The sequence below is a fragment of the Dermacentor andersoni genome, chromosome 5 (assembly GCF_023375885.2).
Source record: "Dermacentor andersoni chromosome 5, qqDerAnde1_hic_scaffold, whole genome shotgun sequence".
NCBI lineage: Eukaryota > Metazoa > Arthropoda > Arachnida > Ixodida > Ixodidae > Dermacentor > Dermacentor andersoni.
Genome location: NC_092818.1, coordinates 145,276,307 through 145,348,395, shown reverse-complemented (window position 1 = coordinate 145,348,395; position 72,089 = coordinate 145,276,307). Strand labels below are relative to the sequence as shown.

Genomic DNA, 72,089 nt, shown 5'->3' with positions numbered 1-72,089 from the left:
GATAATCACTCGGTCCCACGAAAGGCACCTTTCCTCCACGAAGTTCTGCGTTCTCTGTACGCCCTGAACGTGTTTCACATCGCTTTCTCTCTTCCTTTGAATCTCTGTGGCCAATGGCAATGCCAAGGACTAACATTGTTCCCGTTCAATTTTGCTGCAGAGACAGCCATCCCTACGATGACGTGAAACCCGCACGCTGTGGACCTCCTTGCCCGCCCATGGTGCCAGCGATATGCTCTTCTTGATGAATTCATTCATGGATTCTTGGCCGCGACCCAACTGCGACTTGCCTATTAGTTAGGTATAGTACGGTGAGCGTAATTTAGAGCCTGACCGAGGGAGAAAACCTATCACGTGAAAGACGCGACCTAACTCATTGAGGTATCCGACATCGGGAAGTATATACGGTGTAAATTGTCACGTGCATAGGCGGAAAGTTTTCAAACTTTAGGTGGGGTGGAGGCGAGGGAGAAGGCTTCGGCATCGCCGGTCTTTGTCTCCCCCCCCCCCCCCAGGAAAACTTCGGAGGGAGCCCGGAGCCCCCCGTCGTCGGCGCCTATGGCCATGTGTACAAGCTCAGACGCTCGCCCCTTGCAATGAGGAATAATATGGATCGTGTTGCAGACGAGAACCCTGGAAACGGTGTGTGTTAGGACGACACATTGTAATCTGAGTAATGTGGTGCAAAAAGTTGTGTCTCGTATCGACAAGATCGGTGCCGAGTTGAAGGGTTGCCAATTTTCATGGTACGCATCTTTAATTGCGGTGCACTTCATATACTCTTCATGGCATGTGATAATCGTATGAGATGTGTTCAAAGAGTATAAAACCTTTGGTCAGCAGAAATACATTTATTAATTGGGAATGCAAAACTCTAATCATCTCGAAAGTAGTCTCCCTGGTAATGCACACACATCTCACAACGCTCCCGCCGTTGTTGGAAACACTTCTGGAACGCGTCTTTTGGAATGGTGATCATCCGGGCCGTCGCATTCCGCATGATTCTCGACTCACATCGGGTTCCTTTCAGCGGCATCTTCAGCTTGAGAAATAGCCATAAGTCACACGGAGCCATGTCGGGGGAGTAGGGAGCCTGACGAACCATAGGAATGTTGTGTTTGGCGAAGAAAGTATGAAACAGATGTGCAGAATGGGCGGGCGCGTTATCATGATAGAGCTGCCAAGTTTTTGCTAACCACATATCCGTTCGTTTGCGCTGCACATCATGAAGACGACGAAGGACTTCCTGGTAGTAATCCTTTGTGATGGTTTGCCTTGTGGTGCGTACCCATGACGCACCACCCCACAGGATTCGAAGGAAACGGTCAACATGACCTTGACATTGCTACGGACCTGCCGTGCATTTTTCGGCCTCGGGGATGTCGCATGTTTCCACTGTGGCGACTGCACCTTGGTTTCTGGGTCCTACCTATGTTTAAACCCACGACTCATCGCCTGTGATCACGGTGTTCAGAAAATTCGGGTTGCTGTTTGCAGTGTCCAGCAGGTCCTGTGCGACTTCCGAACAGAGTTGCTTCTGGCCCATTGTTTGCAGTTTTGGTAGGAGTTTCGCAGACGCTCTCCTCATGCCCAAATCCTCGGTTGAAATTGAATGTACTGACCCAATGTTTACCCCTATCTCCTTCGTAAGTTGTCGGACTATGATGCGACGGTCCTGCACGACCAAATTCCGCACTTGCTAGTAATGATATTCTCATTTCGGTTTGTTGAGGGTCTGCCTGAACGCAGTTCGCTGTCCACTGATGCGCGGCCATTTTTGAAGGCATTATTTGTACGACTCCTTTATCCGTGGGGTGCTCGTGGCGTCGTCCCTGAAAGCTTGTTGAATCTTGCGAATGGTTTCCACTTGGGTATGGGCAAGCTTAATTTTGGCAAAGTTTGATGCAGTATCGCTGCTCATGTTGTTCCGTCATTGTACAGCTTACTGGAATCCCACAAGCGGTCACTACATGGGCCGACTGCCAGCAACTGACTCTTTCTGCGAGCGGAAAAAAAAAAATCACACATGCGGACGAATTTCCCCTCCGTACGTCCACCGAGGGAAGCCTCCTGTACTTCATTGGTTTACACGGGAAAGGAGGAGGCTCGATCCATTTTTTTAACACACACCTCGTATAGTCCTCCCTAGAAATGCGGCTGACAGTTCTCTCGTCGCTGTTGTCGCTTCTCGACGGCCGATGACCGATGTCCGACGACCCATTAGGTAATCAATTATCTTATTTCGTAACGTTTAGGCCGTGCCACGGCCGTAACCTTACGTAGTAAAATCATCGATCAGCGATATCGGAGTCAGTGTTGGAAGAAGTCGAAGACGAGGAACGCACGCGAGCAGTGGTGCGAAGCGCGGGTGGCCGCTCTTGGGCGCGGCTGGCCTTGTCTGGGGCCTGCTGGCTTGGACTGGGGGACCGCACCGTCCCCGCAAGCAGTACATCACTTTCGCCAGTGCTTCCCTGTGACCATCACAACTCATACTGGAAGAGAAAAGTGAGCTGCGCTGTATCTGTAAGTGCTATACCAGAAAGCCGCTCCTCACACAATGAGAAGAGGCTTGATGATGAGCTGCAGAAAAGAACGAAAGGCGGACGGGCGATGCTGCCTCGAAGTACCCGGACCTGCTCGCCATGGTGTAGTGAATCGCGACGGCTTCAACTCGGGCACAGTTAAATTTGTTACCATTAAAGACGGGCTGCATTGTATTCTGGAGGAGCCAAAAGAGTGATCTTAGCAAGTTACGAGAACATTTAGTGCGCTGGAATGACCCAAATATACGAAAAATAAAAGTGCTTCGAAATCTGTGACGCTAAACTGACGAAAGGGCACGGAGGTTTTGGCACGGAGATTTCGGCAGAAAATTCGAAAAGAACATGAAAAAAAGGGCAATCATTTTTTTTCATAAGTACAATAAACCTATCACAGTGAAATGAACTAAAATAGAGTTTCGAAAAAATAATGTATGTTGTTGAACAGATATTAAGTGTTTTTTTCTAGTGTTCCTTTGATTTCGCTTCAATCGATAACAGTCATCATCATCTGTTGAGGCTCCTTGTCAAGACATTATTCCTGGTTGTCGTAAAAGGAATTATACATATCGAGAGAAAAAAATCCAGACACATACACGCACCCATCCCGGGCCGTCCAGTGAGCCGAGGAAGCCGCCAAGGGCCAACAACCCTATGACGAAACCTAGGCAGGGTCCAGGTCCACCCCACCAAATCGCAGTGCACGCAATAAAGTTATTTGAATGTATAAAAAAAAATCCGCTCGTCCGTAATTGCGCCGTTACGACGCTGAATGTTCCGTCATCGTTAGCAGGTTTTCCTCGTCGAACGACTGCGTCGATCGCTTCCTGCATGATAGCGTCAAGGTGGCGATGAATGCTCTTCCACCGCAAGAACTAAGGAAACACATTTGCATATACCGCGCTAGTCTTAGCAAGCCCGCAGGTAGATAGTTACTTACAACATATGAAAAAAAACACCCTTTCTGCGACGTTAAAAGGCCGCTGTATAATATCATTGGGCCAGCGCGTTGTGAATGCACGTGTTATAGACGGACACGGACGTGATTTCAACATGAAGAAAAGCAGAAAGAATTGCGCAGTCGGAGACAGGAAGTAGCGGACGCACAGGCACAAGGCCAATTAAAGCGTATAATCAAGAAAATGCGCATGGCGCCTCGCTATTCAAGGACGCGCATACAAATCGCCGCGCTCCTTGCATCGCTGGAACAGACCGGTTATTTGAACCAAGAATCACATTATGCAATGACATATTGAACAGAACTGTTGTAGTTAACATGCTAGTTAACGACTTTAGGACGCATCCTCTGCATTGGCGAAATTGAAGCCGGCCAGTGTTCAAACTTCAAGCCATATATCTGAAGGATATACGAAATGCATTGGAATGCGAACAGCTCGCACCCGCGCTAAATGGTGCGCCAAGCGCTCACACACACACACACACACACACACACACACACACACACACACACACACGCACACGCACACGCACACGCACACGCACACACACACACACACACACACGCACACACACACACACACGCGCACACGCACACGCACACACACACACACACGCAAAAAACGAGAAGAAACGCGATATTTTGACCGGAACAAGAGATGTAAACTCAACTTTAGCGACATATTTCTTTTCGCTTTTCGGTGCTACGGGACATTCGGCAATCCGAACAGCAACGTTAGCATTAGCACTGGTCAGCACTGGTGCACTAGCAGATCGGCATCGTAGCAAAACCCAGGGCTCGCTTTGTACAACGCTTTTTTACCGAATTTTTATCGTTCATTTAAGTTTTATCGAAACAAGGTCTCACATTTCGGTGAGTAGAAACAATTACGTGCTGCTTCTGAGATAATGCTCAGTGCTTTGACTCAAGGCACTGGGCATTACCTGAGCATTCATTATGCAATTATTGAGAACACTAAATAATCTGTTTTTATCGTCGCTGTGCTTCGAAAACTTTTTGCATGCAAACAAAAACCGTTATGAACCGTTACGGATCTTCCTTCTTTTTCTCGCTTTGGAGCAGAATCGGAACGGAACATTTTTCAGTGGAACGAAACTAAAACCTGAACGAAAAACATTCTGTTCCAACACCATGAGAAAAAAAAAAACGCATTATGGTGCTCCGCATGTTGCAGTGAGTGAGGTGTATTCGGAAGTATATACGGTGCTCCACTTGGCTGCGCGCACGACGCACTTTCATAACTTGAGAATACCAAGTTACACAGGTGGTTGTTGCGCAACGGCATTTGGATTTGTATGTTTAATTATTTGCCAAACGTGCCTCCCTTTGTTCGAGTCTCGGGCGCACGGAGGTATCGATCAACAACATCGGCGTCGGTCAAAATCCTCATGATGATGATAAGATGTATTTATTGAGGGGATGGCTCGAAGGACTATAATGCGAATAGGAAGAGGAGGGAGAAGGCGTATTCAGATAAAGCGAGCTATTCAGTGCTGTTACGTTGCACCCGCCGTGGTTGCTCAGTGGCTATGGTGTTAGGCTGCGGAGCACGAGGTCGCGGGACCGAATCCCGACCACGGCGGCCGCATTTCGATAGGAGCTAAATGCGAAAACACCCGTGTACTTAGATTTAGGCGCACGTTAAAAACCCCAGGTGGTCGAAATTTTCGGAGTCTCCCACTACGGCGTGCCTCATAATCAGAAAGTGGTTTTGGCACGTAAAACCCAATAATTTAATTTAATTTTCTGTAACGTTGCCTCGCTTCCAACGCTGCTGCAAGGTGTACCTCGGACCGAACATTCTTGTGAATGGCCCAACCCACGCGCTCCAACGTCCCGTACTCAACCCCTCCCTTGGTAAGTCGCTCTTTACAGCGCAAGCAGTCCTGGAAGGCCAGGGAAAAGTGATCGATCGGGCCAGCCGGATTGCAGAAACAAATAGGGCCCTGGACTACTCTCATGGGAATAACTAAAGAATAAATATTTTTTTACTACTGCTACATTTTGGGGCGCGGCGCAGAGTTCTAAGCAGTACCGCCGCGTCCGCTCTCGCCAATGGTGACGCTCTTGCTCACACACTCTTCACCACAACTGGCAGACGGTGGAGGTTTTCTTTTTTCTTTCGACACACCCCAATCGCGAAGCGCCGCTGTGCTTTCTGTAGAACGTTTCCGCATTATTTCACTGAATACCACTTGTGTGGCAGAACAAGCTGGTATCAGTCGGTTGTGATTTGCTGAAATTATACTGTGCCCGACGCCATTCGTGGTGCTAGTGACGCATTACCCACTTACCTTTATTTTTTGTCATGCAAGTGTCTTGAATGAGTTTTGACATGTTTCGAAGATTTTTAGGTTGCTATGGTACTTGCAATGCCATCCTCGCTCTGCCAACTCACGCACAGCAGTGCTATATATATATATATATATATATATATATATATATATATATATATATATATATGAGCGTGCATGAAATCATACTATAGTTATTCCTTTTATTAAACCTTTGCAAATCATTTTTATGTACAGCGAAAATTCCTTCTGCGTCACCAGAACGAACAAATTGACGCTCAAATTTGCAGCAGCCCTGGGTACTCCTTGGGTGATGCGCAGATGCAGGCCTGGTCACCAGTGCACAGTGGTTCATCGTGAGTGCGCATATTCTCTGAATGTTTCTGGATGCCGCTGGAGCGATCGTACTAAAACTTAAGAAGAAAACATGCTGCAAGGTCCGCCGTTTCTTTTATTACTTTTTTTAAATATTCTTGCGCGCACGTAAATTAAGTCTCAGTGACTTTACACACATAGTGACAGAACCGCAATCGCCTGTTCCTAGACATCAAGCTTTGCGGCTGATCCCTCGAGCGGTGGTGTCACTCGTAACCTGAGCGTTCCGCATGAATACGGAAAACGAATGTAAGCTCAACTTTGCCAGGTCTCAAACGTGCTCTTGGGACAACGGAACGACAACACAGTAGCGCAAACAATGAAAATAGCATTTATTGCGCCTTTTGTACACCAATGCCAGCTGGCCTAATTACTACTAAGGGAACACGTCAATGGGCGCTGACAAATCGTGGTAGTCCGACTCACCGCGGCCGAATATCGAGCGAATGTGTTCGCCCCCGATGCTGGACATTAACGCCTAATCGTTCGAGCGTACAGTAACACGAATCGTGTTCGTCCATCCCGATGTCCCCGTACGAAGCCTTCGCGGGACGATCCGGCGAAGCGTGCCCACGGGCGCACCAGCCGTCCACGCACACAGCCGATCCCAAGCCAAAGAGGAAGAGGCCTTTTGCGTCCGGGTAACCCTGCCGTTAGGTAGCGTTATCAGCGTAACAATCGCGCCATGTCTTTGTACTAGTCTGCAACTACACCGACCGCCGTCGGGGGCACAGCTACGCGGGGAAGCCGGATTACAGGAGACGGGAGAGCCACGCGGGGAAAACAACTTCAAGGCAAGCGTGAGAGTCGAGCGTCCCCACAAATTTTTCACGGGCGTCATCATGCGTTCCTCAGCGCGTAGGCGATGTTCCGCAGGGCTTCGGATGCTTCGGACGCCACGCAGTCGGCCAGGTACCCGAGCACTCCATCTGTCAGCCCACGAATCACTCCGCTCATTCCGTCCACGATGTGACGCCGTTCTCTCTGACTCTGCGAGCGAAAGCACAAACAGGAAATTATAGACGAATCTGTACGCAGTGGACATGACAGAAAGATTTAGCTTGCTCGTAAACGTATTATCATTTCCGTATTACCACGCTACCGGCGCCGTTGACTGTAGTAGGAACGCTGGTAGCGACATCTTGGGACACTTCGTCCAACTACAATGCGTTTGAACATTTTGGCGTTAATTATGCGATTTCTCGTCGAAAGCAGATTATTAAAAGACTGGACGTTAATGTCGCTTTCGACGCTTTACATCAGCAGGGAAGTATAGAATATGGTAGATCACTGCATTATTATTTCTGTGTGCGCTGCTGATAAATTCCGCGTCACAAAATGTCGTATTGGAGCGTTGATACTGCTATTACTGCCGGACACCTGGAGCGGCAGCCTGCGCATATTCTTATCAGCCCAGGTGAAGCCAGTGCTTCACTCTACTTCACACCTGAAAGCATGCCGAACTGCTTGTACACCGGTCACGGCTATACTACTCGTACTCTGTTAGGCTAACTTAAAAATAAAAGCTCATTGCCTTGGGGTAAAATATTGGCATTGCCTGAGCAGTGGTATCGTTACCTTCGATTCCATTTGCCATTACGTTCAAATTTTACCCCAAAACCAGTCACACAAACAAACACACCCAGCAGAACCTACGAGGCCAGATTGTTCGTGTCTCAGCTGCAGGAAGCAAAAATGATCAGCTTTTTGTTCATTTCCGTATCCTAAGTAGCACACAAAGTCTTAAATTTCAGGGATACGTCGCATAAGACAGATATCTGACCTTTTTCGACCTCCTAAAGACGCCCCAGACCAGTCAGATTAGATATACGTTATCCTTAAAATCGCATAGAAAACGGTTTCAGAAATGCTATTCGTATCCTCGTCTTCTCCAAACCCTATTAACACCCTGTTTTGGCGGAAAAACATTTTTTTTTCTTATGGCGGCGGAGTTATGCTTGCTCCGCAGCCGTTAGAGGGTCGACAAGGCAGCGGCCGAGCGGCGAGCTGCCGGAGTGCCACCCGCCAGACTGTGGATTGCGTCGAACGAACAAAGGAGCTTCTGGCGTGACAGAACATGGTTATAATGGCGCGTTTTGAGGACAGGACACTGGAATAATGCACACAGGACAGTCGCCGAACTCGGCGACTGTCCTGTGTGCATTCTTTCCATGTCCTGTACTCAAAACGCGCCGTTATAACCATGTTCCATCAAGCCAGTAACCAACTAGCCCATCTAAGTCTCTGAAGAGCTTGAAGGCATAAGGTGACGATTGTCCGCCTTTTGGAAACATTTTGTGCGGTACGTGATGACTTTGTTGTAGCTGGTTATCGTTCAGATATCCGCTAACCATAACCAACAACAACAAATTCATCTGAACTTATCATAACCTTTATCTTTATCTGAACAATTTATCTGAATTTGGAAGCAGACTCCTGAGGTGCAATTAATTACTCGTGATCATAAGCGTACCGTAAAAATGATGAAACGTGGCGGGAACAGTCGCATTCATGTCCTACTAGCGCCACCCCCAGTATGTGCAGCGTTGATGTTCGTGTTTATTCCAGGCGTATATTCAGGCATTTCATCGTGAATAACTTGCAGTGGAAATAAGACGTGAAGGCTGGCGATGTTGGTAATTTTGATTATTAAGTAAGCTTTTTGAAGTGGCGTCAATGTGCATGCTACTGTACAATCTCTGAAAGGGGCCGAGTTACTCCGACGCCTTCTCACATCTGTAAGAGTCAGAACACGTCCTTTCCAAGCCTATAAGGAGAGTAAATAGGCACAGAAAGCTATTGTGAATATCTTCTTCAAGGGATTAGCTTGTAACGGGCTACGGGCTTGCTTTTTTGTTTCTGGGTTACAAGTTAAGAATGAAGTTACAAATGCGCTTATTCGAATAGTTTTCGAATAATTAACAGTCATTATCACAATTAATATAAAACGATGTTCACATTCTAAATTTCTTCGTGTTACTTGCTTTCTGTCACTACGTAGCACGTTATGAAACGCTGTTTATTAAAAGCACAAATGGAGCATTAAGAGCAAACAAGCATATATATAGTTTCTTCACATGTACAGGACTTTTCAGAGAGCGCGAATGACCGCTGTATAGCTTGTAAAGTATGGTTGCTTAAGCGACGTAGCCTGCTCCACTACACGCCATCTTATTTATCTACAGTATACCTGTGAGAGCGAAAATGTACCGTGCTTTTCCTCTAATTATATGTTTAAGCGGGTGCAGTTGACGTTTTCAAATATCGAAACGTATTCGAAAAATATTCTCATTTACCAATAGAACTGTAGCGGCAGCAGCATCGGCGTCGCATGAGTATTACGTAGACGCTCGCGTCTACACGAGGCACGAGCGGCTGGCACGCACCGGCACGGGCTAGCGTTCCAAAAGAGATTTAAAAAAAATGCTGCGCTAAGAGATCGAGTGTCGGTTTTTCCTCTTCCGCGCGAGAGCCCGAGACTTTACCGGCCTACGTGGTCGCTCGTCACCACAGTTTGGTGACCGCGGACGTGATACTGCCATACGCTCGTGTGGCAGAGACGACCCTGACCAACGCTACGAGATCTCAAGGTCAGAACCCTTCCGAGGAAGGCGGTGAGCACTCCTGTTCGGCCATCGCTGTCTGCCTCCGACAGTACTGGGACCAGCATCCCTTGGTGTGGTTTCTTCAGGCCGAATCGCAAGTTCAAGTCGCTAGTATCCACTTTCAAGCTTCAAAGTTTCATTGCGCCGTTGCAGCGCTCTCGCCCGCCGCCATTGACGAAGTAGCAGGGGAGGTATTCTGTAAGACTCCACCTAGTGGACTGTCCATTTCGGCCGCTGCTGATTGGCTGCGGCGGATCGTCTCCTCCTCGCTCGTACAGCTGCATCCAATCAGCAGCGGCCGAAATGGACAGTCCACTGGGTGGACTTTTCCAGAAGACCCCCCCCCCCCCGAGTTGTTAAACTCCCCATTGTCTACCACCGCCTTTTGACGATCTCAAGGCAGCCCTGCTACAGCGCACAGCAGCTTCACAGCGTCCTCGCATCCAGCAGCTTCTGTCAGCTGAAGAACTCGGCGACCGACGCCCTAGTCAACTCCTTCGCCGAATGAGGCAGCTGTTCGGAAACGCGAGATCCATCGACGACGTACTGTTGCGCAAATTGTTTTTGCAACGACTCCCGTCTAACGTGCAGATGGTCCTGGCGAAGGCCTCTATCATGGACCTTACCGGACTTGTCGCTTTGGCTGACAAAGTCATAGAAGTAGCCACCCCAACCATCGCAGCTACGGCATCGTCTCCGGGTGACAATACAGCCGCCCTGCAAACCCTTCCCTGCTATTCAGCAGCGGAATCTCCGCTCGACTCCTTGTGTGAGCGCCTGGAACGTATCTGTGGAGCGGAACATCGCCGCACGTCATCTCGTCGCCCACGCAGCCGTAGTTCCAGCAAATCAAGACGCGCGGGCACCCGCATAACACATCAACTACAACGTCTGGATTTTTCTACCATCGTCAATTTGGAAACGACGCTTGTCAGTGTCGGCGTCGCTGCGCTTGGCAGGGAAACAGGCCGGCCGACCTCTAACGGCGACAAGTGGTTTCTTAGTCGACACAGGAGCTGACGTCAGTATTCTCCCCACCCACCACTCCGACCGAAAAGCGACATCTGTGTCGTTTTTGCAAGCCGTCAACGGCACCAGGATTCCAGTTTTCTCGTCACGCTCCGTCATGCTAAACCTTGGCCTTCGACGAGTGTTCCGCTGGATTTTCTTGGTTGCAGACGTCCGTCGTGCAGTTATTGAAGCGGACTTCTTGCACAACTACGGACTCCTTGTCGACTTCCAACGACGCCGTCTCATGGACTCCGTGACCCAGCTATCCGTTCCCGGCGTCCCATCATCAGGCACATCGCTGATCGCGCCTATTTCTGCCATGTTGGACGAACCTTTCGCCGTGCTCCCACGCGAGTTTCCCACTTTGACGCGCCTGCCGGACTGGACGCAACCGTTGCAACATGACTTATGCCATCTCATCGTCACCTCCGGCCCACTAGTATATTGCCGACCCCGGCGTTTGTCCCCGGAGAAACTCAAGATCGCTCGCGCGAAGTTCGAAGACATGCTGGAACTTGGCATCATCCGCCCTTCCTCCAGTAATTCGGGCGGCGGCGTGGGCACTCTCATTTCCCTCTACACCCTCGTGACCTGGCACCCAAATCAGCTCTTTGCGCGAAGCGAAGACCTCAGATTGTTTGAGGATCCTGCAAGATAGCGGTGCGATTCGGCCCCGCGTGTAATTTCTATATGCAGTTTGCGAGTCTGCAATGATGCACTGGAAGCCGCCATGGCGATCGCCACCTCTCCCAATTCTGCAATTTTCCCGTGCCGAACAGAAAGTCCATTGACCGTCTGCCCTTGATGCACCACCAAGATTGTGGAGACTCCTGCCACCGGACCCGCTGTATCCACGAAGATGGCTCCCTCTAATTTAGAATAGATCTCGCCCACCTTCTTGTCTCTTGCCCTCCTCCTTGCTTGATGGTGTTATGGGTGCATGTTTTTAGGGACAGTGCCGCGAATTCGCCCCTCCACTCTCGGAATGTCTTGTTGCCGTATAGTAAGGACAGCTGATATTTAAGTTAGCTCCGGAATTCGTGAACGTCCTTGAAATTGGAGGACGTCGTTCTGACTCCAGATGGTACGTCCGTCGTCTGCGACACTCCTACCGACACACCTAGACCATACATTCCGGCATCCCTTCGCAGACATCTATTTGAAACCGTACACAACCTGTCGCATCCTGGCATATACGCGCGACACAGAAGCTTCTTTCCAATCTTTCGTTGGGCCTCGGCTAAAGGCGCAAGTCTCGATTTGGTTCGCTGCTGTTGTGTCAACGCTCTAAGATCCAGCGTCATCCCATTCCGCTTGCCAAATCTTCCACCGGATGCTCGTTTTGACACCGTACACCTGGACCTCGTCGGCCCTCTCGCACCTTCGAAAGGTTACTGCTACATACTGACATGCATCGACCGCTATACACGGTGGCCAGAAGATACACCTATATCTGACATCTCAGCGTCCACTGTTGCAGCAGCTTTCGTGTCTTCTTGGATAGCACGGTTCGGCTGCCCATCCAAAATAGTCGCCGATCGCGGTCGGCAAATTGACTCAGCACTCTTCAACGAGCTACTCAAACTACTCAGAACGACACGTTTTCGCACGACTGCTTACCACCCGCAGTCCTGTGGACTAGTTGAACGTTTTCACCGGCATCTCAAGGCCTCCTTTATGGCGCATGAATCGCCGGAGAAGTGGGTTCTAGATTTGCCTCTCGTCTTACTTGGCATCAGAGCCGCACTCAAGAGCCACCTAGGTTGCTCCTGTGCTGTGCTAGTCTACGGCACTCACCTACGCCTTCCGTGCGATATCTTTTTTCTCGCCACCACCAAAACACATATGCCATCACCTGCCGACTACATTGCCAAACTGCAGGCTTTCATCAGCCAGATAGGCCCCGTGCCTACCCGTTCGCAAGAAGCAAGGTCTCCGTACGTTTCTCCCGCACTCACCTCTGCTACCCACGTTTTCGTGCGTAACTGTGTCGTGCGGAAGCCTTTGCAGCCACACTACTCCGGGCCATATTGTGTTCTCGAGCATCATCCGACGACATCTGTCGTGAATGTCAGCGGCCGCTCAAATACAATTGTCCTGGAACGTCTCAAATCCGCCTACATTGAAGCACCCGCGCCATCGACCCCACCAATGTGCGACGCAACCATGCTGCATCCTTCGACGCCGCCTCCGTACGTGACACCCAAGACCAAGGCCAAGACACGCCGCGTCATGTGCACTTTCCATCGTTCGTCTAATTTTCCTCCTCTATAGGGGAGGGGGGGAGGCCTCTGGAGCGGCAGCAGTATCGGCGACGCATGAGAATTACGTAGACGCTCGCGTCTGCACGAGGCACGAGCGGCTGGCACGCACCGGCACGGGCTAGCGTTCCAAAAGGGATTAAAAAAACATGCTACGCTAAGAGATTGAGTGCCGGTTTTTCCTCTCCCGCGAGAGCCCGTCTTTACCGATCTACGTGGCTGCTCGTCACCACAGAACTATTCGATTCGAAGATCGAATCCAATAATGCACTATTCAATTCGTTATTCGAAAGTTTCAAGCATTCGTACACTTCAAGACAGTAGCACCCAGATGCGTTATCGTCATCTTACAAGTTATCATAAGTTCGCATGTAGGAAACCAAATAACTGTAAACGCCGCTGGCATCAATGCAGTTACACGTTTGCTGTTGCTCCTAACCACCAAGTTTCCTTCACATTACCGTAGAGCGGTAAACCAAAGTGTTTGCTGAAAGACTGTTGCATTGAAGTATCTGTTGTACCTCTAGCTTTGGTCTGCGGTTCATAATTCAACTTTCTTGCACAGTAATATGAACATACATGTATCAAGTGGCCCTATTACATATTCAACGAAAATGACGTGGGTGTGTTTCCAGAAAGATCAGGACCAGTTCGCTTCGTCATTCATGTTATTACTGCGCGAAGAAAAAGCAGGGGCAAGGGAGAAAGCACACAACACATGCGCAGACTCGCAACTGCTTTAATCTGATATCATCAAATCATATCACGTTTTTTGTCATTGCACGTCCAGTCACAGCTTCGTTGTCGGGCTCTATCAACTTCTGAAAGGCCCTAACTGAAGGCTGTTACCAATGCGACAAGAAAACACCCTTAAGGGTGTAAACATTTTTACAGTGATACGTAAAATAATGGCCGAGGCCAGGGATTTCCAGAGACTCAGACCGAGGCCGCAGACATCATCAGACTTAATGGCAAATGGGACTCACGGAAGGAAACAAACGACCTTGAGGTATACAGAGTTGGGTATTGAACGAACATTCATCATGGAATATCGAATGGAATTCCGGATACGTTCGTTTATGTTTTGATTTCTTTGTCGCCGCTGTTCTTCCCGAATCTCTGTCTATATGTCCATACGGCTACAAAGACAATGTCTCATCTAAGGGGCACAAATTTTCATAGAGCCGTTTCACAGTCCTTTAGTCGATGCACCCACCATGGCCCTGATGTTGAACAAATTCATTCACATTCTGACGAAGACACACAAAAAGAAAATGTAGCCAAAAAAAAGCCTGTTGCTCAGAGCGAACAGCACATGGAACGCTCTGACGCCGACAGCGGCAGCACTTACATTTTTGCGAAATACTTCACATTCACGTCACATTGCGCACCATCCTCACTCCTGCGTTGGCCGTAAGGAAGGAGTGAGGGTGGTGTGCAATTCCCCTAATAAACTGAGCGGGTTGTGCAAAATAGTCAACAGGGTGGATACTGTCGCGCGCAGAAAATGTTATAAGAATCACGTTCGCGGCTTCATTGACTGCACAACGCAGGTCGTCTATAACATCCCGCTCGATTGTAAACGTTGCTATATCGGGCAAACGGGGAGGTGCATTAATGATCGCCAGCGCGAGCATGCCTCTTCACTAAAAGGAAACCCGTACAGTCATCCGGCATGCCCAATGTAACACGTGTGGTTGCACCCGGATCTTTAAGAAGTGTGCAATAATTGGCAGATATAGTGAAAAGCGTGTGCGGTAAATCTTTGAGGCATTTTGCATATTCATCTACTTAGGGCAGGTAGTGACCACGGATCCGGATCATGAGACTGAAATAACCAGAAGAATAAGAATGGGCTGGGGTGCGTTTGGCAGGCATTCTCAAATCATGAACAGCAGGTTGCCACTATCCCTCAAGAGGAAAGTGTATAACAGCTGTGTCTTACCAGTACTCACCTACGGAGCAGAAACCTGGAGGCTTACGAAAAGGGTTCTGCTGAAATTGAGGACGACGCTACGAGCTATGGAAAGAAGAATGATAGGTGTAACGTTAAGGGATAAGAAAAGAGCAGATTGGGTGAGGGAACAAACGCGGGTAAATGACATCTTAGTTGAAATCAAGAAAAAGAAATGGGCATGGGCCGGACATGTAATGAGGAGGGAAGATAACCGATGGTCATTAAGGGTTACGGACTGGATTCCAAGGGAAGGGAAGCGTAGTAGGGGGCGGCAGAAAGTTAGGTGGGCGGATGACATTAAGACGTTTGCAGGGACAACATGGCCACAATTAGTACATGACCGGGGTAGTTGGAGAAGTATGGGAGAGGCCTTTGCCCTGCAGTGGGCGTAACTAGGCTGATGATGATGATGATGCATATTCACAAGGGGCGACGCGTGCGTCAGTTTTGCGTCCTTCACGCTCTCAACAAAAGAAATGGATTATCCGTGCCTGGCGCTTATCCTTTTTCATTTTCTGTTCTTTATGTCACATTCAATGATGTCTTCATATGCTGCTTCGGCAAATAAAGTATTTGGTTGCTAGTCAGCGCTCTGTCCTGTGCTCTTTACTCGCTGGTCCTATGTTGCGCTGTTCCTGTTTTTTATTCTAAAGAATAAATGTACTTTTTCTCAAAGGTTCCTTCACTATTTGACTTCAGCTCGTACCATGGAAGGCAACTAAATGCTAAAACGTAAGTGTCAAGGGAAATCTCTCATTTCCCCATTGCACATATGGAAAAGACGCTAGCGCATAACATGCAAGCTTATACCTTTTCTGCCTCCGCCTCTCTGCTTGGACCACAGCACCGTCGCCGCACTTCGGAAGCACTGTTCAACCCCGCCTGCGCTAATACTGCAGAAAGCGACCGCGGGTCGCTATGCGGACCATGGCATTCGCGGTTTAGGAAAGTACCCAGTTCCTTCATGGCCTGAAAACGAATAAGAAAACAGCAGCATGTCAGTTCTCAGGAGTGATGGCGTTTGCTTGTCTGAAACATTGTTTTTTAAAGGGTACGTCCAATCTGGACCACCTCTGGACTATATTCGTCCTCCGCTGGAAGGGAATAGCAAGTGGGGTGTCGGGCTGGGATACATTGGTGGTATAATGATGATGCAGGAATTTAGCTGTGTCGTCAACATTTTTTTTTATTCGAGCATGCCATGAAACTCACGTCGCTAAAATCGGGCACGTGATCCTCCCCCCCCCCCCCCCCCCCGCAAAAAGAAAAGAAAGAAATCGGCAGAACCCATGACACGATGAATGGCGACGTTAATGCGATCAGCAATGAGGCAGTGTAGCGACACACCGTATATGGTCAGCGCCGAAACGTGTACTGCAGGCGGGCTCCGCTCTCGCGCATCCCACTGCACACTCTGCACCATCTAGCGGCGCCGCCATGAAGTCCGCGCGTGGCACGGGTTCGAGTCCACAGAGCTCCGCATAAATTTTGAGGTATTTTCTTTTTGTCACTGAAGAACAGCAAGTACGCAGTGGCACATACCCAGTTGCTCAGGTTTGCGTCAGAGAGGTTTATTGAAAAGGGGGACATATAAATATACATATATATATATATATATATATACTTAGTGGCGTGTGTCCAGAAACGCAAGTTGGCGTTAGATTGATTGAACAGCGGCACAGACCATGTGGCACATACCCAGTGCTCCTCGTTGGCACAAAAGATGACCCTAGTTCTTCCGACGGTTCGTTTCGAACCCTATTTCCTGAGCGCAGCAGCAGCCGATGAGCTGCCCATTAAACTATGAACTACCTACCCAGTTGCCCAAGTTGTCGGGCAAACAGTTAGACACAGACAGACGGACGGACGCACAGACAGCCCCCGGAAAGTTCGTAAAGTACCAAAGAATGCTCATCGCATTAATGAAGATAAATAAATAAATTTGTATACTAGTGTAGCGGCGCGACAATCAACTCCAAAGCAGACGAAGAAGAAGATGGGCTCGCGTGCAGGAAGCGCGAGAATAGAACACGCGAGCGCGCTCGACCTGAGCGGCCGTGTTGTCGGCCGTTTCCGAGATCCCGGCGCCATGCATGGCTGGCCGGCCCAAGTAAACCGTGGCTACGGCGGCTACCTCTTCGCGCCGCCTCCCACACCAGGATACTAAATCAGACGTGTGACAACAACCGTGAGCCCAGCTCCCTCGAAAGAAAAAATGTTTCCATCAAGCAGGTTTGTTGAAGTAGTTTGCGAGATGATTGGCGACCTTAATGCTACTAACAATCTGTGTTATAACAGGAGCCTGAATGGTGATATGTCTTATACGGTGATTATTATGAAAGGCTGCACGCACCCAGTGACCCAAATTGGCGTCAAAGAATGTCATTTGAGAGAAGTACACGATCAGTGCTTCGTACCTAGTGATGACCCAAGTTTGCCCGACGGTTGGTTATGAAACCGGTTCTCTCGGCATAGCACGCCGATGCTCTACCCAGTGACCCAAGTAAGCGGGGAAAAGGTAGGGCGCGCGCGCGCGCGCGTGCACGCTGCATGCACTTAAGACGCTGTCATTCCACGCCGTATAGCGTCGTTGCGTTATTTGGCGCAAATACGCAAACACACTTTACCCGCATTGCACATCGCGCTTCGGTCAAAATGACGCGTGTCGACCGTGATGTGACATCCGGATATGAACTACGAAACCGAAGTAATGAAATAAAAGGCAGTTTACGGAAGGGAACTATGTGAACGTTTATCTGCAGCTGCTGCACGCTCCATCTGCTGTCACAAAAGGGTGGAAAGTAACATTCCCTTCAAGCTTGGTTAACGGTAGGAGGTGCGCCTGTTAAAATCAAAACACTAAACGAAGTAAGGGAAGTAACAAGCGACACACCGTATATGGTCAGCGCCGAAACGTGTACTGCAGGCGGGCTCCGCTCTCGCGCATCCCACTGCACACTCTGCACCATCTAGCGGCGCCGCCATGAAGTCCGCGCGTGGCACGGGTTCGAGTCCACAGAGCTCCGCATAAATTTTGAGGTATTTTCTTTTTGTCACTGAAGAACAGCACGTACGCAGTGGCACATACCCAGTTGCTCAGGTTTGCGTCAGAGAGGTTTATTGAAAAGGGGGACATATATATATATATATATATATATATATATATATATATATATATATATATATATATATATATATATATACATATACGCACGCACGCACGCACGCACGCGCACACACACACACACGCACGCACGCACGCGCACACACACACACACAGGTGGCGTAGCTAGGTCGTCTGGCACCCGGGGCCCATAGGTCTTTCGTCCCCCCCTCCTCCCCCTGGTGTAGTCAGGAAGGTGAGGATATCGAAAATCTTCAGGGAGGGGGGCGTGATGTTCAAGCACAAGCACAGCCGCCTTGGATACCGCGCATGCGCCCTCCCCCTTTCGCTTTCGCTCCCAGAGATCGCGAATGCAGCAGGTATATACACGCTGTTTTATTCTTTGCACCAAATAACATAGGCTGCTTTACTGACAACTTGTGATAAGCTCATTTGCACATCCGCTGTCAGACTGTAAGGCTTGGCAGCCAATACAGATGCGGCATTGTGGGAAATACAAGTAAAAAACAAATATTGTAATAAAGTTTTCATTAGCGATTTTAGAGGCAGTATTGCATTTGCAATGTTGAAGCCCGACAGTCATATGTTGCCCAACAACAACTTTACAGAATTCGTCGTAGGTACTGCGGCGTGTAGTAGTTCGGCTGTGGGCAGCCCTGAACCCAAATGAAAATTAAATAACATGTCAGTGACGATGACCTCCCCATCCTATTAGAAAACGCCACATGCTTCCCTGCTGCGCGGGCGACAATGCTATGACATTACGAGTGCTCTTCGTTCTGATTCATAAAGCCTTTCTTTATTTGTTGCTATTAGCAAACGTCATTATCCGAGCTGCGGTTCCGCCACAAGGTTGGGAACGGAATAGAGCACGCTTCGAGTCTATTCCTGGCGTGACCATGCAAAGAGAAAAAGAAGGCCGAGATGATAAGCCCGTGCCAGCGAAAGCTTGCGCTCATGGAGGAAAGAAAATTATTTTTTACTTCCTCCATGCTCGCGCAGCTGTTGGTCTGCACTCGCAACACTCTTAAAACGGCTGCACCCTTTGAGGTCTATATTTATCCCACAACAATAATCGTAATCTCCCTTGCTAGCGTTTCCTTCCATACATACATACCGAACGAAAACAGGACGAAGTTCCCCAATAGACCCGCCGTGGTTGCTCAGTGGCGTTGGTGTTGGGCTGCTGAGCACGAGGTCGGGGGATCAAATCACGGCTATACGGCGGCCGCATTTCGATGGGGGCTAAATGCGAAAACACCCATGTACTTAGATTTAGGTGCACGTTAAAGAACCCCAGGTGGTCGAAATTTCCGGAGTCTTCCACTACGGCGTGCCTCATAATCAGAAAGTGGCTTTGGCACGTAAAACCCCATAATTTGTTTTTTGAAGTTCCCAAATAATGCTAATAGCATTAAAATTGCTTTCTATGCCACTGGTAAACACGTATGCACATCGCTGATGCTCAGGACGTTGTGAAGGGCCTTGCGCCTCTTACATTGGCACTTGCTCAAATTCAGGCTTAGTTGCGTGTGCACATTTATCGAACAAATGCCAGCACACAATTACGTTTCAATTCTTAGGGTGAACAAGCGCATATTTCACGCTCGGGCCCATATACAAATGTTCCGTCCTTGTGCAGTGCACTGCCACAGGCCGCAGTACTTTCGTCACTGTCCCGGTAGCTGGCGATTTCAATATTCCGTCTATTGTTTCGGATTCTTTACGCGCGACATCCTAATCTTTATCATCCCCTAGCTGTGATGCGCTGTCCTTCATTATCGAATTTTTTGGATTACCGCAGTTTAACACGGTTCCAAATGCCGCTGGTAATGTTTTAGGTCTCATTCTAGCTAATTTCTGCGTTGCTGAGTTTTTTGTTGCTGCTAGCGGTTTGGTTCCTGTTGACCACTGACATGTCCCGCTCGAATTCGAAATTTTCCTACAGGCGATTCGTGTGTTGAACGAGCCTGCTCGCTCATTTTTTTTTTTTTTTGGTACGAAGACTATCTAAGTCTTTATCACTGTTTGAATGACGCCAACTGGTCTGAATTATACCGTGTCACAGATATGAACAAAGCAGTTAGCATTCTTACTGATTATGTAAAATGTGCTTTGGAAGCCTTCATACCCTGCAAAGCGATTCGTCCTATGCCCGGTTATCGTACGTGGCCTTATAAGGAATTCCGCGGTTTGCTTCGTAAAAAGCCAAGATGCCATACGAAGTTCAGGAAAACAATCATCGTGATTGTACGAAAAATTTAGTGTCATGCGAAGCCAGGTGAAACCCTTAATGCGTAGGGACCGTGACGCATGCATTAAGCTTGTCGAAGAGCACGTGAAATGCGATCCCGAACGTTTCTGTACCCATGTAAGAGATTACAGTTCTGAGCAGGCTAAGATTAATGTCATAGATAATCCATCTCGTGGCATTCATAGAAACTGTGACAATATCGCCGATGCATTTGCTGAACATTTTTCCTCGGTTTTCCTGAATACAGCGCATGCTCCTATAGCTCTGATGACTGGCACTGTAGCTTCAGTGACCATTTGACGTTTTTTCAGAACATGATATCGTGGCTGGCGTAAGTAAGTTGAAACCAAAGCATTCTCCTGCTTACGACCGTATACCAAGTTTTGTAATCAAAGGTTGTTCCTGTCTTTTCGTCCCTCTCCTTACGCACATCTTTGACTTTGCTTTGCGTACGTGTGCTTTTCCTTCTTGTTGAAAGGACAGCATAGTTGTGCCAGTTCATAAAAGTGGCGGCATGAGCGACATCGAAAATTATCGCCCCCGTATCCCTCTTGTCTCCTTTGCAAAAAGTGTTTGAAATAGCTATATTTACATATCTGTCGTTTTTCTTTAAGGATGAGATCAGTAAATACCAGCATGACTTTGTTCATGACAGGTATGGGGAAACAAACCTTGTTCCTTTTCTTGATGCTGCAGGATCCGCTGTTGCAAACTGGAGACAGTTACACAGTATACTTCGACTTGTCAAAAGAATTTGATGTTGTTTCTCATGATCTTCTTATCCATAACTTCTTGAGTTAGCTGTTAGCACCAGTTTGTGCACGCTGACTAAAGACTAACTGTCCACTCGGTTAAATTATGTTCGCATTGGTGCTAAGTACTCTTTGCCTTATGAGTCAACTTCCGGTGTTCCGCAAGGATCTATCTTAGGTACATTATTCTTTCAATATCAATGTTAATAAGTGTCAAGAATGCATGCGTCATTTGCGTCTCCTTTTATATGCTGACGATATTAAACTTTACCGTGAATTAGAATAAGAGCAAGATTGTGAATCAATGTGAATCTATTGCGAATCAGGAAGATGTGAATTTTGTTGCGGAGTGGCGTGCTTCCGGCTTCTTGCGTATTAATCCAACTAAGACACTTGCTGTTTCCTTTAGTCGCAAAATGTACGCTTTAATATACGAATATTCAGTTGATAACATTCTTTTGAAAAGAGGGAGTTGTACGCGGGACTTAGGCATATTGGTTTACTCCTGGCCTGGATTCATTGTCAATGCACCCTACAGAAAGTTATCTTCCTCATAGCAGTTTACGAATGTAAACTGCTCTGTTCTCATGTGTTCTTTTGTCCGCATGAAGTTAGATTTTAGTTCTGTTGTATTAATTTGACCAATGTGGCAAAAATTGAACGTGTTCAGCGGCATTTTATTCGTATCCTGTACGATCGATTTCTGGGACGCCGTGTATTTTATGTCCATGAGCGTGAACTGCGCATGTGTAATATTACGCCCCTAGAAATAAGGCGAAAATATCGTGATTACTTATTCTGGTATAAGCAAATTGACAACCACTTCTCCTGTCCGCCATTACTGTCAGCTGTAACGTTCTGCGTGCCTCGCCCAAACTTGCGTAATCCCAGTATATTCTACTTGGATTCCTCAAGCACCTCTGTCTCTACAACACATCTTGTTGATACAACAAAATACCTTGCGTCATGATCTTCATATTTTCAGCTCTACTATTTGCTCATTTTCTGACTCCTGTCTTTGCAGAATTAATTCTTTTTTTTCGCGTTTTGTACCGCTGTTTTTTTTTTCAGATTTTCTGTTTTGTTTTTTGGTTTTATGTTATTTGTGTAACAGAAGCACACCAATACTAAGGCGTATAGCTGTTCTTGGGTACTTCCAGAAAATAAATAAATGAAAAATGAATCAAATATATGCCTGGATAGCGAGGGCGAAGTCGGTGCCGCACTGCCTTGCTGCAGAAAGCTCATCTACGTTGGCCCCCGCCAGGAGCTGCCAGCACTCGAACGCGAAGGCCAGGGGTTCCGTGTTTCGCGCTTGGTAGCGGGACCACTGCTGCATGATCGCTGTGCTGTCAGCAGCATCTGTCTTCTCCTTGTCGTCGAAGTACGAAGACGAAAAGCGTTCCAGGCTTCCTGAGAACAGCTCTAGAACCTGTAAGCAATGCAGTACTGAAACATGTACTTATTTCGCTTGACTCGCCGTGAAGTTTTCGCACTGTGGAATAGAAAAGAGATGAGATATAGAGGTGAGATAGATGGGAAGGTGGTGGGTCGTGTAAACGCCTTTACTGAACTATACTGTCTTCAGGGCCTGCCTTCGGCTCCAACATCAATGAGAGACAAATACTTTCGCTCAGTGCACATGTAAGGTTCAAGCGTTATTATCTGAGCAGGTGATGCAACGAATCGAAATTATAGAAGAATACGTTCGAGTGCTGAAACTCAATTGCGCTACTTGAACTGATTTGACAAGCGAGGCACCGGCAGGCAACAGAGAAGAATTTGCGGCCTCGACAAGCGTGGCTCGTTTTTTGCCATATTGGTACAAACAGATTGGACAAGTAGAGTTCGACATTTGCAGTTAAACATTGTAGTTATTATCTTGGGATCTGTGCTTCTGTGGCCATGTTATAGTCTGTAGTATTGTTGAGACGAACGCGCATATAATATTGACGCGTTTAAAGAACTCCGTGAACAGGGTGTTTCACTTAACTTGAGCCAAACATTAAAAATATGCAAATGCTATGTAGCTGGACAGAACCAAAATAATGTTGTTTGCCCTCCCTTGGAGATATTCAAATTATTTTTTCCATTCCGCCTAATTATATAGTCTTACTTTATTAATATACTTTTCAATTATTATAGCTAGATGAAAAGTGTCAATGAGAAGATTGTGGAGCAACATGAAAAACTCCCGATGCAGCTTTCTGTTGCTCAATACGTGGTGCATAAAAATGTATTTCCGAGCGTGAAAGAAGCCCGCATATAAACGCAGAGTGCCTCGAGCGGTCAGTCACGCGGCAATTTCGTTCTTGGTTCTGTCTAGTTACGTAGCATTTGCATTTTTTCTTTAAAGTTTGGCTCAAGTTAAGTGAAACATCCCGTATATACCACGTGTCTCAGGGTTGGACGGGGATTCTCTCCAACGACAAGAGGTGACTGTCCAGCCTGCCTAGCGCGTTCAACAGCTCTCTATCTACACAATGCATGCAGTGATCGCAACATGATTACTGAGGCGTCAATTCAAGGTCTAAGTTACGTCATGGTGCACTCCAATAGATACTCCGACCACTCCATACGTCCGTGAGTTCGAAACTATATACTCGCCCTTATGTCAGCTATGTCAGCCACAGTCTTGAATGACAGCGCGAAGAATGCGTCGCTCAGCAGCGTGTTGATCTTATTCATCGAATGGATCGCTTTCACGTCAGCGCGGTCATCCGGCGTAGTGGTCACCACACCATCATGAAGCTCCTGCGCGATCTGAGAGAAATTAGCGAATTAATATACGGCTACTTATTGTGCTCCTAGTAAGGTGCTCCTAAACGCAATTTTCCAGGTGCCTTAAAAGCCTTAACTCATACTGTACGAATGGACAAGAGTCCACAATGTGTCTGTATGATATTTGTTTGAACATGTAGGTAGCATGCAAAGAAGCGTTACCCAGGGTGTCTACCAACCGCGAAAACCGGGAAAACCAGGAATTCTCAGGGATTTTGAATACTCCGGAAATACTCGAGGAAAACTCAGGGAATTTCCGCTTCTATCAGGGAAAATTAGCTGTAATTTTATTGAAAGGGAGCGAAAGTTGCACTAATGATGGCTCCAGTAACAGAGAAGAATCGTAACGAATGGTCTCTGACGCCGTGTCGTCGGCTGGAGGAGTTGCCAGTGTATACAGTTCAACGACCAATTTTTGGGACATGCCTGACAATGCCCCACCGCGTACACTATAGAGTAAATGTAAAAGAACGTCTGAAATTTCGGACGCAAGAGTCCTTCGCCGTTTAATTTTCCGCACTTTTTGTCGTGACTGCAGGTCCGAAATGGCATTAATCAAAGCCACCACCGCCGCCATTTTGATTATCTTAACGCCTCGAACCGGCGCTCTCGCAGGCAGATCCGCTGGCATCCATAGCCGCCACCGCGGCAACGCTAGGCCTAGCTGCTTCGACGTTCGCTATTAAGCTTCTTGCTGTTCGGTGCCATATTTTCCATTAAATTAGTTCGCCGCTGTCAGCAATGGTACCGACTCCACGTTTGTAACTCTCGCGACTGGCTTCAAAGCTCGGAAAGCACAACGCGTTGCATAATGCCGGTTTTTAAAAGTCAGCTTCGCCTCAATAAATTATTGCTACGCGGTGAAGCATACACAATGTATTGCGGTGAAGCTTAACAAACGTGTGAAGGGGCAATTGTCATGGGATACATTATGCATTCCTTACCAATACACGCGCGCACACGCCGTCTCCTGTCACAGTACGAGCACCGATATGCTTAATAAGTGTACTGGCAGGCCTTCAGAGCTTTTTCGCATGTGCCTGTGACGATTTACTGCCTTTACTGATTTACTGATTTACTGATTTTACTGCCCTTAAGGGCAGTAAAAAACATGCGTTCATTTTTTCGGACGTTTTCACGGCCCCTAGGGAGTCCGAAAAATTGGATGTTGACTGTACAACAGACCAAGAGAGGATGCTTCAAATGGTCCGCGTATTGAGGAATAAACGGAAAAGGAAGTGTGCCACCGCTTCTTTGAAGGAGCTTGAGCTCAAGAAACTGTTGGCTGACGCCGAGGTGCATGTGTCCCTCATCCAAACCAAAATAAACTTTTTAAAGCAGTGAAACGCAACACTGAGGCTTTGTGCGTGGGATGAAAGTATGTGGCGATAGTTGAGGTTCACTTTCCAGCTGCTGAGAGTGAATCTCGCATGTGACAAGGATCGGGCCTAATACCAATGAGCTTGCTATGAGTCGATAGAAATAGCTCATATTCGAAAATATTTGCTTTTGTATGCATCTCTTCTTGTTTTTATTTGAAAATGTTCGACTCGATTTGCAATGGGCTTTACTATTTCTTTTTTCGAGGATATTTCATTCGCTGTGCATTTTACTAACCCTTCCCTTTCGTTTTCTTTTTGCATAACATAAACGCTACTCCTTAGTACCCAAATCGGGTTAAGTCTTTTTTTTTATTTTTTAACATGCGTGTCTGCCCGTCTTGACATAAAACAATGTTCTGTGTCACTCGCCAATTTTGCTAAGGCGCTCAGGAAAAACGCAGCAAACTCAGGCCATTTGGAAACGTCAACTTGCATGGTAGACACGCTGGTTACGAAGAGTATTAAAGCGAAGAGTATTTAAGGCGCCGTAGCTGGTATTGGCGTCCCGTGAACAAAAATATTCTGTACAGGAATAAAGTTCTTCTTCTATCACTAAAGCTGCTCATACCTTCTCTTACATTCTTTACAAAGCTCGGAATCTTGAGAACGACAGCGACACCGACAACGCATTCCTTTTATGTTAAATCTTCTCAGACTGAAATATCAAAAGTGCGAAACAATAACAGAAGATCGGCCCACGTAAGAGGCCGTGTTTCTACCAGAAAGCTCGTCTTCTTGCATAGATTTCGCCGCCAGCGTTTCTCGGTAAACATTATGGTTACGTCAGGTACAGTTACCGGGAAGCGTGAGAAGCAGTCAGGAATCTTTGAATGCTATCATGTTCCACTCGAAACGTAAGCGTCCACCAAATTTGTAATATTAGTTTTCATATTGTTACGTTGTAGCGATAACATTATGACGGTGATAATCCGGTGAAAACAGCCAAGAGCAGAAATAAAATAAAGTACGCGTGACCATGTCGCATTCGAGCCCTGCAAATTGCACGCACAGTACCAACTTTTTTTTAATTCATGGCTGGACCGGGGCAATGTGACTTGTCGACACCGGATTATCGATCTTTTTGTACATATGGCATTATGGGCACTGGACAGAATACACAGCGCCGTTCATTAAAGGCGGCGGCGTTCTTTATCGCATCCTATCAGAAGTCACGCATTCTGCGTGAGCTCATGAGAAGCCGTAAAAGCGAGCTTCTTTTTTTTAAATTCAGTATTTTATTTCATTTTATTTTATTTTATGTTATTTTATGTGTACCTTACTCCTCCTGCTTGGGCTTCCGCAAAGCCTGCAGTATCTAAATAATGAGGCGGGTACGGTGAAAGACATCGATCGCGTCACCTCCGTGCAATTGCTCGAAGCGAGCGATAAGGGATGTGCCCGTTATCAGTAGAGATAAAGATCCATTCATCCAATATGTCCTCATGATAAATCTCTCACTCTCATATATATATATATATATGTTGCATTGGTCGGTTCTGAACCCCCTCTACAACACAACGAAACGCAATTGGCCCTAAAGTGTATATTAAAAGCTTTGCAATAATTCAGCTTAGTTAATGAACTAATTAAGCGCAATGTAAAAAAATAGTCTAAGGATCGTCACCTGACGGCAAACCATATGCCATTAGTTTCATTCAGCTGCGGCTAAGCACCTATTTTAAATATTTGGCACGAGTTACGTGAAACACCCTGTAAATTGCATGGTACTATGTAGTTGACGAATTGGCACTGAGTTTCGATGGTTTTTAATGGCATTCGTGTCTTTTCAACATTGAGAGAAATAAAAGAAAAGACAGGGACGCCGGTCACAACAGAATATCCAGTTTGCTGCTATAGCTGTACTCGTATCCGGGAATAACAGCATACTGATCGACTCACTTATATGTGTACGCAAAATTCGCACGCCACCGGAAATACATACGTAAATGCTAGAAGTATCAAAAGGCACAGCCAGCGCATACCTGCTGCATCTGAGCGACGCTAATCAATCGCCTCTGGTTGGTCCGGGTTGACTCGGTGTGCTCGAGTGGCGAAGCACCCTTCCTTCGAATACGGGTGAAGAGGTGTGTCAGGGTACCAACCTCTCGGTGGCGGGACGCTGTCCCATGCATGAGGCCTCTGCACCACACAAGTCAAAGGTACTCGCGCGTTGCCACTATAGTTTTGTTTGTCTTGGGGTGACCTCCGCTTCCTTATACTTCACTATGCGACTGAGCTCTAAGGTGACCCTACGGATATCCGCTCATTGATAAGCAGTTTTCAATCGCGCTGACTACACGCACTTCAATCTAGCCATCTACCGTACATGGAATACAATGGTTGTAACATTTGGTCGCATTAGTTTCAACAGACATATTCTTTCTTCTGTCACCACTGCCAGGGCAACACGGTTGGCCTGGCGGCAGCTATTCGCAGAAGTTAATACATCGGCATGCTGCGGCGCAAGGTCACCTCGCTTCTGAAGAAGCATGGGTCGCGATGGGGAGGATTGACCTCGCAGAGACCAGAAAGGAGGTTTGAAAACACGAATCTAGGGATTTCTGTGGTCTTTGTGAGTCCCCTGTCTGAAATCTAGCGCTCTCATTGCACGAATAGACGCAAAATTGCCGCGCTTCTGGCCGCTCGAGGCACTTTGCGTGTATTTGCGGGCTTCTTTCACGCTCGGAAAAACACTTTTATGTAGTACGCGTTGAGCAACACAAAGCTGTATCGCGGGGGTTTTTCATGTTGCTCTACAATTTTCTCATTGACACTTTTAATCTAATTATAATATCTGAGAAGGTGATTATTTAAGATTAATTATCTAATTAGGTGGAATGCAAAAATACTCTCCAAGAGACGGCAAAAATTCTTTGGTTCTGTTCAGCTACGTGGCATTTGCATATTTTTAAAGTTTGGTGCAAGATAGTTGGGACGCCGTGTATATTAGCAGGTCGCTTTGCTAATGGAAATGCTAGGCTAACTGGAAAATAAAAGTCTCTTTGTTTTTAGCTAACCTTTGGTTGAGTGCTGATTTATCAGGATTTCCCCTAAAATATCACAAGGTGTTCATTTTTCATCCTGAAACAAGTGACACAAAGATAGATATATGTGCTGCGAAATTAGCCGTCTTAAGCACACCGGAAAACAAAATGCGGTTGACGTAATATAAACGAGCTAACGTAGTTGGCTCTGTACTTGTACAAATTTTCTTAAGAGTTGGACAACGGTACATATTCTAATGCATGTTTAGGTCGTCACCGGCAGCCTTCTTCCCACCGAGGTACCTCAATGGTTATGGCGTTGTACTGCTGAGTACGAGGTCGCAAGTGGCCAGCATTCATCCGGAGCAGGGTTTAAAGAAAAATACCAGGATTTTACTGACGCTTCGGCAGGGCACCTGCCTTCACCCCGACGGAGGCCCGTGACCCGCCGGAACGTCAGTAACATTCTGATATCTTTCCTACGTGCTTCTATTCTTTGACCTATATAAATACGCATGGTGGTCCTGCCTTCGTCGGAAGAGTGATTACTCTGATGAAGGCAGGGCCACCTATCGGAACGTCAGTCAAGCTACCTTCCGTACGTTTGACATATCTATGCACGCGAAAAAGGGAAAGCGAGGGGCTCGAATGTTGTTAATCACGACCACAAAAAGCCGACAATGAAGCTCAGGAAAGTATAGATGAAATCAGCTGCCGTGGTTGAAATTGAAATCTAGAATGGAACGTAGAGAACGTAGAATCGAATGTAGACGAAAAGATAACATGCCGACGGTGGGATCCGAACCTACAACCTCCGTGTTACGCGAGCGTTGCACTACCGTTTGTGCTGCGGCGACGGCACAAATCAAAGGATTACAGCAATACAGGATGCAAAAAATACGAAGAGCACGTAAAAGATGTTTCGCCCGAAAGGCGAAGCATCTTTTATTGCGATTGCAAATTACTAAACAGTTATAAGAAGTAAGGTTAGCAGATTTATCAGCCGTGTAAATTTCAGTAAACATTCGCTTACTAATCAAATTGTCAAGGATGGTGTCTCGCGCACAGGCAAACAAAGGCATCGTACTCGATTACCGCGCAAACTCGCTGTCGTAGCGATGGCGTGATGAACAGCGTCAGCAAGGGCGAACAAACCCTTCTTGCTGCCTTTATAGCTTTAACGCGTCCCCGAAGCTTGAGATTACGCGACTTTCCCCACTAAGCGCGCGAGAATAGAACGCGCACGAAGCCACAAGGGATCTCTGATCCCTAGGCATTGTACTGCACGGCAAATTAACTCCAATACAGGATGCGCCACCCGGAGAGGCGCAACTCCCAATAAGTTAAATACGCGCAGCTCACCGGTCTCCCTCCTCCCCCCTCTTAAGGGTGCTAATCCCTCCCTCTTATTGCGTCTTTGGGATAACACCGCAAACACTCATAATGCCCAACGAAACAAATGGAAATTTAACTGGTAAACTAAAGAAACCAAGGCAAATCTTCACTAATTCACGAGCAGTATAGCTTTGCGTTCAGGCACGTGGCTCATGAAACAGATGCTGTGCCAAAAATCTTTGTCCAACAAGGGCGGTGACCGTCATGTGCACTGCATCGGGGAAACGCATGCAGCAGTACGACCTGCTTTCCCGTTTTTGCTCATGCCACATCAGCAAATTAATCGCGATGAAATCGTTAATCGAAAAATTGGAGAGTTAGAAGCGCGCCCAGAAGGCACTACTGGTAATAAGGTCACCTCCAGCGCTCGGGTGCCGCAGTGCTACAGTTGACCTGCCGAGGAGGAGGGGGAGGGGGGGGGAGACCCTCCATAAAAAAGCGAGTGTAGGGGTTGCTCCGCCCGCTGACTTTAAGCACTGATCCGGAGTCTCCCATTACGGTGTGCCTTATAATCAGATCGTGGTTCTGACACATAAACCACTTTAATGTAATGAATATAATCAGCAGTCGTGCACACATTGGAGCATTCACTTCCGGACCCCCGAGGCAACAAACAGGGCTCGTGACAAACTGAACTGGAGCTGCATAGGAGAGCTGGTTCGGCAGAAGAACCGGCAGCTCGCCAGTGGCCCGGCGAGAGTCATGTCCGGAGCTCACCTCTCGGAGTCAACCAGGAGACCTTCCAAGCCGCGTTCCTTCAGAATCGGGTAGAGCACGTCGGCCGAGCTGAAAGCATACTGACCGAGCACGCCTGTTGCGAATTCTCGCAGGGTCTCTTTGAGGTGGGCGTCGCTGTATTCCAACGTGTTACCTGCTCTAGAAAGGGCCTCACGGAAGCGCATCTCGTGCGACGACTCATGAGGCTCCTGCTCAGGGTTAGCGGAGCAGCTTCGTCGGTGGTTCCAGACCTGCCAGGAAGAAAGCGGTCTTCGCATGCAGAACATAACTGGCGTGCGCCCGTACCCTCCACCGAAACTGAGGTCATAGCATGCTGCTGTGGTGCGTCCTGAAAAGCAACCGCTGTTACCATCACGTTCGTAAGGTGCAGACTTGGTCAAATAAGTTTTGCAGCGACTGGAAGAGCTTGACGGGACTGGACGGTGAGATGTTGATAGGGCCTCAGTAGAATTTCCGTTGCTCCATACTCCCGCGTTAGCTTCGAGGAAATCGAGCAAGGCGCGTTTACATGAGCGTTGCGACAAGGCATTGCGACGAATCTTGTTAGTCAACATGGAGTTACTTCGGAACTTTCGACAAAGGCTGTACGTCCACCTTCCGCGATCCGCGAAGAGTATCTGCTACTCGGTGATGGCGGCGCTGCGTGAGGACATTGACTGGCATGAAATGAGCCGACCGCAGCCGGGAAAAGGCCGAATTACTCGCACGCTGTTAGGCGTTGTCCTTCGACATCCGACGGTTAATGGTGGTTGGGAGAACGGCTTAGACACATTTTTCCCGCGTAACATGTCGTGCTTCGGTTAGAATGATGCATGTCGACCATGTAGACCGTAAAACAAATACGAAAGTAAGAAAAGTGAAGTGAAAGCAGTTATGAAGGCAGCTGTGTGAACGCTTCTCTGCAGCTGCCGCTTTATCCGCTGTCACAGAACTGTCAAGGGCAAAGTAGTGTGCTGTCCTGGCACATAAGGCTTCCAGCAGAACGTACTGACACGGACAGAAGTTCCGTTCTAGCTTCGTTAAAAAAAAGAGAGAAAACAGAAAACAGGAGAGAAGCGAGAAAAAAACAGAGTAACCGCGTGCGAAAGTTCAAAAACCCAAAAGAAGAGAAATAAAAAGAAAGGACGTGTAGACGCACGCACGCACGCACACACGCGCGCGCGCTGTGGCGGAACAGGCGAGAGAGATGGAGAGAGATGGAAATACAGGGAGAGTTAATCAGACACGCGTCCGGCTTGCTCAGTTCCCACAGTGCAGGGAAGGGAAAAGTGAGGGAGGGAGTGCACGCACACGTTACGGTTCTAGCCACCGAACACTCGTGGAGATGCACAGCAAGTGATTTACCCTTTTCATGGCGATCCCGTGGACGCTGCATTGTTTGATCACGTGGTGACGCGTCCATTGCTTGCCTCACCTGCCTACGTTGCCTCTGTGTTTACAATGGATGTACATGACGCCGGTGCGGCTCTGCAAACCTCTGTTTCGACGGATATCGTAGACGGTGATGGTGGACGACACGCGAAGCTTTGGCTACAGCTTCAAAGGAGATGTAAGTGCTTTCGGAGCTCATGCTATTTCAACATATCGGTCGTATTTCAGCAAGTTTTCAATCACAACGCCGAAAGGGTACGCTCTTCTAACATCATATGAATTTCAGCACTCAGTAGTAACTTCACTGCTGCGTTACAGCGTGTTTTGTTCAGGGACGAGCGGAAGTCGCACGACAGAAGCAAATCGTCCTGAATTATTCTGGCGGAGGTCACATTGACTTGATCAAGGGCATGGTTGATGAAGGGCGTAGTAATGCAGCGAATTATACGCCTTAAGCCCGGAGAAGTTGCGAATTAGGATATTTAATGAAGAGACCAGCAATGACGTGTTATCAATTCAAGAGCAATTCATACCCATAGGCAAGTAATATGAATAACTTGGCATATACGTAAACAAAGGAAAAATCTACTGAAGCAGCCACCAAGGTAACCTAAGAAAGAAGTGGAAATGGAATACAGTAATTATGAAGCGTATAGAGCACTTTGTGGTTAAGAAAATTAATTTATGGGGTTTTACGTGCCAAAACCACTTTCTGATAATCAGGCACGCTGAGTGAGGGACTCCGGAAATTTGGACCACCTGGGGTTCCTTAACGTGCACCTAAATCTAAGTACACGGGTGTTTTCGCATTTCGCCCCCATCGAAATGCGGCCGCCGTGGCCGGGATTGGATCCCGCGACCTCGTGCTCAGCAGCCCAACACCATAGCCACTAAGCAACCACGGCGGGTTTTGGGGTTATCATAAATGTGAGGCGGTGCGAGGAATTTGGAAAAGAGAACGGTGCCAGCGCTAACCTTCCTAAATGCCTTTCTGTGCTTAAAATCGGACATCTCGTCGGGGTTGGAAGCTAACCAAGGTCGGTAGGCCGGTTAGCCTTAAAACATAGATGCTTGGGTGCTAAAACCAAGATATGATTATAAGGCAAGCCGTAGTGGAGGACTCCGCAATAAATTAAACCACCTGAGGTTCTTTAACGCGCGCCTTAATATGCACGGTACAAGGGCGTTCTTGCATTTCGCCCCCATCGCAATGCGGCCGTCATGGCCGGGATTCGATCCCGCGACCTCGTGCTTATAGCAGAGCTAGGCCAAATCGAGTAAGCAACCACGGCGGGTCGTTAGCGATTTTCCCGGACTCGTTTCATAAACGCGGAATATCAAACGCCCAATAGACCGTATGAAGGTCACGTTGTACTCTATAGACAGCGATAGAGTGCCGATAGTGACGACAATAATAATTAAGTCTAAATAAACAAATTTTCATTCTGTGAAACTAAACATTGTTGGTTTCATCTTCTTTCTTTCTTCTTTCTTGTTATCGCCACAATTGTAGGCATGCTTCAATTGCGTTCGATTTCCGCTTTGTGTAATAATATAATGTTATTTTTACGTTGGTTTCTACTTTGAGCACATAAAAACAGGGTACGTGTCTGACTCGGGAGTATGTGAGTGTCGGGAAAATACTGCCAAATAAAGCAGCGGCGTGTTTAGGCGTTTCTCTTCTGTATATATTTTAATTCGATCAGCCAGATAATTCTATCAATTTCCTCTGTATCGTAAAGGTCGAATTAACGGTCGCCGACTGTATATGTCGAAGCATTCTTTGCCTCGATCTTCTAGTGAGTTCGCGGTAGGTAACCGTCTTGCACAGTTAGGTGCGCCGTTAGGCACTAAGGGGTCAAGCCACGCAAGCTTCCACCAATGACGATGGTGAGTGCAGACACGTGACGCGAATCCTCACTAATGGCGTTGCTGTGCACGCGTAAAACCTGCTTTGAATCCTACAGACCCACTGCATACAATGTCACCGAAGGAAGCTTTAGCTCAGAGGCAACTCCCATGACTCCAACTCAAATGATGTAAAACGCAGAAATGCTTTTGTGAGACAACCCCTAGCGGAATAGAACGGCCACTAGATCACATTTAAATAATTCCTAGTCGTATGGTGTACACGGCAAGGAACTGGCCGATGCCGAAGCGAAGACACTCGAAGAACCAGGGCTTGGAATTCCTTTTTCAAGAGCCGATGCCAACTGCCTTCTCTCAAGTGCCATCCGAAAAGCGACAGAAAAGCACTGGGGCAATTCGGATAATCACCACAGACGGCTCCAAAGATTGGGCCCTACCATGGAATTTAGGCTACCACCAAAAATTCAACGCAGCTGTGCCAGTCTTCTGCATATAGACCAAGGCTGGGGGTGGCGTTTGCACGCGGGTACGTGCACCTCATGCGACGCACCGAGACTTCGGACTGTGAACTGTGCAATGTGAATGGAACTATAGGTCATGAGCTGTGTGACGGCCCTCAGTACGTGTAAGAGCGACAGAAGTTGAGCAACGACCTTACGCGCCTCGAAAGCCCACACCGTTGTCGGAGGACGTTATTTTGGGCCCTTTGCCAGACGTAGGCCTTACTTGACTTTTATAATAAGTACGGGCCTGGACTGTAGGCTTTGAGTAGACCAAATTGCTTACTATATGTTTTACATCCTCCTTCTCTCGTCATCGTCACCCATGATTCGCCTCTTTCTTCCCTTTTTCTTTCCCTCTTCCCCTTCCCCCAGCGCAGAGTAGGTGGCTAGAGGAATGTAGCTCAGGGCGACCTCTACGTATTTCATATAATTAAACCTCTCTCTCCCCCTCTAGTGACTGTAGGAAGCAATATTTTGATTTGGGGCCTGAAACTTTTCACACACATAAACTGTCAAAAATTTGCTAGCTTTAAGAAAGAGTATATATAAGCACGTAGTTTTCTAATCCGTTAATCTGCACCAAATACTGATATAGCAGTTCTTTAAACTGCATCCTTTAGAGCGTCTATAATGGAGAAATTTGATATATGAACTTAGAGTTTACGTTAATTTTTTGCAATTTAGAAGTGTTATTAGGTGCATGCAGTTTACAGAATTGTTTCATTGCCGAGGTATAATGTTTGTAAACTTCATAGTTTCATATTCTGAGGTTTTGCAATTTTGAACAACTTCTATAAAAAATTTACGGCCTAAATAAAAAAAATTTAGTCCCTTTAGCATACGCCAAAGTGGGCGAAGGCGAAAGCCTGCGCGCTCAAGAGACATTAATTAAATTACGCATTCTCATTCGAATGCGTCGTTACTTATTGCTTGTTTTATCCCACCAAAGGTCATGGGTTCGAGCGCTTTGATTGACGCTACCTTAATTAACTGTTTGTTAACTTCGCCTCAAAGGGACACTAAAGCGAAACAATAAATCAGTTCAGACTAATAAAGCTTTGTTTGAGAACCCTGAAGACAGTAATTTCAAAATAATAGTTCGATTATTAGATAAGAAAATGAAGGTCGAGGTATCAGTATTTGAATTTCGCGCCGAAACCGCGACGCCGGTACGTCGGTGTGACGTCAGGGATTCCAAAGTGTGTTTTCGCATTAGGGCCGCGTTGGCTGAGTAATGGTTCCCGAAACTTGCCATGTTTAATATTTGGTTCCTTTAGAACACAATGTAGTCAATCACCGCTATATAGTTAACTAGGCCATAGAAGGTGCCATCAAAATCCATGAAGTCACAGCGACCAGGTGCGGGAACTTCAAGGAGGCGTCGCCACCCGTCTTTCATTCTTGTGCTTTTTCTGGTTTACCAAGCGTCTTATCGTGGTAAGAGTGGTGTTTTTGGTGTCATATATATATAAGTAATTTACTGATGCAGAAGAAATCATTTTTCTCCTTAGTGTCCCTTTAATTAACACCATAAGGGGTTCGAGTGCCTTATACGTTAGGTTAAGGTACAGTTAATATAGAGTTAATTAACTCTATATTAGCTGTATCTTCGCCTTAACACCAAAGGTCGTGGGTTCGAGTGCCACATAAGCTCCAGGGTTCGACTCCCATCGAAGGTCGTGGGTTTGATGTGCCTGAATTAACTCCATCTTAATTAACTTCGCTTTTCTTTTTTTGCATGATGGGCGGCATGGAGTCAGCTGTCGAAGAAGACCACGACGAACGCAAGAGCAGTGGCACGAGCGCGTCTCTGTGCTAGGCGAGCTCACGTGACTTTCTGTACCGCACGTCGCGTTCTCAAGGCCACCGTCTGAAGACGCCTTTAAGGCTTTCCCCTTAAAAATGGGAGGACGCTTAAGTTTCGCCTTTAAAGAGTGGAACGCAATAGCATTCAAAGATCCCTGACTGCTTCTCACGCTTCCCGGCAACTGCAGTTTATGTAACCGTAATGCCTACCGGGAAACAGGTGGTGGTGGTAACAACTTTATTGAAAATCCGGCAAAATCGTGGACTGAGCCTAGGCACCCCCGAGGAGGTCCGGAGATCCTGTCTCCCTGCCGCCTCACGGGCTTGCTGGATGACCCATAGTTGACCTTGGAGGTTTGAGCTGCGCAGCGCGGCCGTCCACCGCACCGCAGCTTCATCTGGGGAGAATGCACTTTCTCTGCCTATAACCTCACATTCCTATAGAATGTGCCTTAGAGATGCGTGAGTCCTTGGTCGATTATTTTTTTTAATCGATTAATCGCTTTCGATGCGCGGTTTTTCATCGTATAATTGATTAATCAAAATTCTTGCCGGGCACTGTTAAAAAGGTTGAAACACAGTTATCTACGTTTGTAGGACCCTATTTTAATGTTTGAGAAGTGGAACCACTTTTTAAACACAAGTGTATAAACGTTTGATAAAGGATAATCTTTAACTTGTTAAAAACTAAACATAGTTGGCACTAGTTCGTGGCTTTTCAAAAGAAACAATATATGTTATAAAACGGCACTTAGTGCAGAATTAAGATACATGGCACTAGTTAATCCCTGCACAATACAGTTAAACAAAAGAAATAAGAAAAATGACAAAAGTGAAACGTGAAGTTCAACTGAAATGTGCAAGAAATTGCAATATGCACATGGGAAAAGAAAATTAGTGTGTAGTATTTTAAACCACATGCTCTTTTCTACAAAGAGACGGAATTTCAATTGGCTGGGATGTTTGGATGAAACCGACCCCTTCTTTGAATGATCATGTTGGAGGCGGGGCGAAGAGGTAGCCGCGTAAGCCACGGTTTATTTAGGCCGGCCGGCCATAATGCCGCAAGGATGACATAATGCCGCAGACCGCCTGGTAGCTCGGGACTTGCGTGGATATAGCGCAGGTATTGGTCACCCGCGATGTAGATTGGTGCTCGAGCTGACGAAACCAGAAAGCAAAGCTGCTCCTGCAAAACGTCGGTAGGCCATGCATCTGCGGAAGGTGTGAGCACAGAACATCGGAAGGCTCGCCTGCTGCTGACTGGGGTCAAATCTCGAATGCCGGTAGCATCAGGGTAGCGGCGGTCGCTGAATGCATCACGAAGGTTGTGCTTGTGGCGTCGGCGTGCCTACGAGAGTGAAATTGGCGCCTAGTGCATGGAGTCGGTGGAAAGGCATTTGTGTATCGGTGATGAGTGAGGTGCTTCCGGACGGAAAGCGGACAGCTTGCGCGAATGTTCAAGGAAGGAGAGTAGCGGGCCGTAGAATAGCCGAAAGTGCTTACGTTTGGCCCAATGAGCCCAGTGAAACCCTTGGAAACAGTCGTCGCGCTGCCTTTGAGCTGGGGAGGCACGAACCGAGTAGAGGTTTGATGCTGGGGCCGGCACGTGCTAACGATAGGCGCGGGTGGACGCAGACGATGCGGGTCGAGAAGACGCGGAATGACGCGACGGTTCAAATGGCGAGAGCGGTCGTGACTGAGCGCTCGAGGTGGCGTACTGAGCAAAGACGGCTGCCCGCAAGTCGTCGTAGGAGTCGGGGTCGGGGGTTGGCAACCGCGGAGCCTGGAACCCAGCCGGAGCCTGAAACCTTGTTGAAAAAGAAGTGGCTTTCCAACGGGATGACCGAGATGTCCGGCATGCCGATGTAGAATTCCCGGACACCCTACAACCGCGGGACGTCTGCCGGACTGCGTGAGGCCGCGTCACTCGCCTTGGCGTATATAGTCGGCGCGCTAACGCTGGCATGCATGGCTGGGCTCGGTCGTCCGGGTAATCAATTTCTGGGAGGCGCCTCGGAGAGGTAGCCGCCGTAGCCAGGGTTTATTTAGGATGGCCAACCATGATGCCGCGGGATCTCGGGAGCGGTCGACACCGCGGCCGCTCAGATCCAGCGCACTAGAGCTTGCTTGCTTGCTCCTCACTTGAGGCGCTTACCCACTACGGGGGATTGGCCAAGGAGCCGGCGGTTAAAGGTTAAAGGGAAGGGGGGAGAGAAAAATCTTGTTCTTGTTCCCTAGCGAAATGGCACAGCCCACTCTGGGGGATCGGCCATGAATCGCGTGGTGAAGGAACTGTTAGCATTTTTAACGGAAAAGTAAATCAAGGTGAAGTATAACGTTCATGTTAATTAAGAAATAGATTTACGTGGCAGACATAGAAACAAAAAAAATATATTTGTATTTAAGCATCAAATATTGTGATTCTTTTTTGTGTGTGTGGTATTAGAATAATTTCGAAGACGCAATCAGAGATTTAATCATCTATCCGCATGTTCTAGGCTGTCCTATTCTCGCGCCACCTGCACGTGAGCCCATCTTCTTCGCCTGCTTTTGAGGCGATAGTCGCGCCACAACAATCACGCAGCCAGCATGCGAGAATGCTCGGACGCTATAGCTTTGCTGGAATCGACCTGAACTCCACTGCTATGTCAAATGCACGTTCCTAACCGGCGCGCACGCTGCGCCACGTCTTTAGTGGACTGGGAGTGGCACGACGATCAACGACTGGGTTGCTATAGTATACCTTGAATGGCGAGGGCATTTCGAGCCTCCGGCTTCGGGTGGCGGGGTGTCCGAGATGTCCGGCATGTTGATGTAGAATTCCCGGACACCCTACAACCGTGCGAAGTGCTGGTGGTGGTAAGTGGTGGTAAGTGGTGGTAAGTAGTGGTAAGTGGTGGTGGTAAGTGTTGGTAAGTGCTGTGTGGGGGAAGCGTGTGGCTCGGCATCACTCGGGACTCGGAAACACAGTCGCTTTGCCAGAGCTACACAGTCACTGCTCGTGCGCCGCCACTCCAGCACGATTTCCAAATTTTCGCGCCACTCCTGTCACTCGAAAACGATTAATCGAGCAGGTCTAATCGATTAAGTCGATTGAATGAAAGGTGGACATCGATGAAGATTAATCGCATTGCGGGATACATTTAATCGATTAATCATTCATCGACATTGCCAGCCCGGCCGATGGCGGCGAACGCTATGCACGAAAGCGGGCTTTCTGGTAGCAATGCGGCCTCTTGCGTGGGTCGATCCCGGAGGTAGTGTACAGCTGCGCCAATAAAATTACATCATTTTCAGGTTTCTGTTATTGTTGCGCACTTTTAATATTTAGTCTGAGAAGATTTAACATAGAAGGCATGCGCTGTCGCTGTTTTGTTTCATGACTTTTGTTTGTGGGCTGTCATTATATAATTTAAAAAAACCCGAGGAATAACCTTGTCAAGAATGTAAGACAAGGTATGAACAACTTTAGTGATAGAATGGTACATATGGCCAATATAACCCGCATATACCGCATGTCATCTAGCAAAGGATGGCATATCTATACCTAAATGTGTGCGGACATTTTCGCTCACGGTGACAGCGGTAAAAACCGAGGCTAAGATGTCGCCAAGACGGGCGCGAGACGCGGATTGTGGAGTGTACAGTGAAAACAATTTATGTATAATCCTTCGCATAACGTACGTCAATTTCACATAGCGTTGGATTCTGATTTCTTTTCTTTTCTTTTTCCTTTGCTTGTCCTTGCTAAATGTTTTATGTATGGCAAAGTCTGTACCGAAACGTTCACGTAATCGACATCAAAGCACGCATTTCTAGCGTAGGCATATTGTTATTGTTGTAACTCATTTTCTTCATAACCTACTTTATCACTACATTATACTCTCCTATTTTTATATTCCTTAACCCGCCTTGCATCTTCTGTGCGCCAGTAGATAACAAGGAACTACATCTACATCTGTGGCTATTCATGATGCGTCCACTGAAAAGTGAGATGTCAGCGGCATTTCCCGTTTTTCTTTTTCGTCTTCTCAATGAAACACAATAAATTAGATAAATAGTAAACACACAAATGCTACTCGGCAAACTGAGTTTGCAGCAAATCTTTTCTCGTGCTTACTTTTAGAAAAGCCCGAACAAGGCGGCGGTGATGTTTCCTGAACTCATCCGTAACAGAAATTTTCAAATCGCGTTTCAATCACAACAAACAGAGGCGCAAAACGAAATACCTTTTAGTTTTCTTTTTTCTTCCGGACCTTCTAACAGCTAACAGAATATAAAAGCTAACAAATAAGGAATAGTTCGGTCAATGCTAGCGATGTCCGAGCTTTTCGGGCTGGCAACTCGGATTGTGCGGTCTCGCGTTCGACGGCAGAGACATCGGCGCGCCCGAGCTAAACTAAAGATGTTCGTCGAGTTCGGCTCTATTTTCTGTTTAAAATTTACCTAAGCACTCGGCGGCGCGTCGTCACGCCAAACGACCCTGCGAGTGAGCGAAGCCCACAGCGTTCAGGTACTGTTGACTCGGAGACGTCATAATGCAGCGCGACGTTTATCAGCTGCCGTATTTACTCCCGACGTCCCTGCGATTGACACTTTCTCCTCACCGAGATAGGTTATCTACTATCCATCGGCTTTCGCTTTTAATAGAGTGACATTATTCGCTGGTTTGCAAATGATTTCACCAGCAAGAGAGGTATCGAAAATGTCGGTGAAGGAGACGTCCTTGTATCACGTGCCGTGTTTCCCTACTTGCAGAGGTTGCGACTCTCGCACCGGTTCTGCTAGCCGGCTGTGGGAATGGATTTTGAAAGCCCTGACGTCGAGAAAGACTTTCCAGGGCTTTACGCGTCCGAGGCGGTTGGGAAAGGACAGGAGCGAGATGTCACCTGTGAGTACATTGTATCTCAATGGATAACGGTGTTTTGTTTTCCATGCTTAAAGAAGTCGGGTTTCGTGTGTGAGTGCTAGCGCTGTAAGTCAGTCCGCAGATATTCGTCGAAATAAAAGCTATCAGTAACAAATTAAGTGGCTTCAATAGTCTCGGATGCCTGCCTAATTTGAATAATGTGTCAAAATACATGTGCATCGGGACGAAGACAAACGGCGGAATGTTATGGCTTGCTGGCAGAGTGATGCTTTATGCATAGGTGTGCATAGATTATTTATGTAGCACTAGGACCACTGGTCTCTTTTAATAGGTGCGTCGCAAGGACACGAGACGAACACATGAACACACATAAACGCTGCTATTTGTGTGTTTGTTGTCTATCTGTGTGTTCAAAGTGTCCTGTCTGTGCCTTCATGTGCTCGTGCTTGCACTACACAAATATTTCAAGATGACATACCGACAAGCCCGTATCACAAGCTTACATGTCAAATTATTTTGTTGCCATTATTATTTCTGCAGATAGTGATGATGAAAAGGTCTCGAAGAAGGAACTCCTGATTGGCAAGCTCAAGGATAAAAAGGACAAGAAGGACAAGGGATATGTTGCATTTGAAGGGGAAAGCTCAGAAGGAGAAATGGATGAGTCACGGTAAATTGTGCCCCAGTCTGATATGGTTGTGTTTTATGTGGTTGCTTGCTTTTGACCAGTTTTTGAAGTTTGTCACTGTGATCTATGCAACACTTGACTGGAAGCATGCTGTTTGGAGATTGTGCAAGCACTATCTTTTGCATGCTGTTATAAAGAAAGCTCTGGTGATTGACCACTTTCTTAAACTGCAGCATTTTGACTACTAGTAAAGTGGCAGCAGACACGTTCATTAAAGCACACCTGCTAACTCTCCCGAATTTTTTTTAATGTTTACAAATTTGGGCTCGTATGATTTTACGAATGCTGCATGAAGTTACGTAAAAAAAAAATTAAAGTTTATAGATATGCTTTTAAGCTGTTAAAAGACGGGGCTGTGCAAGATAGGAAAAATGCATGTAAAAAATAAATTGCGATGGTACTTGCACCACAATCTTAATAGTGTGCTTGGATTTATGTGGACATTAAAGAACTCCAGGTGGTCATAATTATTCGGGAGCCCCCCGCTACGGCGCGCCTCATAATCAAATCATGGTATTGGCATGTAAAACCCCGTAATTAAATTTTTTTTAACAATTTCAATAGCTGTTCCAAGTTTGCTGCTGCTTGTGTGCTGTGCCTAAAGGTAAATAATTGCTAGTGAAGTGTATACATATGTGACAATCTGGGTGCTGAAGGCAAAGATAAAGAAAAAAAAAGAAGGAAGAAAAATGCATGCTATGCCTTCCATCCATAATGCGCGATATTGTGTCCGAGGGGTATTTGCAAATTGTAAAGCTGACAGTTTGGCAGGTTTGACAAAGCAGCATTGCACTTATCAGTGACTTATCAGTGACAAGCTTACACTAATTGGCAGCATAATTTGTTTCTGATTCTGTTGTGTGCTGCAATATCCGCAGAACAACACTAGACGGATCTGCTTTAGGCATCAGTGGGTTACTAAGATACTTACAGAATACATAACATTTAGAGGGTATGTTTAGCCTCACCTAGATGCTGCGGAGTCTCAAATATGTGTGCCTGCATGGTCTAACAAGGACCATTACTCTTAGTTGTACGAGACAGTGATCCGAAAGTCGAATTTTCTTTACATTCCGTTATTACGCACTTAAAACTATCGGAATGCATTTCAGTGTAAAGCAGATAACTGCTTGCCAGAAAGTCATGACCCTAGATGTCAGCAATGAAGAGAGGGTCTTGTAAATAATATGCCATGCCCCTTTGAAAAAACCTCGATGCTGTATTCCTTTCATCATAAGTTCTTCCTGGTTAGGCTACCTGCTTGCCTCCTAGCTTTGCCTTAACTGATTGATGGCACTTTCTGAATGTTCAGACTCATTTGAGGGAAATGACCATATGTGCATAAAGTTGAGCTTACCACTGTGACCGTCATGCATCTCAGAAAATCAACTTTCATGACTGCTGCAATAGCCACCTAGATCTGCCATCTTCTATTATTATGTTGACACAGATTCCAATTATTAGGATAAGCATTAAAATTTAATGATGGAAAGGAAAAGCCTTACATGCAGTTTACAGCGAAAGCAAAGCATCTTGAATATTCCTTGTATAACAAGCGAAGCTGTTATATTTTAATTCTTGTGTTAGTTTTGTCAAGCAACCTTTTTTGACAGTACCATATCTTACAAGTAGTTTCCACCCTATCACTTTCAAGTTAGGCTTTAACTGTGAGATGCACACTTTCAACAGCCATACATACCTGTGGGCGCCATTGGCTTCATTGCTCATGTTCATTTAATGAAGCTTTTGGATCTTAATGAAGTCTGTGAACTTCAATTTCAAAAGCCATTGAAAGTACATGGGCGACAGAGATGTCAATATCACTAGCATGGATATATGAATAACTGATAAAAGGAAGCTAGTTCATGCACAGGTTCTATGAGTTCATATCATGGTTGTGCTGTTCATTGCATGTAGAACTATTAGTGTTATATGTCCTTCCTTTGCAACTTCAGCGGCAAGAACAAAAAGAGTAAGGCTCCGTTCAAGTTTCCTGGAAAGGAAAAGAAGGAAAAATCTCAAAAAAACAAGGAAAGCATCAAGCTGAAAGACTCCAAAGACGCCAAGAAAGATGCAGAGAAAGACAACAAGGATTCAAAAAAGAAAAAGGAGAGCAAGGTGAAACTTGTCAAGAAAAAAAAGAAGGCAGAAAAGGCTGGTATGTATGCTTTGGGGAAAGTGCAAAGCTCATCAAAGTGCAAAGCACTTGATGAGTTTTGACTGCTGTGACACCATGTCCACGCATATGAGGAAGCTATGAATGTCCTCTGGGAGAGTGTTCTCAATCTCACTGTCGGGGATACAGTAACTTTAGTGAGGTTTTAGTACTGGACGTGTTGGTGTCCGTGGGTCACAGTGTTCTTGGCACTGAGTGCAGATAGCATGCTTGTCACTGTGGCACGAATGCTGTCCGTAAGCGCCGCCAAATGCGCTGCTAGCCTGTGAAATCTTGTGGAGGAGGCCACTCGGTGGCAATAGCAGAATGCTGATGTTTTTTCAGGTCAGGTGCTTGGTGCCCAAGCAAGTACACTCAGATGTATATCTTAGTGGCATGACGTTTTTATATATATATATATATATATATATACGCAGCAATTCTTCCGAATTTTCCACAAAATGTACGAATTTCGAGCAGTCTTACGATTTTACGAATCTTGCTTGAAATTTTACGGTAAACATTTCATTTGCAAAAAAAAAGTTATAATGTACTGAAACTACACCCTGGTACCTCTGTGCCGCGACGAGAGGGCAATACGTATGTGCGGTATCATCATCAGCAGCTGTCTCATTGTAGTGACTTCTGTCATCTGCTAGAGAGATCATGAATCCATATCAAAGTTTGATAGTGCATCTGTAAACCTGTTGCCATACTGTTGCCTTTGTTCACATTGGTGCGCGGGTTTGGACTTCAGTCAGCTTCAGTCACTGCAGTGTTGGCCTTGCCGTTTGTGTGACTAGCTGCCGCGTCGGACACAGTGCAACTCCGGCCTGTAGTGGCTTTGCAGTGCAATGGCGGGCTCAAAGCCCCGACAGTACTTTCAAGTGTTTTTGGAATCGTACACAGCAGAATTTCCGTGCTTCGTGCCGTCGAAGAAAGGGGAGTTCAGATTCTGCACCACGTGTGCCTGTGATATGAACATCTCGCATGGTGGCAAGTCTGACATCAAGGTCCACATCGCTTCGAAAAAGCATTAGGGATACGTGTGAGCCGCGGACAGCCAGCCAAGCCTAGCAAGTTTTGTACGCAGCAACAACGACCTCGGTGTGATTTGTGCAGAATGCCTCTTCACAGCGTTTTTACTTGAACACAACATCCCGCTGAGTGTCAGCGATCACGCCGGACTGCTTTTCCGGAAGATGTTCCCCAAATGTGAAGAAGCGAAACGCTACACCTATGGACGAACAAAGACGACATCAATTGTTCAGGAAATGGCTGCCACCGCGGAGACTCCTTTGCTGAATGCCCTAAAACAGCAAGTATTTTCGATTGCTGTGGATGGCAGTAACAATAGGGATACGCAGCTTTACCCTATTGTTGGGACATATTTTGTTAAACGAGTAGAGTCGAAAGCCGCCTTCTTTGCCTCTGGGCAATCTAAGGGGAAGCGACGGGTCACAAGATTGCAAATCTGGTTCTGGATGAGATGAATTCTTGGAGTTTACCTGTGGGAAACCTGTTGGCTATGTGTTTGGACAATGCCAATGTCATGATTGGCAAGAAAAACAGTGTTTCTACTGTATTGAGAGAGGCTATACCATGTTTGATAGGGGTTGGTTGCCCGTGCCATCTTATCAACGTAGCCGCCCAAAAAAGAGCTTCATGTCTTCCTGTAAAGGTTGATGAGGCTTTGGTTGACATATTTTTTTTACCTAGAGAAAAGCTCGAAACGGAATGATCAACTTAAAGTGTTCAAAAAAAAAAAATGCATGACGTCGAGGTCGGAAAGATGAAGCATTCGCCGACATGTTGGCTGTCGTTGGGAAAGTGTTTTAAGAGGCTGCTCGACCAGTGGAAACCACTACTCAGCTTTCTTTATTATCTTAAACAAACCAGTGCAACAAGCAGAGCTTGTTTTTGGAGTCATACCAAATTCCGAAGACTTCCTCACAAACCCCCAAGAACCCTGCACTGACCCCAAAGTCTGCTACACATCTTCACAAGAATGCTGCATTCCTCGGGGAAAAAAAAGCATCGATGGCGATGAACTCTCGCTAAAGAAGAGAGGAGCTCATTCTGGACGTCATGCAAAAAAACTGAAACTTCATACCAAGGATTCTGGGGAAGCCAGCCACGTGACCCGTGAGGAGTGCCTGTTTTATTTTTGTCATTGGAGCTAAACAGGGCATGCTGTCTTTTTCTCCAAAATGTTATACCACTTTTTGAGAAGGCAAACTGCCTTCTTCAGACACAGGCTCCTCAGATTCACGTACTGAGGGGCCTCTTGAACCGCCTTTTCGAGGATCTCCTGACTAAATTTGTGCGCCCAGGTGTTGTCAAGGCATGTCATTCATTGCTGGAAGTTGACTATGAAGCTGCAGAGAACCAGAAAGGTGATGAAGACATAGTCATTGACAGCACAAACTACCCTGTGGTTGAGACACTGAGCTGCATTGAGAGAGAGCAGTTCTCTGCTGTATGTCTGTACTTAAGGGCAGCATGCAATTACATTCGCCACAAATTCCTGCTAGAAGACGTCAATCTCAACATGGCTGAAGTTGCTCAAGTACAAGCTCTGGAAACTGCTTCATTCAACAGTGTACATCATTTAATTATGGCATTCCCTGCTATCCTACCTCAGCAGAGTGGCGAATCAAAAGAAGAAGCAATCAGCGTACTTCAAGTCGAGTTTGCCAACTTGCAAGCATATCACGTTCCAGCTGACGTATTGAATGAGCCAAGGTGCGACGTGCAGTGGTCGCAATTAGGAAGCGTTTGAAGTGTCGACGGATCGCTCAGATTCCACAGAATTTCAGTGGTTATGCTGGGTATTCTCTCCATTCCCCTCAGCAATGCTGAATGTGAGAGAATATTCAGCACTGTGAACAAAACTCGGAGTTTTGCTCATCTGTGTGTGAGAAAACACTCTAAAGTCTGCTGATCATCAAGAGGCACCAAAGTGGTACTGGCTTTGAGCAAACCTACACTGAGAAGTTTCTGAAGTAGGCAGAGTCGGCAACAGCAAAATCATTGCAAAAATAAATTATGCCCCAGTGGAGTTTTCGCTCTTTACTCTCCAAGACATGGATTTCACTCGCAGTTGTGAAAACGTGAGTAAGCTTGTCGCAAAAAGTAAATTCCTTAAAAAAAAAAAAGAAAGTACTGCCACGTGCGCCGCGATAGTTTTACAAATTTCCAAATCTTCAGGTTGGCAGGTATGTATATGTATCACGTCATGTATTTAGATTGGAGGTGGAGCAGCCATCTAATGTTTGACTTGCATCAGCTTAGCGACCTTTTAAAGGGGAACTAAATGGAAATAGTAATTTTAGCTGTAGTATTAGTAAATCACGGTTGGGAAATAGGCTATTATCAGGAGTGGAAGCTTGACGTCACCAGCTCGCCATGATATCATTGATTTTGGCAGTCTTTACATGAGTCTTGTTAGCTGTTGATCAGTAGAGAAGGACTACATTGCGTTATAAAAGAGCAAAAGACCCAGCCTAGCAACGTTCTAGAGATTCTTCCTGTGCTAATGCAGCCCAAATACAAGGAAACATACTTCGAAATGAGTGACGTCAAACTGTCATATTGGTGCTGAGGCTTCAGTGCAAAATTCAAGCTAGAGAAGTGTTATCATTTTCTCCTATAATAATCAACATTTTTCTGTCAAATTAATGATAATAGAGTTTTAAGGAGCACCTTGCCGCTCTAAACTGATTTAATATTGATCTTCAGTGGCTTCTTTAACTGTAGCTCATCAGTGTGCCTGTTTGTTACTTGCAAGGTACCATTATGTTAATTTCTTTGCATTTATCAGTGTTGAGTGTTGGTGGAAAAAATGGTTTTCAAAGTCCAAAACATGCAAATTTGAGTCTGTGGTTTATTTCTATTTAATTTGTGTACTGTGTACTATTCAAGTTATGCTATCAGTGACAGTGCTGCATACGTTTATTTGACGACTTTATTGTAAAATATATCTTTTACCTTTTTTACCATTGCCATTCATAGCAGTAGTTTATCTTCTATGTGTGTCGAGTTTAGCAAAACTAATTTCAGAAGAATACAAATATAGTTGCTGAGCAATCTTTAAAAGTGTGATTCCTCAAACTTTTCAGTTATTTGGACCTACCCGTGACAACTGATATTAAACAACCGGCATATCACAGCAACAGAAATTTTGGCTGCCTTATGCAATTTCATGAATAAACTTCATACCCATGTCTATTTCCTGTGGTGCAGATAATTGTAGTTGCAAATATTTAATACACAATCGCCATGTTCAGTAATCTATTAATTTTGCCAAAATTTTGCCAATATTAATTACCATATTTTGGTATTCATTGGCTTCGACTAGTATACTCATATTTTTCTCTTGTCACATTCTTAAAATTATTTTCTGTGTATCTTTTTCAGAGGATCCTATTTTTGGCGTTCCCTTACTGACTGCGCTTGAAAAGAACCCATCTGATGATGGCATTGAGTTGCCTGCTATTGTGCGGGAGTGCCTTGACTACATTGAAGAACATGGTGAGTGATTCAGAAACACACTTTCTAAGTATAAATAGCCATTAAAAGCCATACAAACTGGCGGTGTTTATTTCTTTACAATTTAACCCTTTGAGGGCCGATTTTTTTCGCCATATGCGACCCCCTAGGGTCGATATTTTTTTATTGCGGATCCAATTCTTAGAGAGTTACTTCAAAATAAATTTACCATAATTTTTCTACGGTGACAGTAAAGTGAGAAAAATATTTTGTGTTGGTATATATGTACTCTTCATTAATGAAGAACAGCAATAAAAAAAAAAGGAAATAAACTTATAAGAATTGAAAATTTGATGCATTGTTATAGTTCAAGGCTTTGAAAATGCACACACGAGAATATTTCGCAAGACTCAAATGAGAATGCTCGCACGAGAATACTCGCAAGACTCAAGACTCTTACACTAATGTGTACATCCATAGCATAATTGAACTGCGTTGGTGCGCGCACTCAAGAAAACTGCAGTTGTGTGCTTGTCAAAAAGGCAAAACGTGCGACAAACTTCCGCTAAACTTCATCTTATCGGCAACCAGAGGTAATTAGTTTTCGCGAATCTGCAAAAAAATAATAATAATAAGCAACAGAAACGCATGCATGGCGGCATCCTTCCTATGCACGCCCCCGTGAGCACTAAACGAGCGAGAAACAAATGGTCGTCCTTTGAGCTATTAGTAACGAGCTAGCCATCAGTTTTGCAAGCGCAAGAAGCCGAAACTGCCCGCGGAACAAAACCGAAACTGCCACCCGCCCGCGTGTGCGCGCCAATGCGCGAGTGGTACTATATAGGTGTGCGGGAGCGAACTAGAGCTAAAGCAAACGATGCAATGAAAACCGAGAGAGGGAGGCGCGCGAAAAAAATTCCTAGTATTCCCATATAGTGGCAGCACATGACAGAAAAAGTTAGGAAATTGGCGCGCTTTTTAAACATACAGACGACGCCGTAAATATACGGCATCGACCATTTTGGACTTCATTCGCAGCACCGTATGTTTACGTCACTGATCCTCAAAGGGTTAATGTCTGAGAAATGTTGGCATACATCGATACTGATTAGCAGTTATGTCATATGCCATTGATGACCGATCAGAAGGCTGAAGTCAAATGCTGCGGCAGGGTCTTGTCCCTCTCCCATCTATCTGGCTCCGTAATGGCTCAGGAGGACATACATTCACAGTATGTTTAGCAAAAATAGACTACACTGATGTGCATCTGTGTGGACCCGCAGCACAAATGCTGGCGCCCCTGCATTGGTGCCCATCTTGCCCCTTCATGCAGCACATCATGCTCTTGTTAGAAGCTTTCCAAAGTGCAGTTGGTGGTCAATTAGTGCAGTGCTTACCTGAGCGGATGCTCATGGGCCTGCACAGGTACACGTCGCAGTAATGGCTACTCCTTTGCACTTTCAAACAGCATAACGCATTTCCGCACTTATCCCTTTTCTTGCTCTGCAGGTCTGACCTGTGAGGGCATCTACAGAATGTCTGGTGTGAAGTCAACCGTACAGCAGCTTCGGGCAGCCTACAACCGGCACGAGCAGGTCTGCCTGAGTGAGCATGGGCCTCAAGTGGTGGCCAGCCTGCTGAAGCAGTTCCTCCGTGAGCTGCCAGACCCTGTGCTCACCAGCGAGCTGGGCCCAAAGTTTGAGGAAGCTGCTGGTAAGCCGCAGTAACTTTATTTTTTATTCTTGCAGGCATCGGTGGTATCCTTGGGTAACTGCAGACTTGCAATGCGGGCAAGCTGGTAGATGTCTGTTATTGAGTCTAATATGCTCATAAAGCAACCAAGAGTAGTAATAAATCGTGCTGTGTCAGCTCAAAAGGCAGGTTCATAATTATGACCAGCATGTCCAACTGGAAAGGCTACAACAGAGAAAGTGATGGGCAGCAGAACTCTCAACTAAAAGGGTTTATTATGAAAAGTACCCTCATACATAACAGTATAGTATGTATAGAGGAAAGCAACAGCATCATTGTTGTAGTCAGTGACAGACATTGTGCCTACCCTGCATCCTTCCTACTCCCTTCTTAATAAGTCTGCTTCCTCGTTATGTTAATGTGCATCCCTTATTGACACATGCATGAAAGAGAGAAGAATGACCACACTCGTATTCTTTTAGAGCACCTCTTGCTTAAAAAAAACTTCGTCAGTGGTGCACACATGTTGTCCCACTTCATCTTCTGGGACATAAATCATAATTATGACATTCAGTCGTTAACAGACTGCTTTATCTGCAATTGTGCGTGAGATATGATGGAAACAAACAGCACAAGAACACCTGTGTGCAAAAGTAACAGACCCTTTCCCCCTTCCTTCCCAACTTTTGGGCACTTATAGTTTATTTAGCTACCTCTGCACATCAAATGTCCATACTTTTGTCTCCATGTACTGCTCATTCATGTTGCAGTAAGCACAAGACTGATGCTGCACATCTTTGCAATGTGAATATCTCACACATGTCAAGTTTCCTGTATTGCATTATGTTTGTGGTTGTTTTATCTGTGCAGATATGGTAGTTTTCTTTATGGCTCCTGTGTTTCATAAATATTAGTGGCATGCTTGGCACGTGATTCTTAGTGTGTAAGCTGGAAACTGCTTCAAACATTGCAGCCATCAAAGATGAGACAAGACGAGTGGAAACCATCCAGAAGTTGATTGAGCAGCTGCCCACACCTAACCGGCTCCTGCTGTCGTGGGTGTTTGTACATATGACCAACGTTATCCGCATGGTGAGTCTTTTTATTTTGCTTCTGCTGCAATGTTTTATTCGTGCAGTAGTCATGGTGTTAAAGCTGGAATTGTCACATGTTGTACGAATGCATATTTTTATTTCATTATCACCTGAACTAGCAGCCGGTCAAGCTAACCCTCTGCCCATATCATGGCTGTTTGAGAAATTGTTACATTCACCAACGTAAGAAACAAGAAGGCTATTAAAATATTTTATGATGCCTTTTCACTGTAATGCCTATGTGCCTTGGTAGTAGAAAGAAGTCTGCAAATAAAGTTTGAGGCACTGTGCATAAATTTGCCACTGAAAGGACTTCTGGTAGCAAGGCCAAGTCTCTTGCACATGGTACTGCTGGTTTATGTGCTCCTGCTCATCAAACACTGCTTTATCTGCACTTGGTGAACTTTCCATATCAAGGTGCAGATAATGCACACCTCGGTAAAGGATACATGTTTTCTGCAGTGCAATATTGTTACACCGTTTAGCATGCACTTGGCGAATGGTGTCTGTTGCCCCAAAGGTTTCGTGCGCACCTTTGCATTTTTTCCTGCCTGGTTGTTGTTCCTTGTTTAGATACATGAGACAAAAGGCTTCAGACAAGATTACACGAGCAAGTGCAAACGCTACGTATAACTTGCTGTCACAAGTAAGATGTGCAGCGGAAAGCACTTGTTGTAATATCAGTATTCCTGTATTGTTGCTTTACAGGAGAAGCACAACAAGATGAACCTGCAGAATGTCTCTGTTGTGCTGAGCCCGAGCATGCAGATCAGCCACAGGGTTCTCCACGCTTTGTTCTCACATGCACCAATTTTCTTCAAGGATGTGAAAATCGTCAAGTAAGCTGCAGCACCATGCATTATGCAAAGAAACTGCACTTGTTTTTTACCATTGAATTGCCATTGAAGTAGCATTCTTAATGTTGCTTATTGTCTGCAAGGACAGTACTTTAGCCATTTATTTTGAAGCCATCTTCACCCTTGCCTAACTATGTGCTAAAATTACAGCATGAAAGTAATTGTGGTGCCATAAACTGCATACAAGTTTTAGAAAGCTTGTGGCCTGCTCCATGGATAGTTGCAGAACATATATGCTGTGGTGCCTCGGTAGTTTTGATACTCTGCTACTTAGCATTAAGTTGTAGCTTAGATTTGTAATCATGGTCGTCACATTGAATTGCTGTGTACTTAGGCATATGTTAAGGAACTCGAAATTTTAAAATTAATCTGCAGCACTACACTGCTGCAGCCCTCATAGCCCAGGTGTTGCTCTCTGTACATCGAACTCCATCAATCAGTCAGTGGACATACTTGCAGACCTGTGCACATCTGAATGCACATGTATGTCATCAGGCACACTGAAACTTTGTCACTGGCACTCCTTTCAATTTGCAGTAATAATATGCTGAGCTGCTCCAAGGTTCCAGGAACCTTGCGGCTGACACTATACTTAGTTTCGGAACATGACTTCCTACTTCATGGAAGCTCAACCATGCACCTGTGCCATTTTTGGAGCACACTGGAGCTGTCATTACAGCTCACTTTTGTTTCCTGGATGTCACATCGTAAATGGGCTCAAGGATGCTGCAATTGTATTGCATTGTCAGTGCAACCGTATTTTGTGTGGTTGTATAATACCACATGAGAAACAGTGTAAAAGAAGCTTATTGTATATTGGTACATCTATGCATTATTCAGTTCAATGTTACTTTCTGGGTTTGTTGGTAATCCGTCCAAGCAGAATACACATTTTGGTCGCGGAAAAAAAATACAACCCTGTTTGCAGTTCCTTCTTTACTTGTCGTCCACAATGTATTACATTTTTTACTCAATTATTCAAACTTGTCTTTTGTTGCAATTTGCAACCACGCACATAATGTTTAGCATTGTTTAATCTCAGACTGCCCCTCGACAGTCATCGTTGCAATGTGGAATGCACATTCTGTATCTCTTCTGCTCCTTTTGCAAGCAAGGTGTCAAGAGCCTGACGAGATAAAACATTGCTATTGTCTCACTGCTGCATGAGCGCAGCGATGGCATTGTTCCATGCATCTTATCTGGAGGCATGGAAGATAAGGCTTGAGTAGATGGGTTTGTTTTCTTTCTTCGACCGGCACAGATATGTGAAGAAGATCCAACCCGACTCGTCTCGTCAATCCTTGGACCTGCCTGAGACACCAGCAGCCATAGAGGAGGAGCTGAGCCAGCAGGAGCAAGTGCTGAGTGAAATCCATGCCGAGCTCAACGCGGGCCTCCGGGATCCACAGAAAGAAGAGCAGCTCTGGGAGGTGCAGCGCGTCGTGACACAGCTCAAGCGTAAGGTGAGTTGTGGCAGTGACTTGATTCGGACTGAGCTGGACCCACACAATGGGACAGAACGCTGGTGTAGTTGGCAGACGAGCAAGACGTAACTCAGTCCTGCTGAATTGTGTCATACGAAATGAAGTTGCTGATGAGCTGCTTGTGGCATGAATCGTTGCAACTCGGCCATGACAGACTCGTCTTCGAACTGATTCGACGATCCATCCCATCATGTGGATCCAGCTTTAAGTGGCGTATCTTGATGAGACATGTTAGGGGAGATCCCAGAGGAAACGAGAAGAAATTTGTGCGAATAACAATGGGTTGGAGCTTGTGTTGCAGCACTCCCAAGTCATTAGCGTCCATGGCATTTTACTGCTGAACACAAGGTCACGGGCTTGATGTCCATCCTTGGCAGCCGATTTCAGATGGGAGCAGAATGCAAAAGCTTTCGTGCACTTTGATTCAGGTGCATGTTGAACGCCAAGTGGCCAAAATTAATCTGGAACACTGCACTGTCATAGTAAGTTGTTCCGGGACGTTTTGTAATGTTTTTATTTAATAGTGGCTTACCAATGGCCTTGAAAAGAAAAGTGTACTAATCTCTGCACCCTACCGAAGCTAACCCATGGGACTGAAACTTGGAGATTACGCAGAATCGTGAAGGGAAGCTAAAGATAGAAAGACAGCAGTAGAGATTAGTGATAAAACATAGGTAATGATAATCGAGTTGACATTAAGTGGTAGGAGTGGAGTTAGGCAAGTTGTGTAATGTGCAGTACAGATAAATTACCCAGTCGGGTATATTGCATTTAATCCTTTTCTGGATTAGCTCAGCTGCAATTACATAAAATATTCAACCCCAATTTAAAGTCTTAAACATGCAGAACTGTGTGAAAGTTGTTTAGCTTCATTACCGCTGTAAGCATTTATGAAATTTCCAACAAATTTGGTCTAGGCTGTTGTGTCATCACAGACAACAAAAGGCAACCATCAAGTACCTCTTACTGTGAGTAGAGACAGATTTAAAGGCTGCAGACATCAACAAGCCAATGTACCACGTGATGATGGATCTCCATCTATGTCATTTAGCCAATAAAAACAGTTTTTATGGCAAGAATCACAATGGGACAGTTACTTTCTACGCTTACATGGAGATGCTGCCTCCGGCACATAGCTGGGATATTCAAACAAAAGATTGTTTTCACGTTCATGATACACCAACCGGTAACAAGAACTGGCTTGAAAAGTTATTATGTATGCACCTGAACGGGCTTCGACCCTAAGGAGGTTAGAGGCACAACTTGGGTGCCAAGGGAAGAGAAATGAAATCAGAAGATTGGATGCAGTGTCGAGATGAACAAGTTTCATGAGTTTCATGATGCATTTGCTTATGGAGGAAAGAGGTAACTGGAGATCCTTTGTCCCTGTAGTAAAATTAATTCAGGCTGATGCTGGTGATAATGATGAAAGGAAGATACTGCCAGCATGTATTTTCTTTCTTTTTTTCCACAGTGGCTCATGCACCTTAGTGTTTGAGAGAATAAATAAAGCTTTAGTAAAGTGTAATCATATATGTCATGATGTTTAGTACTGAAGACTATGTGTTGAAGTCAAGAAGAGTACTGAGATATGAGAGCACTGAACTGCAAGGAAGATTTTATATAAATAAACCGGGCACCTGGCACAGCTTTACAAGTTATGTCCCTTCCATTTCTTTTTTCGAGCACTGCAAAATCAATTTGTTAAAATATTAAGTATTTGTTAAAATATTAAGGAGGACTGCATTGAGGAATTCAGTTCTGCAAGTGACCAAGTTATTTCCTGAATTTCTTTTGTTCACACCCTACTTCGTCTAACTTGTTTCATGTGTACGGTAAAATAAGATATACAGGTTTTTCTTAAATAAGCTTACTCCTGCTACTTCTAAATTAGTGCCTTAGCTTCACTGAAGTAGCCTGACCACCCAAGAACTTCAGTTAAGGCATGCAGCACGAATGTGTGCAATATTTATTTTATTTGTATGAGACCCGGGGCATAGCCAGGGGGGAGGGGGCACACACTAGGTACGTGTCCCCTCCCCTACTCTATCTCCAATAAAGTGTGTGCTCTCCCCCCCCACCCCCCACCCCCCACTCCACCCATAAAACTTCCTGGCTATGCCACTGCATGTTAAAATTTTGTTCTCCTTCTTTAGGTACATAATTAGAAATATAGCTTATTGATTAACCAAATTGAACATCAATGTCTAAATCTACCTTTAAAATACCTGTTTGTTGTCTTTATTGTATTATTATGCAAGGCAGTAAGACTTACAAAAATGCTAAATGGCATGCACAAATATTTAAGCTTCCTCTTGGATGGCCTTCTTTCCCAAAGCCTGGTGCCCAAGTCTAACCTTGCCCTTAAATTCTGACAGGCTGTGAAAGAACCCTGCGCATTGACCGTTACCCACCCACTTAATACACTGCACAGTTGCGTGTCTTGCGACAAGTGAAGAAGGTTCCCGTGGAGCCCACGCGAACAGACTCTATTGAAAAGATTGACACACGGCTTCGACTACCAGCGGCTGCGGAACCACCAGCTCTGCCGCAGCCGCCACCCGAAACTGTGGTGACACCGGTCGTCGCTCCTCCTCCTCCTGCCGAGCCAGCCCCTGCCAAGGATTCCTCAAGCGAACAGCCAAAAGCCACAACGGCCAAGTCTGCCCTCATTAGCCAAGTCCAAACTGAAGTGCCAGCAGCTTCCGAAATGGAGAGAGTTGTGCCATCGATTCCACATCAGCCCATCCCAAAGGTGGCACCAATCGTATCGGCAGCTCCTTTGCAAGAGGCAGTCGTAGTTCATCAGGTGGGCTCTTTCTGCAACTTGATGCAGCCACTGTGGTCTGGCCTGCCTGTGCTCTCCGGCACCTCCGCTTGAAGACTGCGCTCCACAAAGCTGGGCTTGCATGCAGTTTGCTTTGTTGCACAGCTCTGCAAATGAAGACCGCTTGCCTGTGGATGTTTTCTCAGTTGCACACTTTTTTCGTTGCCTTTGTCGCAGCCAGTGCCAGCAGTGTTGGTTTCCTTGCTACAGCCATTGTTAGGGCGCATATTGTCGGCGGCTCTTCTGTTGCTTTGGGATTGTGCCTCTGCCATGGCTTGGCCCTCCTGTTTTCTCTGGCACTTGATCTGAAGATGGTATACCATACAGTTCTTGCATGCACTGAATTTGTTGCACCTTTGTGAACGAAGACTGCCTGCCTAAAAGGCTTGCTTGAGGGCTTTTTCTTGTTCTTGGCTAGGCACTCTTTATTTGCTTGCGTGCTGTCCATGTTTAGGAAAATTGTGATGCTTACTGTGTTGCACTTGCTGCAATCTTATAGCTGTGCCTTTCTTTTTTAATGCTTTATCTATGATGTTGCATTCTTGATGTTTGAAAGCACTGAACTTTTCATTGTGTTGGTGGTATTGTTGCTTTGCTCTCGTGAAGTTTCTTTGCTTCTTTTTGCATGTTTCAAGATTGTTAAGCAGGAATGCTAGTCTATCTAAACTGCCATCTTTAGTTACAATACTCAGGCACCTTGGCACGGTAACCATTAGGTTAACTATTTGTTTTTGTTTATTGAAATGAAGCACTTTGGTGGTGCATTGCAACACTTCGTTTTTGGATGTCTTAGCCTAGACTAAGGCCTCAACAAAAATGCATTTTCTGTCCAAACATGAACTGCACTGAGGCTTCACTCTTTTGTTCTTTAAGTGGTATTCACATTAGGGAGCCCATGACACGGAGGGAGGTGTGACACCATGAGCCATCATATATACTGCTTTGCGCTGCTCCCCTTCTTATATAGACTGTGTGGATATGATGTGGCGATTGAGGTATGTGAATGTTGGCAGATGGTTTGAGCAGCGTGTACTCCCAACATTGAGCGTATGTATGGGTGCAGGTATGCTTTGGTGAGTGAGATGAAAAGCAGTCATTTCATTGCTGAGCTTTGACATGCCAGCAAGTGTTCATGCCACTAAAGAACAGTCGTTGCAAAGTGATCAACTAACGAGCACCCATGAAGGCAGAAGCAATTTTGATACTACCTCTATACTGCTGGTGAGCGCAGTGGGTAGATTGCTAGACTAGTCCACAATATCCCTGCTGTCTCCTCCACCAAAGGGAGACGTTTTGTTCCATTGCAGCAAAACGTATCCCATCCCCTGGCAATGCGCATTTCTCAATGTGAAGCGAGGGATTTCTTCCCTGCGTGAATGCCGCTTTAGTTCCTGTGACACATGTTAATGTGATGTCTGACTGCCTCCTATGTCATGCTGCTCTTCTGTATTCCTGGCCAAAGCTGGAGCTGATCACTGTGAATAATGGCCAAAATAATTACTTGTAACATTATACATAGCACCACACAAATCTAGTAGCATGGCTACACATTTAAAAGGCACCTGCTTGGGTGAAAACAAGGACCATAGATGTCAGGTCCCTTCAAATGCTTTTTTAGAAAATCTGTTGTACAATTTTTATTAACTCTTTGCATACACATACACCCCATCATAAAAAAGGCAGCTTGCCAACAATAGCTGACAGGCCTTTACTTTGTTGTGATAGGTTGTGCTTTCTACTATGCTATGGTGTTTCACTAACGGCAGTGCGTGTTTAAATGTCTAGGATGATGTCGTCGGCAGTGGAGAGATGCATGCCACTGGTGATCTCAAGGAAGAGGGATTTGAGAAACCTGCGACTGAAGGTAATAATTGCTGCTTGCATGCTGTTTTGGAATGTGAGACCCATTGTGCAGCCTCCAGTCTAATTACAATGCCTGCACAGTTGGCATAAACCAGGTGTCACTTAGAGGGCACCACTTCCCCAGATCATCATCAGCCTGGTTATGCCCACTGCAGGGCAAAGGCCTCTCCCATAGTTCTCCAAAAACCCCGGTCATGTACTAATTGTGGCCATGTTGTCCCTGCAAACTTCTTAATCTCATCCGCCCACCTAACTTTCTGCCACCCCCTGCTACGCTTCCCTTTCCTTGGAATCCAGTCCGCAACCCTTAATGACCATCGGTTATCTTCCCTCCTCATTCCATGTCCTGCCCATGCCTATTTCTTTTTCTTGATTTCATCCAAGATGTCATTAACTCGCGTTTGTTCCCTCACCCAATCTCACCCAGATATCAGTCACAAATTGCGAGATGCAGTCATGGTAATGGGAACCTTCTTTTAGTGCTGTTATCACGGCTAGTACAACTTAGGCCTGTGCAAATATCAATCTTTTTGTTTGAAGTGAATTCAAAGTGAATTGTATTAGGGTCGAAGAATTTCAAAATAGTCAGAATGGTTGTGCAATTTGCTTAATTAAGCTCTTCATACAACAGCTAGAAGTTGACAAATGTGTGTGTGTGTGTGTGTTTGTGTAAAAAGACCTTTACTTGCGAAGGGGGGAACAGTTTTATCTCAACAAGAAGTTGCATATTTCCAAAGTGCTGATATTCAAATATTTATTTGCAAGAATGCAAGGCATAGGCAGTTTAGGATGTGTTGCACAAATTCGGCTTGCTGCATTCTGCCTGCATGTAAGCTTAACCTGTTTTGTCCAGCAAGTGCATCGACAAATTCAGTAGGTACGCTCACTGTAATTGTCGGCTATTCACCCACAGACCTGAATGTTACTTCTGCAGCCCTTTGTCTAGCCCTTGCATGTGATTGCGTGCCCAATCACTGATGAGCCACTCGTACGAACGTATCAGTGTAGTGGCAAACTTTCTTTTATTAAGGTTTGCCACAGCAGGCGGTAGCAAAGCTTCAACCTACACTGTCTCGGCTGTTCAGCCTAACTAGTGCTGTTTCATCGGGTGTCGACCAACACACTTTAGTGCCATGTCAACACTGATCAGTTCACAGTGGCTGTACAGTTCTTGGAAAGTCGAGAAACCACCTTGTCAATGAGAGTACGGTAAACAGCCTGAATGACACTAACTTTCTTCACAGCCATCATTCTTCCAGCATTGTTTGCATATAGAGTGAAACAACATATGGCATTTAAAACTTCGATCACCATTTTAACTTAGTTCAGTAAAGTAGGTGGCAGTGCCATGGCAGTACCATGTTTGAGTGATTGAGTGGGTCCTAAATGTCAGTTGGTGACTGCTAATGAATACTTCTTCTGTGACTTGCCTTGTCTATGAGCCAACCAAAACCATGTAAGCCAAAATTGTTGTTTGTATGCATTTTCAAATTATATATAATTTGTTTTGAATACTTTAAAAATTGCAAATATTGAATTTTGAATCTAAATGAATACCAAATAGCGTCATACTCACTGATTGAATGTTAAAAAATACTAAATATTCGCACATGACTAGTAGAGTTGCATGTGGAAGTTAAGGAGTTGGAGCAAAACATGTTGAATGCTATCAGTGCTTTAGCAACAACTGGTCTGTGAAGACCCACCGTGGTTGCTTAGTGGCTTTAATGTTGCACTGCTAAGCACGAGGTCGCGGGATCAAATCCTGGGCCACGTTTTGATAGGAGTGAACTGCAAAAACACCCATGTGCCATGCATTGGGTGCATGTTAAAAAAAACCCATGTGGTCAAAATTGATCCGAAGCCCCCCACTACGGCGTGCCTCATAATCAAATCGTGGTTTCGATATGTAGAACCCCAGAAGCTAATCTTTGATCTTTGAAGGTGACATTGCACTACAATTGGGCAGGCATTGCAAAAATACTAAACTAGGCTATGGCCATTGTCAAGTGCATACCATAGGCTAACTCACATTGAAAATGAAATGTGTGATTTAGTGAAGCAACTTCAATTCACAACACATGAAGTAGTGCTACGAGGATCCTTGTGTAATTGTAACAGTTGTGTATGCTTCTCTCTGTAGCAGTGCATCACAGCAAGCTCCTTCAAATTTAATTGCTGCCCTTTATTTTATTTGCTATAACCAGTAGCATGTTGGACTTAGTGTCTTGGATTTCACTATGGTAGTGCAAACAATGTTTATTGTGTCTCAAGGTCGGCTACAGCAGCCTGCAGTGTAATGAAGCTCAATTGTGTAAGTTAACTGTCGCCATTGAAGCAAGCTGTGCTGAGAGTAATAGTGAGTATGTACTCTTGAAACATGAAAATGGAGGCTAAAACATTTGTTGTCTCTGCCCCGTTAAGAGGCCGCATTAGAAGCTTCGGCAGAGTTGCTGGCGGCTCTGCGCCCCAAGCTTCCCGAGGAAGAGACTGATCCTGAGATGCAGCAGCTGCGGCGTGAGGAGCTGGAGCTGCTGGTGCAGCAGGAGGAGCTGCTCTCACTGGGTGACGAGCTGCGCCGCAAGATTGCTGCGGAGCGCACTGAGGCTGAGCGTCTGCGCAGTGAGATCGACGAGTATGAGAAGCTGGCCAAGTGAGTATTTCATTCGAGATGTGATGCGACGGTGGTGACCCTAATTGTGATTTAAGAGAAAGGAGTGCAGTTGGGCCGGTCATGAACACAGACCGATTTCATGATGGAGGTCGCTAGACCACCAGTGCCACAGAGCATGCTGGTCGTAGTAGCCTTTAGTGGGCTGAAGGGCGACTGTGGTTAGAAGTGTGTTGTGTTTGTGCCAAGATGAACCCACTTACACCTCGAGATTGAAATGCAAGCAGATGAGAATAAAGAGATTTTCCAGTGGGAGTGAGGTTGAGTAGACGCAGGCCCCAACTTCACCCTAAATTTCGCTGGAATAATCCACAGTTGCATTGTCCTCGGCATTCATCTTATGTTGCCTTGAATCTGAGCACAATGAAAAAGTGCCAAGGATCACTACCATCCTGGCACTGATAGGGCCACTGCGCTTCCTCTCTAAACATGGTGAAATTGGCCTATTGGTGGCCTATTATAGCAAACGATTTGTTGCCTCAGCAATGATATCAATTGCACTAGAGGATTTGAAAGCATAGGGTAATACACATGAACTCTCTTAAGATAACAGAGCACGAGACGTCTTAAAGGGATTCGACCTCAAAATATTTGTGGTCATGTTACACGGCCATCAAGGAGCTTTTAGCAAGAACCGCCAGGGGCATGCTAGGCTCTGTTTGGTTTATGTACACGGACAAAAACTTATGACTATTCCTAAGACCATTTTATGTAATGTTTCCAGAAAAAAAAGATATTTTAGAAATTTAATGCAATTCACTACCCATAATAGCAACCACAGTAAGCGATGACATAGAAGGAAAAAAGACGAGACGAGCACTGTTTGACAACTGAAACTCGTCCGGTTCACCATCTTTGTAGAATTAATGAATTCTATAAAAAACAGAGTGCACGTGATAAACATAACGATCCTAAGAGCGATGTTGGCAACCTTCTGCTTACTGAACATTTTTGTGTACAATGTGGTGCTGCTACTGACTTGTGCTGTTCTTGCTGTAGTCGTGTGCCCTGACCATAGCATCTTGTGCCCAGCAATCTTTCAAGCCTTCCTTGCAGTAGACCTTGCAGACTGGCCATTCTGTGCTCTGTTGCAAGGCATGACAGGCCACAACCATGACAAAACACATGCAGGAAACCTTGCAGTGAACAAAATGGCACCTGTGTGTACAGTCGAAGGGCGTTACGAGTCGACAGTATAGGCTATAGGTAGCAACAAGCTTAAATGCAATCAAGCAATACTTGAACTGTTGTACTATTATGCAACCAAAATTGTTGTAATTAGAAGCAGAAGTACATTTAATGTAGGCAAAAATGAATTTTTCAGTTCTGTCTCAAGCACTGTGGGAATGAGAGTACTTCCTTCAGCCGTCACGGGAAGTCGCCAAACTCTCTTCACGAAAAGCACTGTTAGCCCTTTACAGAAATCAAGTGAAAAAGTGAAAAAGCAAAATTTTTGTTTTTTCGTGCCAACGATTGCTGGTCATATAAAACAAGACCAAGCGAAAACTTTGTCAAGAGGCATTGTTTATCAGAAAAAGCAACACTAACGAAAGTGGGCTTCACTGTACGTTTTCACTTTTATTCTTTAAATGTTTCAACACAGCGCATTGTGAAAGCGATCACGTGAAGCTGAGCTCTCTGAATCAATGCTTTTTTTTTCTTTCCAACAAGACCTGAAAGCGTTCGCTCTGCCCACTTGGCATGCTATATTGAAATAGACGGCTGGCAACACAACAACAAAACAAAGTCTATGTTCACAACTTCAACAGGTTCCTTGCGCTATCTGATATTTGTGACAAGCACAGAGCCCTCAAGACGAGCTTAAATCGTCTTGAGGGCTGCATGAAAAATAAACCAGTGCTGGGTGAGTCGGGTTTGCCATTTGTCTTTTTTTTGCAAATATGTGCTGTACAAGCTTAGCTCATCTTCTGTACAGCAGGAATTAAACTCCCTTATTGGAAGGGCAACCGTGTGACACTGAGTGTACCCCCTCGGAATAAAGACAAAGGAACTGAAAGGAGTTTGCAGGTGACAGCTATAAGTTGGTTGATGTATCTGGACAGAAGCAACTGAAGATTTTTGGAAAAGTCCTTGCCCTGCAGTGGAAATGATTCAGATGATAATGATGGTTGTCTTGCTTGATAAGCTTGCTTACAGTTATCTGGAGTAGGATTTCAAGCTTGGCAACACCTGCCACTACCTTGTTTCGTATGGAATACTAATATAATATCCATTCATACCTGTCCATTTCTATGCCTTTCCCTAGTTTCTGTGGTTTGAAATGTCGTATACTTGTTTTCTTAGATTTTTGTGAGTGCTATTAGTTTTTTCTCTTATTTGTGGGAAAAAAAGAAAAGAGACCTCAAATAACAAGTTTGCCTCCATCAGTCACCAGGATACAGTTGAACCTCGATATAACCAAATAGTTAAAAACTGCAATTTGTTTCGTTATATCGAAATTTCGTTGTATTGAAATTTGACCTTTTTTATGCAAATGAGTACAATTGCTGATCGATTTTTCCTACACGGAAAGGGGTCACAATATGTTCCTTATTGTCTGGCAATTGAAACAAGCTAATTTGAATGAGAAAACAATTCATGTTGATGAATTTGGGAGTCGGCGGTGAATGATATGGTTTCATGCCACGTCGACAATATCTTCACATTGGCAGTGCGAATTACGCGAAGCCAGCCACGCTTTCACATGCACTCCGCCTCCCCGGCTGGTAGCGTTGCCTGCACTGGGATGACGCTATCATGAAAAGTGCTGGCAGCGGGGAGCGAATGCTTCGTCTGTCTCGCGCTCCAACAGGTCACCAAAACTCAAGATTACGCAACCTCCAATACTAAACGTTCCGGAAGACAGCTTACACGATGTCACAAGCTCTCAGCATGCCCACTCTTTACACACGTAGCAGATTACCTTTAAAGCACCCATGTGCAGCCACGGCCGAGACGCGCGCCAGAAATCGCGACGCGCGGCGACTTACTTACCCTGCCCCTTGCACGCGCTTGATTGCGTTAACGCGAGCTCACTCCCCTCCCCCTCTTTCCATTTGCTCTCGCGGGAAGGCAGCACTCGTGTGTGAAGCCGCCATCTTTCTTCTTACCCTTGCACACTTTCACTTGCACTTTAAAGCACAAAGTGCGCGGGGCACGAAAGGATCTTATCACACTTTGACCTTATACGGAACATGATGTGGCTTCACTTCGGCGGTCGCTCTTGTCGCACTGCACGCAATGTGAGAGGTGCATTTGCAAGCAGCCGCTTGTAATTCAATAATTTGACCATCTGTGTCCACAGAAGTTTCCATTTACCGTCTCAGCATTCCTTTGCTGCGGAAGCGAAATTTCATTATATTGAAATCGCATACAAACACACTTCTTTATATTAAGGTTCTAATTACAGTGAAACCTCGTTAAACCGTAGTTGGCCGGAGCTCGGAAAAAGTATGTGCTAAACGGTCGCACTGTTTAACCGAATTAGCATGAGATCGCCCACTTACCTGTCAAAAACGTAACTCGGAGAGTGTGCAATGAAAGGGGAAAAAAACATGCAGTATTTATTCACTTCGCGCGACAAAAGCGTTATTTTGATTTGATGCCGCGGTGGCCTAGCACGATGACAGCGGCCTCAAACTTACTGAAGCTGCGTGTCAGCTTTTCAGCCGGCCCCCTCTTCTCGGCAAACACTCGCATGGCAGACTCCTCGTTGACGTTATGTATTCTCCGTGCACACGCGCAGTAGTGCTGCAGAAGTGCCGGGGCGCCTTTTCATTGCCGGGTGCCGGAGTTTGGAATACTTTTTGTTTGGAATAGAGTTACGTTATCGCGCCCCTGTTCTCATCACAACGATTGCATTCATGAGGCTGACGTAACGAGCAGCTTCTGCCACTGTCGGGACTGAATCGCCCGTGCTGTCACTTTCCGTGTCGTCCTCATCACTGTCGCTAGTCGACACTTCGGCTACAACAGAGGCAACGATAACGAAAAGTCGAACCTCGTAGCCGATATCTCTTCGCGGTCGCAGCAGCGCTGCTGAGCAACTACTTCGCATCCCAAATGCCAGACGCTGTAGTCAACAGCAGACCCCCGTCGCGTGCCAGCGCAGACTGCTTGGTGTCACGTTCGATAGCACGGACGATGTTTCATTTTTCTATGCTGAGCACCCAGCGTCTTTTTTATCCGAGCTTCGGCATAACGCGAGTCCTCGCTTGCATGACGCGACAACGCTCCCTGGCAGGGCGTCGAAATGATGTTGATGTGGCTTCACGCACAAACGCACAGGGCGCTTGGAGGCCGTTGTTCCGATCTCTGAGGCTTGTCGTTCTGCCGGGCCGCCCGATGGTGACGACGCACCACCGTGTTTGCGCGACGAAAAGTGGAAACGCTACGTTTTAACCGATGCGTACGCAATAAGCTGGTACGGTTTATGCAGATACAAAACACATTATGTTCAATGGCCGCTGAGTCGGGGATTTGACTTTACTACTTTTAAAACGAAACTACTGTTTAAGCGGGTACGGTTTAACAAGGTTTTACTGTACATGGCTTTCTGTGGACAAGAGGTTATGAAAACTTAAATACTTCATTATATCAAGAATTTTGTTATATTGAAGTTCATTATATCAAGGTTTAACTGTATATATCTGTCAAATGTCCTCAAATTTGATTCAGAGTTGTTCAAAATTGCGTACGGACATCTTTTGTTTTCCCTGTGCTTTTGTGTGAGTTCTTCAGTTAAAAGTAAACTTTCCTCGGTATATCTATAAAGACACTAATCAAGGTTGCATTGGTGAGAAATGGGTGCCTTCCATTGGACAGCTATATATTGTTCTGAGTACTTTTTATAAATGTTAATGAAAAGTTGGTGAATTCGCTTTCACTCTGTGATCGGCTAGCTGCCTAGTTAGTTCAGATTGTAAAGTGACAGCCGCGGAAAGGCGTTGGTCCCATGTTCGAGGACGAATTTTGCTTCAGCTGCTAGGCTTTCTTTCTGAGAAACCTGTATAGGTTTCCTTTCTAGCTTCGTGCTTTTTTCGAGTGGATGCCAATTTTTTTCCCTTTCATGTACTTTCCTCCACTTTGTAGGCTTCCTCAGAACTGATCTGCCACTTTCTATGAAAGTCAATCTCTTGTTTTTGGCAGGATACATGCATATAAATATGCCCACCCCTCATGTAAAACCCCAAATGGGGTATTTGAGGTACCAATAAATAAATAAATAAACTGAATGAATGAATATACCGGCCCTCAGCAATGATGCTCTTTATTTTGCTGTGCAGGTACAAGCAGTACTCTGTTGAGTCGGCAGATGGCAGCAGCTCTGGAACCGAAGGAAGTGAGAGTGTATCCTTGTGGTTTTGTGGGAAGAATTATGTCAGTATTTCTGGGTTGGGAGGGCAGTGCTTTTTTTGTGAGCTTTGTGGCAGCCATCGACATACTTTCATCGTGCGTCCCTGTAAAGTATCTCATGATTGCTGAGTGTAAAGCGATGGTAGCCAAGCATGTGCATAAAAGTTAGCAGTTCATAAGGTGTGCATGTTCAGCTATCATTGTATGAATTTGTGTGCACTGCACGGAACTTTGAAATGCTTTCCTTTTTTTCTTGCCTGAGCACATAATCCAGACACACTGGCTTCAGGCAAGCATCTTGTGGCGACCTTTGTTGCCACTCTGCCCACTGTTTCCTGATGCTCAGTGACATTTGGCATACCTGCCAACTCTACCGAATTTTCCCAAAACGAAATTGAGCTCATTCTAAGATTTTACAAATGTCTCGTCAATTTTTACGAAAAGTTAATTGTTTGTGAAAAAGCTTTAGAAGTGTTGAAAGATAGGACTGTGCGGTGTTTCAAAAAAGGTCGTATAAAAAAGAAGTATTGAAGATTGAAGGTGCCTATGCAGTGCCCTATTTTGGCTGCGCAAGAATGCAAGCATGCCCTCCAATATACATTTATGATTTAGTACTGCAAACAATGGCCAAACTGTTTCACTCATCAGTCTTCGACCGTTCACTTGAAAGTTGGGTGATGGTGAAAGGACACCAGAGGGGTACTTGCTTCAAGCATTTCCTAAAGCATGCTGCAGGCAATATCAGCAACAACGAAGCCACTGGAAAAGTCATGTTATGGTTTTAGTGGCCATGTCAGTGTGATCAATGAGATCACCTATGACATATGTATGTCATGTCAAAAGGTAAACAATCGTTAAAATATCTGTATGTATCTCACAAACGGCATGTACTCAGGACAAACTAAAAAAAAAGAATGTTTGCCGTTAATCTGGCAGGTTCAGGTGCAGTCTAAACTCTAGGTGGTCAATATTGATCTAGACTGCCCTATATGACATCCCTAATAGATTCTTTATGGAGAACAGGGCGGAGAATGTGCTCCCACTGCATGCCCACCTAATATTTCTTATAGAAAATAGCACAAATGAAACAAACACAGAAAACAAGATTGGGCAAGTGCTTTGTATTTGTTTGTCTGCTCCTCTTGTGCTGTCCGTTAATAATGTCTACCAACTGGTCACATCTGCTACATGGCTATAATATAGTATTCCTCCTGTTTGCTAGTTCAGCTTGTGCACGTAAAACCGAAACAGTTAGTAACATTAACAATTTGGCAAGTTAACTTCCTTCATGTGCTAAGTGTCTTACAGACCCTCTAAAACAAGACTTAAAATCTCTACAAATGTTTTTGGGCCTGGAGCTACTGAGCAAAAATCTTAATGTTATTCCTTGACTGAGTGGCTTCCAGGATGGTGAAGAAGAACTTAAACAAGAACTTGCTCAGCTTATGGAAGAAAACAAGCATCTCTCGGTAAGTGATCAGTTTCATTGTCTCTCAGCTTGATGTCAGGCTTTTTTGGCAAACCCTAACCTTGCTGCGATTTTGCCGAAGAAAGCACGAGAGATCATTAGGCTTGATATTTATTTGGGATTTCTCACCCTGTATAGCCACAGTTACATTATATATAAGGTTTAATGTTCTTTGTTTTTACCGGAAAAAAGAAAGGAAACAAGGTAAGCCAAATTTTTTCTCAGGAGTTCGGTTTTCACCAAAGAAAGGTCAATGAAAGCAAATTTTCCAGAAAGCTAAGATGGTGATTGGTGAGCAGCTGTGAGCCTACATGCACTCCAGTATGCAAGGAGCCTTGCATGCTCAACATCATGTGTCCTGATGATGTGTTTTGTGGTGCAAGGGCCAGATATGGCCAGAAAGTGCCAATCAACTTGTCAATGAGAAATGAATTTCAAATGGTAGATGTAACATGGCTGCAGAGATGCTTAATAATCAGTTGCTGAAAAGTGTGTAAAATATATATATAAAAAACAGTCACTCAAGGCTGATGGAAGAGAAATGATTACGTATTTCAAAACCTGTCATTGTTTTAATGCTGAAGAATGAAATGGAAAAAACAGACCAGTGATTTCAGTGACCCTACAATCAGCCACTCTTTTCACCCTTTAATGTAGGAACACGCAATGGACCTGAGCCAGAAGATCTTGAAAGAACGGGAGGCTTGTGTTGAGATCAAGGTCAAGATGCGCTTGCTCCAAAACGAAGCCAAGATGCTGAAAGTCTAACCAGGCTGATCAATCTCTCTTCATAGGGTGACACACTGAACACGGAACAGCCATGCTGATTCTTGCTGTCAGAAGCATTCGTACTACTGCCAAACGTCTCGCAAAAATTCATTCCACTAATTTCTCACACCTTGAATTCTCTCTCTCATTTTCATGCTTAATTTGCTGCCTGTTTTGCTGTCCCCTCTGTGTACTGTGTCATTTATTCTTGGCTTGGATGCATAGTCAGCGCTCATGCAAAAATGAATGAGAAAAGCGTTTTTGTTGATGCCTGTAAATTTTAGTGCTACTGTATTAACACAATACCATGAAGCTGCAGACTGCAGCACTGGCAGTAACGTCTTGCTATGCTGTGCTCAACCATACCGCAGGTATTCTGTGTCTGTGTGCTCTTATCTGCTGTCATAAATGCTTTGGCAGTGACGAAAACCTGCCAATGCTTTACCTATCCCCACCAGGATAAGAATGAAAGATAAGAACTATGTTCTGGCTTGAACACAGGGTCACCAGACGTTGCCACTAGCACTGCTTTTCGCACTCCTGGTATTTAGCTAAAATGGGAACGCTAAAATGTATATTGTACTGGCTAAAGTTGTTCAGTGACTTTTATATAGAAACAGCATTGCTGCAAAGAGAAAAAAGCCAATTAACGTCTGTGATGCTGCAAGCTGTGTGTATCAAGATGTATTGGTAGATTCCTGTAGTTCTTGTGTGCCTTGCATTCTCATTTGCATACAAAGTAGTTGACATTCTGGCTCTGCATGGCAAGCATGCTTGTGATCTCAAGCTAGTAAATTTGGCCTAATGTTTTTATACATTTTGAACATATGCTTTGTTCGGTATCGCCCCAACTAAGGAACACTGTCTTGATAGAAACAGAAACGGGACAAATACTGTTCATTGCAAGTCCTCACTATTAGGTGGCTCATTGCTTTAAGCATGTATCAAACGTCAAACCAAGTGATAGCCTGGGCTTCGCTAGTGAAAATGACTGCACTTTTTGTGCTGCACGTTAGGGCAACATAATTTCTCATGAGACATTTCTTTGTGATGTAACACTTGCTTCTCAAGCGAATAGGAGATGCCAATAATAGCATGAGACTTGCAGTGCTTTTTCATTTTCACATTCTGCAAGGAGTTTCTTGCCAATAGATTGGACCCAAAGCATGTGCGAGGACTAGTCTAGCACAGATGCCAGCAATGCCATGTTGGTCACTTGGTCATTAACAGCACCTGCTAGCAGCAAACATAACTAGCACTCACTTAGCTAACTGCAATTGAAGCATTGTATGCATATAATTCGGACTTACTGTCAGCAGATGCTGGCTTGCTGTGCTGTTGGTATGAGGCAATACAGTTGAATGCCTTTACAACGAAGTGCTTGGAGCCTCCAAAGTCATTTGTTATACAGGTCACTTGTAGTAAAGGTAGCGCATCACACAGCTCACAATAGAACTGGGGCAGAATTATTCCTTTGTTATACAGGTCATTTTGTTGTAGAGGCATTCATTGTAAAGGTGCTTGACTGTATATAGCACATGTTTCAGCAAGACCGTTTCCACTTATCAAAGATAGGGAATTGGAGACAAAATTATAATTTAGACATCATAGTTTGTGATAATCCGAATGATGTATTAACTAATCGATGTTTTAAATATTTTAGAGCACTGGTTTGAATTGCAATATTGGAGCCAGCAAGGCATATCTGCTTGGTAGGAATTTAGAGAACTGCGAACTATTTAGGTTTGTGTTAATTTTGAAGACCTGCCACAAGATGCACGTCCTGCACATTTATGTATGTCTGCAGTGCTTAAGGAATGCTTTCTGGGAAAATGATGAGTAGCATTCCACTGCAAATGACTGAGGTCTGGAAATGATGGAGTGACGGAGCTCTGGGAACTGTCGCTAAAGTTTTAATTTCTTCTTGGAAGACATAACACCAGCAGTGGCAGCCTTGAATTCCACAGTTACAATATGTGCACTGAAGTTAGTTATTCAGAATGTCAACTAGCCAAGATTCTTTACAGAACCCATAGGTGTTTTTTGTGCATATTCTGATCTCCACTATTGCTGTGAATCTCGGCCAGCGAAAGTTGTCGTTTCGTCACAAATACAATTTTTTTTTACGATTATGGGAACCTGATGTCACTGAAACGCACCGTATGCTTCATAGTGCTGGCATCTGCTCAAGCGAGTTCTTGACTTCAAACCTCATGGCTACAGTATACCAGATCTCGGCACCTTCCAAAATGGAGGAGCATTAGGAAAAAGCAACGTCTCATTGCAGTGTAGTTGGCATGCGGAAATTTCAAGGGGTGCATGCCCCATTGTTCAGACTGCTGTTGTGACTAGTAAATGTTTATTAAGGCTTCCATGCCTTGTATGATGTAGTCATTGGTTACCCTCAGTTGTCGTTACATGCAGCTTGAAATATGAGTAAATGCTGGTCTCAAAGGTAAACTGTGCTTCACAAATGCCAATTTATGTTGCGTGCACCAACTTGCTCTATTTCACTCATCTCTGGCCATGTACAAGGAAGGCTCCAGTAATCCTGGAAGCCTGTTGTGACTGCATTTATTTATTTATTACTTTTGAAGGAGTTACGGTAGTGTGGTGAGACGATAGCAGTTGGGTCTTACTCACTTTTCTGCTTGTGGCTTCAAAAAGGCTTTCAACTTAGCTTGTTTCATGTTTTTAGGCCACTGTGTGCAAGTTGGTAGCAAGACTTCTTCCAAGCATGGTTTGTTGAGTGTGGATATAGTTTATGATGGACAGGATGTTAATAAATCTCTGTTTGTAAATACACTGTGTCAGTACCTTTTCTGTGTGAGAAATAGTTTGGTTTTGATAATTTAAGCTAACATTTAACTCGAGAAAACCTTTCAATTTTGTTGGCCAGTTGCATTTTCAATGCATATTAAAGCTTTATTAATTCAAATGTGCTTTAGTAGCGACACAAGTTGTGTTAGACTTCAATTTTTAACAGGCATTTGGTAGGAGATTACGCTGGAAGAAAAACATGGGGGCTAGTTGATGCTTATTCCAGGATTTGAGACATTGCATTACAGAGGTCTTCCAGATGAGTAAAGAATACAGGGTAGGATTTCTAATCCATAAGGACATAGCGGGCAACATCAATGAATTCTACAGCATTAATGAGAGGGTAGTAGTCGTCGTAATAAAGCTGAATAGGAGGTATAGAATGAAGGTAGTACAAGCCTACACTCCAACCTCCAGTCACAATGAATAGAACAGTTTTATGAAGATGTTCAATGAGAGATAAGAAAAGTGAAAACTCGGTAAACTGCAGTCATGGGTGACTTCAATGCAAAAGTGGGGATAGAGCAGGCTGGGGAGCAAGCGATTGGCAACTATGGCATCGATTCTAGGTACACTAGAGGAGAGATGTTGGTACAATTTGCAAAAAGGAATAGGCTACAAATAATGAATACCTTCTTTAGGAAGCGTAGTTACAGAAAATGGACCTGGAAAAGACCTAATGGAGAAACGAGAAATGGAATTGATTTCATGCTCTCTGTCGTTCCCAGCATAGTGCAGGATGTAGTAGTGCTAGGTTAAAGTGCAGTGACTGTATATTAGTGAGGTCTAGGATTTCTCTCAAATTGAAGAGAGAGAGAGAGTAACATTAGTCAAGATGAAACAGGCCAACCTAGACGCAGTAAGGGTAAACGCGGACGAATTCAGGCTAGTAGTAGCAAACAAATATGCAGCTTTAGAACAGGAATATGGAAGATAACACTGACGTAATGAATTACACCATAACTAGGTTGATTTCAGAAACGGCAACTGAAGTGGGAGGTA

General features: G+C 45.4%; 1 protein-coding gene across 2 annotated transcripts; it reads left to right on the top strand.

Annotated features, from left to right (window-relative positions):
* The first annotated feature begins 40,324 nt into the window (after positions 1-40,324).
* Positions 40,325-71,070, top strand: Rlip (Ral interacting protein). 2 transcript variants are annotated; one of them, XM_050178842.2, is made up of 15 exons: positions 40,325-40,497; positions 40,743-40,875; positions 41,395-41,524; positions 43,498-43,700; positions 48,117-48,230; positions 49,698-49,901; positions 50,854-50,972; positions 51,683-51,813; positions 53,093-53,294; positions 55,750-56,124; positions 57,928-58,006; positions 60,430-60,658; positions 65,962-66,025; positions 67,438-67,500; positions 68,157-71,070. In XM_050178842.2, exons 2-15 carry the CDS (start codon positions 40,785-40,787, stop codon positions 68,265-68,267), a joined length of 2,115 nt encoding a protein of 704 aa, XP_050034799.1. In that variant the 5' UTR covers positions 40,325-40,497; positions 40,743-40,784; the 3' UTR covers positions 68,268-71,070. The 2 variants fall into 2 exon arrangements, with proteins under 2 accessions (XP_050034799.1, XP_050034801.1); XM_050178844.2 differs by lacking the exon at positions 55,750-56,124 and having other exon boundaries at positions 40,326-40,497.
* Positions 71,071-72,089: the final 1,019 nt, after the last annotated feature.

Bases quoted from the DNA above. Each gene is read 5' to 3' on its own strand.
- Rlip (XM_050178842.2), top strand. From the start codon at position 40,785: ATGGATTTTGAAAGCCCTGACGTCGAGAAAGACTTTCCAGGGCTTTAC. The intron at 51,814-53,092 runs GTAAGCTGCAGC...CGACCGGCACAG, and splicing joins AAGGATGTGAAAATCGTCAA to ATATGTGAAGAAGATCCAAC. The intron at 60,659-65,961 runs GTGAGTATTTCA...TTTGCTGTGCAG, and splicing joins GAGTATGAGAAGCTGGCCAA to GTACAAGCAGTACTCTGTTG.